Below are 60948 nucleotides of genomic sequence, written 5' to 3' on the forward strand. Positions count from 1 at the left end.
AGGTTGATCATGTGTGGGGAAATTTGACACTGATCTCAACTGTGAGTTTTGAAAGCTGTTTACTAAACACATCTGGGCTCCATTTGCTCTGTGAGATTAACTGCAAACTCCTTCTGTAGCTCCTTGGGCAAAACGTGGTGCAAGTTTTCAGTTGTTTCTTTTAGGTGTCCAAATTTCTCCACGTGGAAAAGCCGGAATTTCACTGAGTTTTCACTGGGTACTTACAGCACAGAATGCAAATGACTGGGAAACACAGAAGTGCTGGTTCCTGGAAACACTCTCCAAAGACAGAAAGACAAAGGATGTTTGAAGTTATGCTGGGAAATTTGTCTTGGAGACTGAAGACCAGGCTATTCTGATTCAGGAAAAAAAGTCCCGAAGACGGACTAAAGGATTTTGTAAACAACTAATATAATCCCTGTTTTAAACAGACAAACATTTTCTAAACTCTGTTACAGTGTTTTCTCTCTCTTGAACATTTTTGCATACAGTCTGAATGAAATGCCATAGGTAACAATTCTCTAGTTTGTCCACACTACCCTTGATTTTATTTTTATTTATTTTATTTATTTATTTTTATTTATTATTTATTTTTACAAGCCTCTAAAAATACACTTAGAGTTAATAGAGTGAGGAAGAACATTGTTAATAACATGATAATTCTGTCAGCCCAGCATCGCCAGAAGCAGAATTTGGTGAATTTACTTGCATGTATCAGCCCCTTTTAAACTAATTTCAAGACCAACTTCAATATCTTTGACAGAAAAGCTCCAGTTTGGATTCCAAAGGCATCCTGTGCACCAGCTGCATGTACTGGAGCTTCCACAACAGATTTTTCCAAGCTGCAAAAGTCACAATAATTTGATGTTGACATTCCAGTACAGGCCACAATCCACAACATTTGCTTACACTGTCATGATCCTCCTGCAGTGCCATCCACTTTATTTCCCTCTCAGATTTACCAAGTGTTAAAAACCAGGGGGTGGGTATCATTCCTGTTCTCTATTTCTGTTTATTTAACTTACTGTAAAACTGGAAAAAAATTGCAAATAGAACCACCAATCTAAAGTCAACAACCACAGGGAAATTTCTCAATATACTGAAAGATCACCTCCTTCCTACCATGAATTCTCCTGGAAAACACTGGGGAGTATCCAAGCCCTCATGAATGACCAGGCAGCTTTCATTCTGAGTAGGATACACAGGCAAAATGTTGTTTTTTAAAGATGAGGTTTCATCTGGGAATCAAAAAGAGGCGTCTGTCCTCCCTGTCTCTCATGCTGCCACCTTGTTTTCCACAAAAACTGGATTTGTTACCCTCCACAGAGACACTGATTCTTTATTTCAGACCACAGTTTGCACCTCAGGCCTCAGTTAATTTTGTGAGGATGTTCCTTAGGCACAGTTTTTGTAGCATCTTGAACAGATATTACAAAGCCTTCCAGAGAAGGTGGTGGCTGCTTTTATATTCAGCCACCCAGAAAAGGGGCTGGCAGGCAAATGCTTTCAAGCATGATGAGAAGAAACAAGCTTTTACAGGGAACTGGCGGTTAAAAACCGGCTTAAAGAACATGCAGCAGCCCGATAAAGCACCACAAAAAACAAGCAGTGGCCCATGTCATGATCTCTGTCAGGCAGGATGGGCGGGGGGGCACCTCCAAACTGCTGCTCAGCAGGTCTCTCCAGGAACTCATTTCATGGCTTATTTTAGAGGAAGTGAAGAGATTAAATCGATGTAGTGGCTTAGAAAAATTGGAGGTATGGTGTCTACAAGAGGTGAGAAAGCAGGGAGAGTTTTCTGGGAGCCTGTGGGAAAAGCAGGTTCCTGCTGTGCTGTGAAGAGACACTGAAAACACCCGTGTGGTTCATGCAGCTGAGATGGAGCCACAACTCCACAGCTTTCCTGCTGGGTGTAATTTCCTCCTAAGTCACATCTCTGACCTTGGCATCAAGGTAAAAATACTTAAAAGCAGTTCAAGGGGCTTGAGTTGGACCTGCTCCTATGTGTGTGACCTGTGGAGCAGCCAGATAGTGTTGAAAAGTGGAGTATTGTCCCTGAAATTCAACTCTGGATGAGCTGGACACAGCTCCTTCCACAAGCCAGCAGCAGCTGGATGGGGAGGAGACCCACTGGTGCTTTCCCTGCCTACTGAACAAACTGGGAAGAACCTGGTTCTCCTTTTCAAACTTATTCCACCGGCATTTGTGGGGGAAAAAAAAAAAGCCATAAAATTAGAAGAGAGAAATAAAACAGGAAAAAATAAGTCTCTATTAGAGCAAGGCCTGACCATGATAGTAATAAATAGGTTGGATTAAGTCGTTGTCTTTAACTTTGCAGATGTTGGGCCAAGCCCACAGATATCAGCATTCCAGCAGCCAATAAAACAGTGACAGAGCAGGACCCCTGCTCCATCCGGGCAGGGAGATAACAGGGAAGGGCAGCCACAGGAACATATGGACTCCTCAGCAATCACATCTGGCTGTTTCAGACTGGGCAGAACCATTAACTCCAGGCAGACCACCAGCTCTTAAACCTTGGCCACCAGGTCTTGCTGACCTGGGGTCATGGTCAGAATGCTGGGAAGATGCTCCCACTAAAATTATCAGTTTTATGTGGTAGCAAAGCTCTCAGACTGCCCTTGGACAGCAGCCACCTTCATTTCAGGTTTAAGGCAGCCAGAGGAATGCTCTACCTGGTCTAAGGAATCAGTTCTTCCACCCAGTTGCTCTATGAGTAGCTTGCTCAGTCATGCATGGCCACACTGCCCAAAACCTGTCTAAATAGGCAGTGATGACCAAGACTGAAACTACTCAAATCAGGAACTTTCCAGTCTGACAAGAAAAAACCCAAGATTTCCGCTCCACACTTGTTTAGCACAGGCCAGGCCCTTCCTTGCTTTGTGTTTGGTGCTCCTGGTTCCTTCTAAAAGCCACTGTGAAGGGACACAACCCTCAGGGGAGCAGCAGGTTCAGTGTAAAGCTGCACCTTGCAGCTGAAACATTCCCACGACTCGAGGCTGCCAAAAAGGGGAGACTGAATTCTCCACCCACATGCCTTGTCTGTCTCCTTTCCCTGTCTCCAGCCACCCTTAGAGTGTTCACCAGGGTCTCTGCAGGCAGAGACCGGCAGAAAACAGCATTTTTGGCCAGTTTCTAGGGCTGGCTTGGCCAATGGATGGATCTAAAAGCTCCAGGGTCATGAGACACATGGAGGAGCTCAGCCAGCCACTCCTCAGCCAGCGACTCAAGCGCAAAGGGGGAACTGCCAGGATTTGGTTGAGATGCCAGGAATCCTGGGAGCAGTGAGGATGTTCAGTCAGGCCCAAAAGGGTTCTCTTAGAAAGCATTTCTGCAGTCAGGAGGTGCAGGTTGAGCAACAGGCTGACATCAGCTAAAACAACAGCCTGAGGGAGGGAGCAGCTCCAAGGCGAAACCACGTAGGCATTTCTTAGGTCACCAAGTAAAACAAGAGTTCCTGATTGGGAAGAAAAAGAAGCCAGAATTGCAGCATTGTTACTTAATCTAGGAAATTTTGTTTAGCAGAGACCAGCAGGCTCAGCATGACCACACGAAAAAGCTTTTTCTTGGAATTCCTAGGCGCCTGCATCCCTGCCTCAGCCAGGTTCAACTAGCAGTGGGGAGTGCCTGAAAAAGGCAATTCCAGCCTTTTTCCCTGCCTATATTTACTCTCATGTACTCTGGAGTCACCAGGCTCCAACACCCCCCCCCCTTAAACTTCAAGAGGAACATGGAGGACCGTCTCTGTCAGCCTAGGAAAGGAAAGAAGATCCACTTCCAAAGTTTTCTACTGGAAGCCCTTGTCCTTTGCATCACCAGATTAGAACTCCTTGTAAGGCTGTGACATCACAAAATTCATCAGGTGGGAATGGGAGGGTTCACTACTTTCTTGCTGTATTCCAGAGGCCAGAAAAGCAGCTCAATCAAAAGAAAAGAGTACTTCCCAAACTACTTCAACCTAAACTGCCCCACAGTCACACCACAGCCACAGAGAGACCTGTAATAACAAGGATGACAAGCTGGGAAGCAGCTGGGAATTGCAGAGACTGGAAAAAAAAAAGAGGAAGGGGACTGAGAATCTGTGTTTCCACAGCCACATCCAGCATAAGAACCACCGGTGCACGGAGAGGCTGAGGAATGGGAAGAGAAAGTGACACCACCGTTACTTTAGATCAACTGGAAACTTTCTCTTCTTATTCCAGGGCCTTAAGAAGTGGCTTTTTCCAGAAGTAATTGGGAGGAGATAGTTCTACCCCTTTCCCCATATCACCCTCAGCCATAGCCAGCACCATCTCTCTGTTTCAGTGAGTTTCTGCTTTCCTGTCAGGTGGGAGGATCAGGATTGAGCAACAACACCTAAGAAAGCAACCAAACCCTGAGGGTTGGATTGGGAATTGGGAAGTGGGGGAAGAATCTCTTCCTGACCAGCACATGACTTTTACTCATCTTCCTTACTGAGAATGAGATAACAATTCATTCTCAGGCAATGTGCTTTGCCTGATATCTACAATAACCAAATTAACAAAGTCACGATTCATTTGCCAAGGACAAGTTTTAAACGCCATATTTTTCTCCCCTTTGAAAACTTGTGTTATACTAGAAATCAGGAGACAAAGGAATGTTAATTAGCTTTAATTTCAGCTCTAATTTCAGTCCAGTTGCCTTGTGAAGGATGCTGTCCTTTACAGCTCTCTCTAGGAGGATTCCTGAAACTTTGTTAACATTCCCATCTTCTTCCAGCACCAGGATTACAGTCAAGAATTAGAACACTGGGAAGCTGGTCACAACTCCCAGCACTCTTCCTCCCATTCCAACCTCGAACGCAGAAGCTTAATAGAATTTGGGGGACGGTGGAAGGACAACAAAGCTGCCAGTGGTGCCTCCCAGTGCCATTCCGTGGGCACAGCTCACACACCAGCCCGATCCTGTCATGGGAAAACTCCTTTTCCTAGAAGTCCTTCCCACTCTGTCGGTCTTCACACACATCCGCTCTGCTTCCTGAGGCTGTGTCACAACCCACTGGAATCTTCTCTCCCGTGGCAGAACCGCTCCGAGCAGCACGTCCACACCGTGGAGGTGCGGGTTTGTGCGGGTTTGTCCCGGTTTGTCCCGGTTTGTCCCGGCCGGGCCGAGCCGCCACGCGGGGGCGCCCCCGCTGCGCTGACACCCGCAGCCGACAGGGGGCGCTGCGGGAGGAGGCGCGCTCCGCCGCCGCGGGGCACGCTGGGAGGTGTAGTCCCTCCGGCGCGGCGGGAGCGCTCAGCGGTACCCCCGCCATCGCCGCTCCCGGGGCCCGGCGGGGCCCCTCCGCCGGGATGCAGCGCTGTGGGGATCGGGCATCGCCGTGGGGATCGGGCATCGCCGTCGCGCTGCGATGACATCACTGGTGCTGACACCGCCTCCGGCAGCGCGGTCAGACTATTCCCGATTATTTTCCCTGCGCAATGACAATCATTTTCCGGTGTAATAATTTCCCTGCTGTTACGTGTCCTTCTGGCTCTGTGAGCCACTCACAGCTCCAACTCTGCCACTGACAGTACTCGTAACTCCCTACTGGGACACGGCACTTAGGACGCATGGTTAGTGCTGGATTAACGTTTGGACTCGATTTCAGAAGTCTTTCCCATTCTTAATGGTTCCACGATCTCACAGCTTTTCCCACAGCCCGGTTTCTCAGCAGCCTGAGCCACAGTTACGCAGTTGGGCCATCCCAGAGTTGGACCTTGGACACTCGGCCCAGGGAGCTGAAAGCTGGGAAGAACATAACAGGGGAGGGTTACAGAGATGTTTTCAATCCATAGGAGGAAGGTTTTGCTTCCTCTGAGGTTGCTAGCCTGCGAAATTACCGTTTTCACTGTTCGTAAGACGAAGTCTTGATTATCATTGAATCCCAGAATCTCAGAATGGTTTGGGTTGGAAGGGACCTTAAAGATCATAGAATTCCACTCCCCTGCCATGGGCAGGGACACCTTCCACCAGACCAGGTTGCTCCAAGCCCTGTCCAACTTGGCCTTGAACACTTCCAGGGATGGGGCAGCCACAGTTTTTCTGGAAAACTTGTGCCAGGGCCTCACCACCCTCACGGGGAAGAATTCCTTCCAAATATCCCATCTAACACTGCCTCTGTCAGTGGGGAGCATTCCGTGGGCTTGGAAAGGATGGGATTAGGAAACTTGTTGTTTAACTGCAGGTTAGAGTGACAAGGAGCAGTCAAGGGCAACTAGAAGGGCTTCTACAGACATCAGCAGGTGGAAAATCTACCAAAAAAGGGTTCAGTGCTGAAATGTCAGGAATTCTGTGCAGACAAAGCAGAAGTACCACACCCATGTTGTACCAGGATACAATTAATACTTGTTTATACTGAATCCAGACACGGGTGCACTACAAAAGTTTGTCTTGATATCAGTGCGTGTGTTTTGTAACAGTGCCAGGCCCATAACCACCAACAAGCATTTCATAACACAATTAGGCAGAAATAAAAACCTAATTATGCTGTGGGAAGGGAAACAAGGGCTTGTGGTCTGCAGGCAGAAAGAGATGATGGAAAAATACATGTGAGTAGTAAAACTGTCAAGAACACAGGAGGAGAACAAGCATGAAAAATGTCTGGGGGGAGCAGAACAGGCAGGGAGGTGCCTAGTGAAATCTGAACAAGTCCAGCCACAAAAATATGGTAACACAAATAAATAAATGAATAGATAAATAAATAAATAAGAGACTCCTTTCTCTGTAGCGGGTATGGCAGAACTGGCTGTCAAATAAGGGAAGTATTTTCCCTGTAGAAAAGCTTTTAGCTTTCCAGATTTAATACAGAGAATCACACCCATATGTAATAATTGTTTTAATTGGACTTTCAAACATCTTGGTGAAGAGTTGTTTCGGTAATTGTAATCTGCAAAAATATAACTTTCTTCTGCATTTGGGATAGACCCGTTATGGACAGTGAGGAGAAAGAGATCATGGAATACTGGGATTGTTTGGGTTGGAAGGGACTTTAAAGACCATGTAGTTCCAGGGTTGTCACTCACTGGATCCTTCTGGGATGGGATCCGCCTGACCTGAGCTTCTGTTTGATAAGGTGAATCACCTTCTCAGTTGACTGCTTTTTCCCAGTGTTTACCAAATGGACCTGGGAAGCAAACCCTGATGCAGATATTCCTAACGACTCACCTACATTTAGCCAAATGGTTCCCATCACTGGTGCTTTTATTGTGTTTTGGACCAGAAACACACTCTAAGAAAATCCCTGAGAAAAGACCCTCCTCTCCACTGTTCTCCTCAGGGCATCCTTCATTTCTTTGTTCCTCAGGCTGTAAATCAGGGGGTTCATCATGGGAAAGACAAGAGTGTAAAATGCAGACACTACTTTGTCCGTGTCCCAGGAGGAGTGGTTGGAGCTGGTCTTTAAATAGGTGAAGAGGAGGGAGCCATAGAACAACGCGATGGCCGTCAGGTGGGAGCTGCAGATGTAGAAGGCTTTGTACCTACTCTCAGCCACCTGGATGCGGAATATGGTGCTGAGGATGCAGATGTGGGACACAGCGATGCTCAGGAAGGTGCTGGTCTGGATGAAGCCACACAGGGTGACGAGCAGGACCTCACTGAGGCATGTGTCAGAGCGGGAGATCTCCAGCAGCAGCGGGATGTCGCAGAAATGGTTGATCCATCTGGAGCCGCAGAACGGCAGCGAGAATGCGAGGCAGGTGTGGACCAGCGAGGTCAGACCCCTGCTGAGGAACGCCCCAGCCACCATGGAGGTGCAGATCCTGTGGGACATGGCCTCAGAGTAGAGGAGAGGCTGACAAACGGCCACGTAGCTGTCGTAGGCCATGGCGGCCAAAACGAGTCACTCAGTGGAGGCAGCAAAGAGGAACATCTGCATCCCACAGCCACGGAAAGAAATGGCTTTATGCTGGGCCAAGAGGTTCACCAGCATCTTGGGAGTGATGGCAGAGGAACAACTGAGTCTAGGAAGGATAAACTGCTCAGGAAATAATACATGTGGGTGTGAAGGCAGGCACTGAGCCAGACGAGTGTCATGAGGCTGATGTTCCCCACCGAAATGGTGCCGTAGATGAGCAGGAAGAGCCCAAACAAAGGAATCTCCATCTCAGGCCAGTCTGTGAAACCCAGGAGAATGAACTCAGTCAGGGCAGTGCAGTTTCCTTCAGGCATTTCATTCTCTTGTGTTTGGCTTTGTGCACAAAAGATTTGTCAGGGGCTGACTCAGTCCTGGTGGATGTCAAGGCACAAAGGTGTCACATCCTGCACAGGAAAAAATGGTGGAAATTCAGGCACCTTGCCCAAATCAGAGGGGAAACCAATGGTTTGGATGATGCCCATTGAAAGGAAAGCTTAGGAGGACAAAGAGAGCTTTAGAGACACATTTTAAATGTGGAATTCCTTCCTGTATATTCCTTTAGTATCTATGAAATAGGAGCTCGGGTGGGATTTTATAAGATCTAGGCCATAGTGTATAGAAACCATCCACATAAACCCACACCAGAGGTATAGAAAAGACTCTGTGTCCTTTCTTGGTGAAGGCTTTTTTAGAAAAAAAGAAATAATAAGTTTGGAACAAACAGGAAACATTGAGTTTAAAGTGAAATATCACATGTCATTCTAGGATTTCCTACAAATATATTGTGGGTTTATTTTCCCAAGACTGATTAATTCTTAAGCAGTTAATGAAAAGCAAGTAATGAAGATTGTTTTTAAATATTCAAACTTAAATATTTTTAGGATTTCCAAGCAGTTTTCCCCACCTTTTGTTTTTTTTTACCTGAAATTATTAATTGAATTTGAATTGGACTCAGTCTGCTAGAAAACGAATTCTGGATATCAATTTAATATTTCAAGAAAAAAACCATAATTTTAATTTTGAGAAAGTTAATACACATTTCTGCTGATGCCAGTATGAATTCTACACAGGGCAGATAAATCTTGCTCACCTTTACAGGAAAAATAAGGATTACAGAAGGACATCTAATAAAAGAACTGTTAATGCAGTTAAATAATTCTGTAAATATCAATGTTATGTGGACAAAGGCACAGACAAACCAGAAATGTCTATGTTGCCAAAATAAAATAATTATAATTTAAGATGCTTCCTCCAGGAGAGGATACTAAGTGGTTCCAGAAAGGAGGATTTTAGATTCCAAAGGTGTTCGCAGACACTAGTTACAACAAATCTCACCTGCATTTTGCTTTGTAAAGGTTGGTGTGAGGAAGTCTGGATGACCAATATAAATTCCAGAATTTTGGATGATTACCCCTAAGTCAGGTGAATCCCATTTTTGGCAGCTTTGATCTTGTTTTTCAAGCTTTGGAGAAGGCTTAGTGCATCCTAAAATCTCAATGATTTTCTAGAAATGACCATTTACTCCCTAAAATATCTGGAGTGACTCAGGTCAGGACACAGATCCCTCAGTTGATTCCTAGAATAAGGTGACAAGTTCCACAAACATTCAATTGAGGTTTATTTTTAGCCAAAAGATCCTGTTACATTACCATTGATTTTGACACCACCACAGGCAATTTGAAAGATTCCTGGTGAAAGACCAAAAATAGAAGATTTCAACCCCCCAAAATATCCCTTGGTTATGTACACGTGGCTGTTTCTCCTTATTGTCACCTCTTGATCATGCTCTGAAATGAACTCACAGAAGCTCGAGCAGCTGCTAAAAAGCCAGTGGTCTCTGATGAAGACCTGCAAGAAATTTCAGTCCCCAGATAAAAATTTAGACAAAAAAATAATAATTTAAAAAAAAACCCACAAAAATTTCCCCCTTTTTAAAGGTATATTAGTATTTATTCTTTATTTTGTTGCATGGTGATGCAGCAATCTTTTCCTTTGATGGATCCAAAATTCACACAGTCAACAAGACTAAGAAACAACTTCTTGAATGGAAGGAAATTTTACTCATCTGGAGACTCACCTACTAGAGAAATATTTGAGGTTTTTTTTTTTCCTGGATGCAGGAAATGCTTCTTTTGGGGGATGTCACAGGTTTTATATCTTCCTTTTGGATACAGGAGACCATGAGGTTCTCGAGGGAAGAGAAGAACAACCAATTAAAGTGTTCCTGGTGTTTTCTCAGCATGGAAGTATTTAAATGAAATTATGTGCTCTAAAGATCGTGACTAGAGACCCATAAAGTGTGGTTTTTAAAGCATCAACACATTGCTAAAAGTGAGGATGGACCTTGAAGCAGATTGGATTCTCAGCCCATGATCTGGAGTCATGGATACAAGGCCACTGCTATATTGAAGCAAAGACTTTTAAAATGTCCTTAGAAATTGAAAAAAAAAAAAAATTAAAATTGAAAAATTTTAAATGCACCTCCAAATGACTGTGAGAATTTAGAAAATGGAATTCCAGCAGTCATTAGAACTTTTGGCGATGTGATTATGGTCCTATCAAATTAAAGGTGCTGGTTCTAGTCCCAATATAATACAGAAATTATACACAGATTTATAGCAGTTTAACTTGTTACTTTGTTACTTATATTAAGCAGGCAGTTGATCTCTTCCCTTCATACAAATTTAGTTGATAAAATAGGAGATAATCCTGGTTCTTTCATAGGAGAGTTGATATTAATTGACTTGACCTTCTAGTGGGGGAGTTGGAACTAGATGGTCTTTAAAATCCCTTCCAACCCCAACCATTCCATAAATATTAAATATATATATATATTATTCTCCAACTAAGAAGCTTTATTTGCATTTTTTTGCCTTTTCCTTCCTTCCACCTAGTTTATGTCTGCAGTGGAGGGCACATAAATGTTTGTATCACATACTTGAGGACTTACATGTGGGAGAAAGCAAAATACCACGGGAGAACTGATGTTTATTTCTCCCATTTCAACAAAGTGTCTATGGAGAGATGGGAAAGCTCCACAGAGGTTTCTAGTGGCCAGTGATAGGTGTGTTTGGACCTTCCCAAGCTCTGGGCAGAGGCTAAACTATGACACATAAGAGAGATGTGATAGATGCTCTGGTTTGAGAGGAGAAGAGGGGAAAACTACCATGTTTGGATGATTATTTATATCTCTGCTCTTTCCTTTGATATTCTTAGTATGGGTTTCATCACGCAAAGAATTAAAAGTTACTTGTCTAAACTTAAATTCCTGACATGTAGAGAAATAATCCCTCAGATTCTAGAAGGATCCAGAGCACAAACATCTCTGTGTAGGCTCATGGGGACATTGCTTCTCTGAGTTCTGGAGAGGACTGTGTGTCTTTTCTGACCCAGTTATGATTTCAGGGAGCAGGCACATGCCTGTATTAATCACTTCTCTAGTATTAATCAAGAATCTCAGATGACTGTAGAGTGTTAATTAATTAAAATGCTTCTTAATGATCCAATAGAGAAGACTGTCAGGGATGTAAAAATATCTTCAGATGAAATAATGAGAATATGGACTGGAATTAACTTGCACTTTGGTATTCATAGAATGAGAGAATCCCAGAGTGGTTTGGAAGGGACCTGAGGGACCATAATTTTCCAACTCCCCTGCTGTGGGCAGGGACACCTCCCACTATCCCAGGTTGGTCCGAGCCTTGTCCAACCCCGTCTTGGACACTTCCAGGGATGGGGCAGCCACAGCTTCTCTGGGCAACCTGTGCCAGGGCCTCCCCACCCTCACAGGGAAGGATTTCTTCCCAATATCTGATCTAAACCCTCCCTCCTTCAGTTGAAAGTTGCTTAAAGCCGAGTACTTAAAGGGGAACTACAAAGAGGACCAAGTCTCTCTCTGCACAAGGTGCCTTGATTCTCTCATTCTGTCTTTTGTATAAAGAATTAAAAAATATCGGGGAAAGGGAAGACAAAATGGCACTGAAACACTGAGTGTAACTTTTTTTGATTCCCAGAATCTTGGAAATTTTAAAGCCAGAACTAGAGCCCAGCCTGAATTCCACAAGTGGATAGTATTTTTAGAGAAAAGTAAATAATTTACAACCTCTTTCATGTTGTGTATTTTCATATCTGGCAGCACCATACAAAAAAGAGAGAGGAAAACCAGTCCTGCTTGCAACCCACACATTAATATTTGGATTTTGTGTAAGGAAAAACACCCTTTCTTTTTTGAAAGCACGTCGAGAATTTCAGGAATCCTTTATATTTAGGAACAGATACATAAAATGGTTCCTTTCCATCCCTCACTAGTTGTATGAGATCAGCCAAATAATAGGTGAAACCTGATTTTCAGTGGCAAATGCAAAGTGTAAATGCAGAGAGGAGGATTCATAGGAGGATTTCGTAATAAAAATAGATTTTTCCTCCATTTATTTGGATGATGGTGCTGTCTGTATTTCCATCCCCCTGTTCCAACAGGGCAGTCCCACTGCTAAGAATATGAGAAGAGCTCTGTGGTGAGAGACAGGCCCAGGGATATCCATTTGTGAGAGCAGCCAAAAACAGACCTTCAGAGAAAGAGGATCAGAACCTGGATGAGTATTTTCTGTTCAATTTTTCCAGCTCTGGCAAAGAAAATCATGGCTGACTGACAGAGTTCCCTCTTTCTAGTGTTCCAGGCTGTTGGGCACAAGGAAAGAGCATGTCTTGGTTTTGAGGAAAACTTAGGGTTAAGCACCTTGCTCCAGAAAGGGGTAGCAGCTCTTTATCCTGCCTGAAGGTCAGAGAATCCTGTCATGGTTTGGGTTGAAAGTTCATCTTGGGAGCACAGGGCTTTGGTGGGTGGGAGGGGTTGAAGCACAGCAGAGTTAGACTTGATATTGCAACCTTTGCAGCTTTGCAAGACAGGAGAAGCATCAAAATCTCCCATCTGCTCACAGCTTGGCAATTGCACTCAAGGTTGGTCACATGGATTCAGATGCCTGTTTAAAAAGGCATCCAGGATTTGGAGTTGCACACAAGCTGATATCCATCCTTAGGCATCTCTCCATCCAGCTCCATTTGGCTTTCAGCATCTCTGGTAAAAGGAGTGTTCCTGAGTGGTTTCCAGCTGAGAAACAGCCACCAGTCCCATCTTATGGAAAACCAATTGTTCTTATCTCTGTGTGGCACTCCATTTCCCCCCACCATTTTAACATGGGAATTTTGTTTTCATGAGGGTAAAAGGTAAAAGTATGGGATCAAGTAGGTGGTATATTTTTCTCTTTTATTTTTTTCTGTGGATGTTAAGCCACCTAGTTTAGTCTACGTCTTGGTCTGTCTGAAATCAAAATAATAAATAGTGTTATGGAGAGTGGAAGCTAAAAGTGAAACTAAATAATAGATGGATCCTGAAAATTGAGCCGAGTTAGACTCAAAATGGCTCCAATATCTTCTTTAGCATTTTAACCTGAAGAACAACAGCCTGGTGATATTTCAGGTGAAAATGGGAGTTGGGATAACAATCAGAATGGGAGGGTCAGATAGTCCTGCTGTTTGGTGCTATCCCAGACCAGCAGCCTCCAGCCACCTCCCAGGAACATGAATTAATTAATTAGCCTTGAATGATGCCCAGAAGTAAGTTTGGACCTGGTGGGCTGTGTGCTGGGCAAGTCTGCATCTCCTGAAAAATCTCTTTGGGACAGTGTAAGGTGACCCCTTGGATAGATGAAGCCCTTAGTGGGCAAATACAAGGAGAAATGGAAAAATGATCAGCACAAAGTGAGAGAGGAAAAGGGAAGTTTGTCCAGAGCCAGACACCAACCTTGTCCTGGACCAACCCTGACTCCCACCACACCTACAGGAGTGTTTAGTTTTTAAAAAACATTCTTCCCATGAATCAAAGATAGGGAAGAGAAAGCAAAACTAAAATATCAAGAAGAGGCCTCCTCCAGCAGCAGGTGGAGGCAAAAGTCAAAGCATGAGCCACTGGAAGCCTCAGCAGACCCAAACTCCAACACCAGCTCAGTCATTACATCTATTTCCATCCCAAATTACCCTTCCCAAAACAAGGCCCTCCCCTGGGAGCAGCCACCCAAGGGTCTTCAGCTTAACAAGCCCTTCTGGGCATCCTGAAGAAGCCTCTAAAGATCTTGAAACCCTCTAAGGAAGCTCATGGCAGACCTACTTCTTCCTTCTAACAAGGCCCTGGGCACAAGTTCACAGACACTAAGGAGAAGGAAACTTTCCTCCTTGTTAAAGGAAAGAAGAACTTGTAGAGCACTTTAGTTTGTGACAACTTCTCCACAGCCTGAAGTTCCTGACTTCTGCCTTTGGGTGAGGGAAAGGGACATCAGCAGCTTATTTCTCTTGGAGAACTTCTTGGCACCCGCCTGTATCAGCAGTGGGGTGGGGGGTGGTGTGAGCTCCTCAGTGTGACCTGGAACCAGTCAAGGAACACCAAGGACAACAAGGGAATCCACATCCTGAGGTAGTGCTGGGGAATCACACCTGAGGAGAGGCTGAGCAATAGGGCATCTGATGGAATTCAGACTATCTCCATCGAAAGAAATGTCCAAAAGGAAATAAAAAGCCCCAAGTTCTGTCCTTGGCCACTGTTTCATGTTCTGTGCTGAGCTAAGCAAAGGGAAAAAGCACCTCTGCTTTTTAATAGAATCTAGAGAAGAAAATTTACATTAAGGACAGACTCAGAAGATGAATTTAAACAGCTCATTTAATGTGTATTTTATGTACACAGAAAAGTGTATTCAGGGAAGGATATGAAGTTACACGGTGACTATCTTGGGGTCTAGAGGTGGCCAACAAATGAGTTAGTGCAGCATTCAGCCAAAATATTGAGATATATAACATAAGTTTGTTGAGAATTAGTAAAACGTTATATTTTATCTTGACTTTGAAAGTATTTAGTATTGCATGATAAATTTCATGCTCACTAAACACTCTGGAAATACAGCTTTCAGTCAAATTGCCTACCAAAAATGGAAAAGAAAGTAAAGAGTTCTGGTTAACCAAAGAGAGTGATGGTTTTAAGATGATGCCAGAAGATCTAAAATATCCAAAAGCTGATGGTTTTAAGTAACTGCAAGTATTTTGATAGGAAATGCAACCACTGCACGCAGGTTGTGCTGCCACTGAGAGACCTGGAAAGGCTGGAGAAATGGGTCAGGAGTGACCTCCTGGGATTCAACAAAGTGCTGCAGCCTGGGAGGAATAACCCCAGGCAGCAGGAAAGGCTGGAGTGTGACCTGCTGGGACAGCGGGCTGCCCATGAGCCAGTCCGTGTGTGAAAGAAGGTCAAGATCCTCCTGGGCTGCCCTAGGAAAAGCATTGCCTGCAGGTCAGAGCCCACAGCTGGGGTGCTGTGTGCAGGTGTCAGCTCCTCAGAGCAGGAGAGGCAAGGACATGCTGGAACAGGATGAGTGAGGGGGATTAAGTGACTAGGACCTCTCATAGAAGGACCAAGGTGAGGGAGTTCAGCCTGGAGAAGAGAAGGCTGAGGGAGGGAACTTCTTGGTGACTCTAAATCTCTGTTTGCAGGGAGGATAAAAGAGAAGGGAACCAAAGTCTTCCCAGTAGTGCCCAGTGGCTGCCCCATCCCTGGAAGTGTCCCAGGCCAGATTAGATGGGCCTTGGAGCAACTTGGTCTAGTGGAACGTGAAAGGGGGGTTGAAAGGTCTTTAAGGTCTCTGCCAACCCAAACCACTCTGTGATTCTATGATGCTACAACTCAGTTGAAACATAAAAAAAAGCTTTATTTCCATAAAGGCAATCAAGACTGAAACCCCAGAAAGGATGTGGCGTGCCCCTGGTTAAAGCTATTCAGAGTGGACTCACTCCTTGGCAGCCTGTCTGGCTGATCTGGCTTTGAGCAGGACTAGGTCATCTCCAGAAATCCCATCAAATTTCCACCATCCTGTGGTTGTGTGTGAAGATCCAGAGTGTCCCCATCTCTGGCTCTTGGACACCTTTTCCCTTGCTTTGCCCAGTGGCATAATGACTATCCCATGGCAGGTAGAGGGTAAGAGTCGAGGTTGAGTAAGTGGCCAAGAAGTTTGTATGTGAGACACTTTATTAGTGGACAGATTTTGAGAGCAGACTAAATAATTTTTCAGCTGTAACAAGGTACCAAATGCTCTTGGAGGCAACAGTCTCAAAGACCTCCCTGAATCAGAATCAAAAAATATGCCGAGTTGGAAGGGAAGGATCATGGAGTCCAACTGCTGGCCCTGCACAGGACCATTCCCATATCACACCATGAGCAGGAGAGTATTGTCCAAACACTCCCTGAGCTCTGTCAGCCTTGGTGCTGTGACCACTGCCCTGGGGAGCCTGTTCAGTGCCCAGCCACTCTCTGGGGGAAGAACCTTTTTCTAACATCCAACCTAAAGCTCCTCTGACACAACTTCAGGCCATTGCCTTGGGTTCTGTCCCTGGTCACCACAAGAGATCAGTGTCTACCCCTCCACTTCCCCTCCCCAGGAAGTTGTAACTGCAATGAGGACTCCCCTCAGTCTCCTCTACATGAGACATTCTCCTTAAAGAGAAAAAACCCAGGGAAACAATATAAGATTGTCTTTCATCAGTACATTGTCCTCCTGATGGAGCTGCTGAGGGCGTTGTTCACCTCCTGGTTCCTCAGGCTGTAAACCACAGGGTTCAGCAAGGGCACTACGATGGTGTAGAAGACAGATGTGACTTTCTTGCTTCTCAGCGAGTGGGCTGAGCTGGGCTGCATGTAATGAAAGGCGAGAGACACGTAGAAGATGCCGAGGGCTGCCAGGTGGGCGGCGCAGGTGGAGCAGGCCTTGCGCCGGCCCGCACCGGGGCCCATCCTGCCCACGGCCACCGCGGCGCAGGCATAGGAGCCGAGGATGAGCAGGCTGGTGGCAACGATGTTGAACCCCGCCAGGACAAACACCAGAGCCTCGTTGAGGCGCGTGTCCGTGGAGGCGACGAGGAAGAGCGGTGGCCCGTCGCAGTAGAAGTCGTCGTAGCGGTCGTAGGCCATGGCAGTCAGCAGGTAAACCTCGGTCACGCAGAACGCCGCGTAGAAGTAGAGCTGTGCGAGGCAGCCGGCAAAGGAAATAGCTTTGGTGTCTGCTGGGAGGTCCAGCAGCATCCTGGGGCTGATGGTGGAGGAGTAGCAAATGTCCAGGAAGGACAAGGCACTGAGGAAAAAGTACATGGGGGTGTGGAGGCGGGGGCTGACCCTGATGAGGGCGATCAGGCCCAGGTTCCCCACTAATGTCAGCGTGTAGGTGCCCAGGAAGAGCCCAAAGAGGAGGAATTTCAGTTGTGGATGTTGAGTGAGTCCTGCGAGGGTGAACTGGGGCACCTCGGTGCAGTTCTCATCAGCCATCCTTCCATTCCTGCAGAGACACATGGAGGGTGAAACAATTCCTGATGCAATTCCCACTTCATAAACACTGATGTAAAAAAGCTGGTGCTGGCACTGAATTTAAATGGAAAAGAAAAAAACGGAAGAACTGCTGACTTTTTTCTTGCTATGACAGAAATACTTCTTCCATGTCTGGAAGAAGCATCAGCAGATCTTATAAGTTTTTTTTCCTTAAGTCCTTACAGAAAGTAGGTTGTCACAACCTCCCCTTTGACCCAATTCCCTTCCAGTTTCAAGCCCCATATCTGTGCAAGGACATTTTTGGACATTTCACAAATATGGATGTTTCACAAATATCCTGCTCATGGTTGCAACCCTGTACCCTTATTCACACTGATGAGTTTTCCTGTATTTCAAACTCTTACTTCATCTCAATAACCCTAAGCCTACAGTTAATACAAGGTCTCACCACCAAATGAAAGCATTTAAAAACCCACAGCCTCTTGTAATTAAGTAATAGAGAATTTATTCATTTCTTTAGATGTCTCTTCTCCTGCAGCTCCTGAGGTGAAATACACTCCAGGAAGGTGTCTGCAGCTTACCTTTGGTCAGGAAATATTCTCTTTTTGGGATCTGTGTTACTGGGAGAACAGTGATCAGGTATTGCCACTGGATTAGATATTTCCAACACTTGTAATTGAAACCTTCCCTCAGTTCCTCATCCTGTTGATATACATTCGATTCCTCTACAGTCTTCACCCAGACTTGAAACTGCAGACTCTTGTGCCATTGAATCTGCATGAATTCCTGTGTAAAAGTGTTCTCCAACATGTATTGTCCTTTTTCTCCTCTTCTCTTCCTCTTTGCCGCATTTTTTATCACTAAATTCTGAATCAAATCCTTAATTTTCCTGCCTTACCTCAGAGTTTCCTCAGTTTTTCAGAGTTCTCCTCCATCCCAGGGAAACTACAGGCAGGTAGCACCATCAGGCAGGGATTGGTGGAAGATTTTGTCCATGCACAAGTTGATTTAATTGTTAACAGAGACTGGGTAAAGGCAGTCAAGACTTTACCTCCAGCATTGTAGCAGCAATTCACCCACTCTCTGTCCTTCCAGAGAAATCCATGGTTTTTACAGAGCCAATTATTATGCCACAGGCAAAAAACAGGCTGCACAGGTCTTTATGAAGCAAGAATGGAGTCCATGCTCATGGAATAAATGATCACAGCCTCTCCAGGGCACCTGGAAAAGAGAGCGAGATTCCTCCAAGGGCATGCTGAAGGGATTTCTCTCAGAAGTTTTCTGTTTGGGGAATTTGTCAAAGCATTGGAAATAATATGTGTGTAGGATGATTGATTCTGCTTCCAGATATAAGTTTGGAAGAAATCAAAAAGCACAAGACCATGCATTTTGTGGAAGGATTTGATTTGGAAGAACTTTTTGTCCCTGTGTTTCTGGGGAATAAACTGCAGCAACTGTTTATTAATGGGCTGATATTTAATATATATATCTTCTGACCATAGAAGACGTGTAAAACTTCCTTTTGCAGCCAAAGAAACCCTCGGTGTTTCTCCTCTTCAGTCCAAAGGGAATGGAGGATTCCAGCAAACAACACATACCCAACAAGGAGAGAGAGCGAGAGGAGTGAGATTTCATGGCTAATCCATAAACCCTAATTTAATAGATTTGGGATTTCATTTTCAAAGGGATCAAGGACTTTTATCTCCAATTTCCACCTCAGACAGGGTGGAAAGCTCTCTGTTTCTACCATCTGCTCATGGAAGCACAAACCCTGTAGAATTGATCAGGGTAGAGGCATCTTGTCACCTAGGTGTTCCTTGGAGACCTTGAAGTCATGAAGCACTAAAAGAGCTCAACACTGGGTGTCTTTCAGGCAGCACTGAACTGAAAGCCTGAATTGCCTGAACTGGGTGGAGGGATGGTTGTGTTGGAAAGGAATTATTGTCCTTGAGCTAAGCAGGGTGAAAGTTCCAGGTGCCAACATAGAATGCAGTCTCCAGGTGTCCTGGGTTTACTTGTTCTAAAAAACCAAAGAGGAATTTTTCTTTCCCCTGCTGCATGTGGGGGAGGGATATTGAATGGGGAGGACAGTTTTCTGCCTTTCTACCTCCCGAAGGAGCTGGCTGGCAGAACTACATTCCAGGCTGATAGCCCTCTATGGGGCTGGGGGCAGTGGGGTGGGAAGTTTTTGTCCCCTCCTCTCCTGGGAAAGCGGCACTTCACTTTTTCCCTTGTCGGAGGCGGGGGTGGGTTGTTGGAAAGGCTCTGAGGCCATTTTGCTCTCGACCTGGTCATCTGGCTGCTCTCCAGCCTCGTCTTGCCTGCGCGCTGCTCTGTCTGCAACCTGAATCTGCTCAGAATTCATCGGAGAGTTTGTGCTCATCGACGAAAAAGGGGGAGTCCTGACCACAGCCAGCCGCAGACAGCGTGAGTTTAGTGGGAAAGAAAGGGCCCTTCTTTCCCCTTTTGCCCTTCCCCTCCCGGGTTGGGGGGAAATCTCCATTTTCCACCTTCTCCCGCGATCCGGGGCCTCCGGTGAGGAAACCGGAGCCCAGCAGCGCCCCCTGCTGGCCGTGCTGAGAACCGCGCCCGAGGACAGAGCACCAGCGCCAATCGCCAGCACTGAGGCTCTAAAATATGCATCCAACACCTGTGTGCTCTCACCTAACCTTCCTCTGGGCTCAGGGGAGAAAACCCTTCCCAGCTGAGGTCTTCTCCTGCTGTGACCATGACCTAAAGCTGTGCCATCCAGTTGGCCCTCTGGAGGTGCACAGTTCTCCCTGCTAACTGCAAAGGGAGCCCAGAGGAGGAGTTTTGAGCCCAGAGGAGGAGTTTTGAGCCCCAAAACTGAGTTTGGCTTGCAGCATCTAATTTTTAGAAGGTCAGTCACAAGCTGCAGTTCCTATCCAACTGCTGGAGCTGCAGAGGACGCCCGAGACTGGGCGAGATGTTGTGCTGTGACAGCAGTTCTCAGCTGTCTGATCCCTCTCCTTAGGGCACTTCTCAACTCTTTGTTCCTCAGGCTGTAGATGATGGGGTTGAGCAGGGGGGTGAGGATTCCATAGAGCATGGAAACGATCCTATCCCGCTGAGGTGAGTAGGTGGAGGAAGGGTGCACGTAGGTGCAGATGGTGGTCCCATAGAAAAGGCAAACCACGGTCCGGTGAGAAGCACAGGTGGAGAAGGCTTTGTGCCTGCTCTGGGAGGAGTTCGTGGCCAGGATGGCCAGGAGGATGTAGAGATAAGAGATGAGGGTGAGCACAAAGGCGCCGCTCCCCAGCACCCCAGCGACTGCCAGAATCACCAGTTCCCTGCTCCAAGTAGACGAGCAGGAGAGGCCCAGCACAGGGGGAATGTCACAGTAATATTGGTCCACTTGGTTGGAGTCACAAAAAAGCAGAGTAAAAATCAAAGAGGTGTGCAAGAGGGAGTTCAAAAACCCTACCAGCCAGGTGCCAATGGCCAGGTGAGCACACAGCTTCTATGATTTTGGTTCTTTCAGGTTTATCCAGTGGGATGTAAAAAGAGATCTAATCTGGTGTCCAATTCAAAACTTCCCACCTTTCTCTACATTTTGCCCTCTATACTTCCATAACAGTATTAGTACTTTCAGGATCTATCTGGACTTTTGCTCTTTTTGCAATTCAAAGAAGAGTAAATTTGGCATTCAAGGGTCTTCCAATTTATCCTGCATTGCTTCCTGGAATGTAACTCAGGATTTATGGTAAGGATTTCTATATCACCTCACTAGGGAGATAAAGCAAAGTTCAGAATAAGTGCCTCCTTTTTGGAGATTAGAGCTTGATTGTGGGGCTCTTGGTGTGACTATTGTCCCAGGTTCTCATTTGTAAGAGATTTCATAGGTACAGAGATTGAACAGGTGATTATGATATCCCATCCAAGGCAGGCTCCTCTGTGGTCTCATGTTCTCACAGAAGCTTGAGAGGGACCAAAGTCAGAGCTTAAAGTACAGAAAGGAATATTTTAGTCAACAGAAATAAAAGGCAAGTTCTTCAAATGGGGAACTCATCCAGGTGAAATACCACAGAAAGAACCCAGAAATACTCACTGCTCCACAGAATTAATGACAGGTAATAGATAGTCCTGAGTATCCCCAGGAAACACAACTCTCCTGTTTCTTCCTTCACCATCGGATTGGAATATCTACATAGGACAGAACAATTCTTTCACTGTGAAGGAAGAGATGAGTCCAGGTTGGGCAGTGTAGCAACATTTACCCAGACCCCTGTGAGCACTGGCAGAAGGGCTGGCTGGGCTGCCAGGGTGAGCACCTCTCCTCTTTAATGAGGTTTATAAACGAGAAGGTGTGTCTGGGGACAAGTGTCTCTGAACCTGTTTTAGGTGTTACCTTAATTGCATCTATGTGGGTTTTGTTTTTTTTTTCAGAGTGTTGCCCAAGGGGGCTGGAAATGGAAGGAACTCAGATGATCAGCACTGCTTTTGGAGAGCTATCAAAAAATTGCCCTTTGGTTCCAGAAAGCATCCCTGCCTTGATTTATGGGAGAATCACTTCCCATGTGATGTCTAGGACTAGGAACAGGCCTGTTCCTATTCCAGCAATACCTGCCTGTAGTTTCTACCCTGTTCCCATGAATGACACTGCCTGTCAATCATTTCTCAAGCTTGCTTGCTGTGTTTGCAGGGAATGACTCTTTCAAAATTAAGACCTCTGCATCTTCCATGGGACAAGGGGGAACACTTTTAGACTAAAGGATGAGAGATTTGAATGACATATTAGGAAGAAGTTCTTCCCTGTGAGGATGATGAGTTCCTGGCACAAGTTTCCCAGAGAAGCTGTGGCTGCCCCATCCCTGAAAGTTTTCCAGGCTAGGTTGGACAGGCCTTGGAGCAACCTGGGATAGTGGAAAGTGTTCCTGCCCATGGCAGGGCACTGGAACATGATGATCTTTAATGTCCCTTCAACCCCAACCATTCTGGGATTCTCTAAATTGGAGTTATCCAAGGGTCTGGAATAAATCCACATGGTCCAGATCTTTGCCTGTGTACTGCAGTTGGCCCAAGGACCATAAACCCTCACACTTCCCATGAAGTTTTGCAAGAAAGAATTAAGAGACTAATTTTGTGTTAAAGCCGGATGCCAGAAAGGGATGCAACAAGGGGATCAATCCCATGCATAGCTGTGAGGAGAAGGAGGGCTGTGCCTTTCCATCTTCCTAAACTGGCTTCCTCTCACTTCCACTGCCTGGGACCCAACTTTTCATTGAACAGCTGTGAGAGGACAATACTTCCCACAAAATCAAGGTACCGGTCAGCCAGGACTATTTTTCGGGCTGCTGGCTCTCAGCTCTACATCTAGTGCTCCAGTGTGTATTTCCAAGGGTATTTTTAGTTGGGTCAATAGAATTAGAAAGACAGGATAGCCTTTGGGCTAAGCTTTCTGCCTCAGGGTAAATCAATCCATAAAAATCCCACTCGTATTCCTCATCTTGCAATACCTCCAAGCAGTCTGGAGATCCTTGGGTGGTGTAAAAATGCCTTTAATGTTACCATTCCACAGGAGCTGCTGGTATGGGCAGCCCAGTGAAAACTCTTTCTGTGTCTTGTTCACCCAAATTACTCTGTCATTCCAAGCCACTTGGTACAAGGCAATTTGTGAGCTGTGAACTCAAGAAGGAATCCCTGGCTGAGGAGGCACAGCTGAAAGTTCCAGTTCTTACGTTATACTCTATTCTAAAACCAGTTATTAAAAAACAACACACAAAATACCCCCCAAACAGAAAAAAAATTCTCTATTTGCAGAATGCAGATGTGCCTCAGTTGATGATATGCTGGATTAGCCCTGTTGCCCTCCCGTCCTGCCACACCAGGACCATCCCCAGTGTAACACAATTAAAGGGATTTGATTTTGACCATTGCTGGGACTACCCAGCTTTGTCAAGCCTTGAGTTTTCCACCTAGAAATGCTTATGGTGAGCCCAGACTGACTGCAGTCCCTTTTCTCTGATGTCCATTTGTGTTTCAGTCCCATAGTCTTGAAACAAAATTGATTAGAGAAGGATTTCTTCAGTTGACTTGGCATTTAACAAAAGCATTGTAGAGATCCTGGCAGTTATCAAGGGAATTCTTTTGCCCTTTGAGGCCATTTTTCCCAGTCCTCTAGATGACAGTGAGCTCAGAGCTGCTAATTTCCAGGAGAGAAAGAACTTGTGGTTTTAATGATGCGCAGTGGAGCCAATTTCCAGACGCTTCCAAACTCAACTGCCAAAGTTGCACCTTTGCAGTTTGTCAGGCCCCAACTTTTTAACAGCACCAACTGAGGCCTTATTAAAGTCATGGCAAGATGCTTCCTGGAGAGAAAAATCAATTGCATTGAATTGTCTTCCTAGAATGGTTTGGGTTGGAAGGGACCTTAAAGCTCATTCATTCCAATCCCCTGCCATGGGAAGGGACACCTTCCACTGGACCAGGCTATTCCAAGTCCCACCCTTGTATTGAGACACCAGCTCCCAAAAAGATGGAATTTTCATTTGGTTTTTTGTTAAAGCCGAGCTGGGAGATGTCATTGGAACACAAAACATGTAGTCCAAAATGGGGTGACCAGTCTCTGGGTGTGATTTCCTGCCTAGATTTATGCCATCTAAAAGAGAATTTTATGAAATATGATTAGATTGTATGTGATTTCTCTAATATACATTCTGAAATGTCTAATAAAAACTTGATTGGAATTCTTAAAAATTATCACAGTGATACATTTTAATTTTTTTCTCCATTGAAATTTACCCAGTTGACCTGGAGACCATTTTAATATTTCAGCATTTCTCTCTAATACTAAAAAAAAGCTCCCTTCCAATCCAAACCATTCCATGATGATGCAATCATGATGCGAAGTAGGAATTCACCATTCAAATGAAATCTGACTTGCATCAAGATGGGAAATATTTGGAAATCTCTCTTAAGCAGGAGGATCAGGGACTCCCTGATGCTTCTGATCTTCCTCCTCTTTCTGCTGGTGTGAGAGTGAGGGCTGATTTAAGAGAGGAATTTGAGCCTCCCACTTCCTTTGCAATAATTTAGATTGGATATTGGGAAAACTTTCTTCCTAGAAGGGTTGTCCAGCCCTGGCACAGCTGCCCAGGGCAGTGGTGGAGTCACCATCCCTGTGGGATTTAAAAGGCACGTGGATGTGGCACTTGGGGCTGTGGGTTAGTGGTGGCCTTGGCAGTGCTGGGGGAAGGGATGGACTTGCTGGTCTTAGAGGGCTTTTCCAACATAAATAATTCTATGATTCTAATTTCGATGAGATGAATCCAATCCTAAATCATTCTGGTTGGTGTTCTCCTGATGGCAGCCACTGCACTTCCAACCCTGATGGATTTGGTGATGTCATTGCTGCCCTCAGAAAGGCTAAAGTTGGCTGAAGAAGTAGAGAAACTTAATTACTGTGAGGTGGAAATGTTGCTTATTAAAAACACATCACAGAACAGAATCCTACTGCCTTTTCCTTAATCTTCTTCCCCAAACACTGTTGTTATCTCCCCAGGCAGAATGCTGGATTGGGTCATTCCTTCATAGGATCACAGAATCCCTGGCTGGTTTGGATTGGAAGGGCCTGTAAAAATCATCCAATTCCACCCCCTGCCATGGGCAGGGACACCTTCCACTAGCCCAGGTTGCTCCAAGCCCTGTCCAGCGTGGTCTTGAACACTTGCAGGGATGGGGCAGCCACAGCTTCTCTGGGCATCCTGTGCCAGGGCCTCACCCGCCATACAGGGCAGAATTTCCTCCTAACGTCCAATTGAAACCCACCCTCTGTCAGTGTGAAGCCATTCCCCCTTGGCCTGTCACTGCATGTTCTTGTCCAAAATCCCTCTCCTTCCTCTATATTTTGTCCCTTATATGTTTTTAATAATGCACTTCAGTGAGAGAATTAGGACTATGTTCTGAAAAGTTAAAAGAATTCCTATCCTTATATGTCTGAAGAAAATCCTACAAACAATGTCTGCACCATCTCTGCCTTCAGCTGAGAACATCGGTGTGAGTGGGGGAATTTGGGGACACTAAGTGCATGTGCCTCTGCCATCTGCTGTCACAGCCCAGTAACAGCACGGCAGAGAGGGAGAAAATGCTTGTGCTGGATTTATTTATTTGAAACTTATGATCCCACACAAATGAAACAGTTTAAAAGGTTTTGGCTTTTTCAACATGGATTTTTAATATTTTAGAAAGCATCAGTTTTTCAACACGGATTTTTAATATTAATAGTTATATATATGTGTGTATATATCCACACACCTAATTTGAAGTGTGTAGGCATTAGTCACCAAGCCATCAGTCTGTAGGTATGTCCCTCCAGGTGCAAGTCTCAGAAGACTGTGCAGCACTTCCACAGCCTCCTCATGGATTCCTTCACCTCGTTATTCCTCAGGGTGTAGATGAGTGGGTTCATCAGCGGGGACAAGATGGTGTAGATGACACAGACATACTTGTCGAAGGGGAAGGTGCAGGGGGGCCGCAGGTAGATGAAGACACAGGGCAGGAAGAAGAGGGTGACGACCAGCAGGTGCGAGGCGCAGGTGGAGAACGCCTTGCAGTGGCCCTGGGTGAGGCGTCCCCGGAGGGAGAGCAGGAGGAGCGTATAGGAGGTGAGCAGCAGCAGGAAGCAGCCCAGGGAGATGAGGCCGCTGTTGGAGGCCATGAGCCACTGGGTGAGGTAGATGTCGGCGCAGGCCAGGCGGACGACGGGCTGCACGTCGCAGAAGTAGCTGTCAATGGTGTTGGGGCCGCAGAAGGGGAGCTGGACTGTGAGCCAAGTCTGGGTGATGGAGTGGAGGAACCCCCCTGCCCAGCAGGAGCAGACCAGCAGCCAGCAGGCCCAGCGGCTCATGATGGCCGTGTAGTGCAGGGGCTTGCAGATGGCCGTGTAGCGGTCGTAGGCCATCACGGCGAGGAGGAACATCTCCGAGGAGCCAACAAAGTGCAGGAAGAAGAGCTGGGCAATGCAGCCTTCAAACACAATGGCCTTCCTGCGGGAGAGCAGGTCCACCAGCATCCTGGGAACGGTGACAGAGGTGCAGCAGATATCGAGGAAGGACAGGTTGCAGAGGAGAAAGTACATGGGTGAGGAGAGCTTGGGGTCAGTCCTGACTGTCACAATGATGAGAAGGTTCCCCAGCAGAACCATGGTGTAGGCCAGGAAGAAGACAGTGAAGAAGAGGACTTGCAGCTCCCTGGTGTCAGAGAGCCCCAGGAGGATGAATTCAGTCACCTGGGAGAAGTTGCTCCGTGCCATGGCTGCAGCTCAGGCTCCCATGACACAGGTGTTGGGGGGCAGTCATGGGCTGTCCAGGAAGAGAAGGGAATGTGCTACAGCTCCAAGGGTCATGGATGGTGACAGCAGCATGCATTTGCTGCTGTTTTTCCTGCTACAGAAAGCACAGTGTCATGTCCTAAATCACAGTGAGCAACATTTGCAAAGAGCACTGTCCCCTGCTATTCTGCCTTCCCGCTCCCATTTCAGGTCTCTGATCCCTTCACACTGACCCTCACCCCTGAATCCACTGTTTTCCTGCACTGTAGTTGTTGTGACAAATGTGCGCTCCCATTCTGTCAGGGAGGAATCCCAGAATCGTGGAATCATTGAGGTTGAAAAGATCTCTGAGACCATGGAGTCCAACCCTTCCCTCAGCACTGCCAAGCCCACCACTAAACCATGTCCCCAAGTGCCACATGCACAGGTCACTTCAAACCCTGAAGGGATGGCGATTCCACCACATCCTACTCTCACAGAATAGAGAGCTGGAAAAATGCTACCGTGTCCTTTTATCTGCTGGGAATTGGAAGGGCTAGGATGGAAGTAAATCCTGCCATGTTCAAGCATCTTCTCTACAATATATGGCTCAATCACGACCTGTTGCATGTTCTTTTCCTAATGGCTCTCCTCTAAATTGAGGAAAGGACTCTCTAGTTAGCTCATCCACTCTGAAACTGGAAATACGTGCACAGAAGCCACGTTCCTCACTGGAAATGCTCTCCCCTGAGCCAGCAGCTCTTTGGAAGCTTGAGTGCTCCCTTAGGCCTGCTGTTATCAGAACACACTCTCCCCCCCAAAATTGGGGTCTCTAACAAAGCAGAAGCTGCAAATCCCTGCCCAGTTTCTCTACCTCTTTATTTTTTAAAGGAATTGTTAAAGTTCTCCAGTAGGTAAATGCACTCACTGTCTTGGGGAGGTTCACATGGGACCAGCAGAGGAATGCCCATTTCCATTTACAATCCCACCAGGAAATTCCTTTGCTGCTCATTTCTGCCCAAGAGTTCCTAACTCAGCAAGCAGGAGGTTACTAGCAAGAAACCGCAGTCTGTTTTTTTTACCTACCTCTTGCCTTTTGCACTTTCCTCAGGTCTTGCTCTATTTTCTCCCCCTTTCTGGTAGATCTCAAGCACAGAATTCAGAATATCTGTCTGCAAATCATGGCATCAGTTTAGGAATGATCCCACTTTTCCCTCTCTCTTTCCCACAGGCTCAGGAGTTTTCCAGAGGTGCAGAAAGGGCGAAGAGTCTGCAGCCACCCCGAGGTTGTACTAGACGGGGAGCTCAGAACAGGCATCACAGTTGGTGTGCAGCAGCTCTGCCTCCCTGTGTAGTCAAGAAAGAGGAAGAAACACCTTAAAGACACGGCTCAGTTGACCTTTTTTAGGTCATTACACCCCAGTGAGATGATTTAGCCCATCAAAGATTGTCCCTCTGTCCTTGAGTGTAAATGGAGAGCAGATACCTGCCCCAGGCCAGATGTCTAGGATGTTATCAGCATTAAATAAAGCTGCCTTAAAGGATCCCAATGGCCAACATTTAGCATTTACATGTTTCTGCATATTTTTCAACAGGTTACCAAGGATTTCTCTCTGCCTTTCCCATAAACAAACACCACCACACACATGTGCTTTAATACTCCATGGCTGACATGAAGAACATAAGGAAAGGAGAGAAAAAATGGTTCCTACAGTACCCAGTTCCTAAATGTTGATACAACATCAGCTTTCTGAGCTCTGCATTTGTTGCCTGAAAACATTTGAAATCATTCACTCCATGTTCTGAGTTCTTCATCAGACCTGTCCAGGGAATTGTTCCACTCTTCTTCCTCCTGCTTGTAATTCCCATATCCTTACTCTTATTTTTCTTGTTGCATGAAAACTTGCTTCAGGTATTTTTCAAGGCAGTTTTTTTTTCTTGCCAGACAGGTTTTACTGTGATGGCATCAATGTCCTGTTCTCTGTCTGTCACTTACACTGAGAGATCCAAGGCTTTTGGAACAGAGCTCTGCATTTCCCGCATCTTCCTTCTCCCTGAGGTCACCCCACCGCAGCACAGCCTATAAATACTCCTGGAACATACTGGGGACTAAACACAGGCAAAAGAGAGTTAGACCTGAGAGAAATGTGTCATTAGCAAACTCCAAGCAGGTCCCTGAGGGCCTTATTAAATAGTTTTGCTGGTTGGGTCCCTTGGTTGGGTCCCAAGTCACTTGAGGACCTTTTGTGAGTGGAGTCCTGGAGACTGATGAAGAGAGGAGAAAACACCACACATTTCTAAGCACTGAGAAGACCTTTGTGTGAAACAAAGCCTGAAGCTTCTAGTAATAAAATGGTAAATGTAGGGTTCTACCACTGATCTGTACATTGAGCCAGTGTGAGGCAGCAGAAAATGTTACTTGAGATCAGAGAGCTTCAGGGCCAGGACAGAGAGTCTTCAAACCCATGGTATGAATTTTAAAGCCTAGAATCTAGTCTCTGAAAGCATGTAATCTCTAAAAAGAACGAATGTGATTATTGAATTTGAAGGCCATTTCTGCTCCATCTTCAGGAGCTGCTCCTCCAGTCCAGAAAGAAAGTCTTATTGGCTGCACCCCTGGGTTTAGTTTTACACAGTGAAGATAAACCCTTTCTCTTCTGCCAGTCCTGGTTACCTCTTTGTCTTCCTATTCTGATGGACATATAGAGAAATTCTAACACTTTTTTGTCCATTTAATGATGTTTTACTTCTAAGTTTACTGCCATCATAAAGTGCCAAGGACTCACTGCTGTATTTCATCTCCATGTGTCACCAGTTACCTTCAGGCAAATGAGTGAATTGTCAACTATTTTAAGGACATCCCATTCCTCTGCTTCCCTTTCCAAAATTTTAGGGCCAATAGAAGTTTTTAGAAAATTCATGCCTTGACCACAGTCAGTCAATTTGCAGTAGAACGGCATTGCCCAGGGTTGTGAGATTCTGGGGTCATTTCTACATTTCTGTACTGGAAATGGCTTGTCCTCCTTGTCCTGTCACTCCAGGCCCTTGTCCAAAGTCCCTGTCCAGCTCTCTTGGAGCCTCTTCAGGCACTGCAAGGGACTCTAAGGTCTCCCCAGAGCCTTCTCTTCTACAGGCTGAACACCCAGAGCTGTCCCAGCCTGTCTTCAGAGCAGAGGGGCTCCAATAGACATATCAGCCATGTCTGTGCTCTGTAACCATGCTCAGACTGCTGCCCTGATAAGGATCACCTGTGACATCAAATCAGTGTCTCAGGATTCCTTGAAATAAAGTTGTTCCAACTAATAATAGCCATAATTTCCTCTTTATTGTACAGGAGTGTTTTTTGGAGGTGGGCATTAATTTGCACATCTTCCAGTTGTTGGCAGTGGACCTCTTAGGGGAGCATTTGAGGACCCTGAGGCAGGAGGGAGAACAAATCTGAAGGAGACAGAACATTCACCAGAACATAGGAAATCTATCAAAATGGGGGCATTCAGACTGACTCACTATTGTAGGAAAGCTTTCCGCTCTTACCCTGATGAACATTTTATCATCATACTGACATTGAATCAGAATAGTAACGATTTCTCTGGAAATTTCACTGGCAGAGGAAGAAGGAAAGATTCCTCTCCTGTCATTGGCACCAGCAAATCACCAAACTTCCACCAAATACCAGTTTTTCTTTCCCTCCCCATGATGTCTTAAGCTCCTGTCATCTTACAAACATTGCCGTGTCCTTTCATTTCTCACTCCTCTTCACTGTCCTGCTCCACAACTTTTTCATGCTGTTTCTCATCTCTTGGTTTCTCAGGGTGTAGCTGAAGGGGTTGAGCCTGGGCGTGATGATGGTGTAGAAGACAGAGACCACCTTATCCGCCGGGCAGGTGGCAGAAGGGCACAGGTAGATGAAAATACAGGGCCCAAAGAACAGGGTGATGGCCATGATGAGGGAAGAGCTTGTGTCTAGAGCTTTGAGCCACCCTTTGGGAGAGTGTGTCCTCAAGGAAAGCAGGATAGCAGTATAGGATACTGCAAGGACAACAAAAGAGCCCAGGGAAATCACGCCACCGCTGACGGCTACGCCAACACTGCTGGTGTAGGTGTCAGCACAGGCCAGCACCAGCCAAGAGTGGACATGGCAGAAATAGTGGTCCAGCCCATTCTTGGGCCCACAAACAGGCAGCTGGAGGAGCAGCAGGGTCTGCAGCAGGGAGTGCACAAAGCCCCCAGCCCTGAGGCTGCCAGCAGGCAGCTGCAGACGTGCGGGCTCACGACGCTCGTGGAGTGGAGTGGTTTGCAGAGGGCGACGCAGCGGTCATAGGCCATCACCATGAGAGGAAGATCTCAGTGCACCCAAAGAAGTGGGCCCCCAACAGCTGAGCCATGCAGCCTGCAAAGGAGATGGTCCTCTCCTCCATGAGAAGGTCATGGATGAGTTTGGGAGCTGAGACAGTGCAGTAACTGATGTCTACAAAAGACAAATAGCTGAGGAAGAAGTACATGGGAGAGTTCAGCAGGGCACTTGTCTTTATTGTCATGATGATGAGCAGGTTTCCAAAAATGATAGTGGTGTAGAAGAGAAAAAAGAACAAGAAGCAGACTTCTGCTCCTGTCCTGTCTTATGTCAGTCCGTGGAGGATGAACTGGGTCCAGTTGTTTGTGTTTTCCATAGACACCACTCAGGCAGGACCTGGAGCCCAGAAAAGAGACAACAGGAGTGACATCAGACCTGGGGCAGGATCAGAACATACACAAACTGACCTCTGGCATGTTAAATATTCAGCTTTTTTTTTTTTCCTGCATTTTTGGGACAATTTCAATTTCAAGTCAATACTTTCGTAATGGAATAACAGTGCTATCTGAGTCAGAATGTATTCTTGACATAAGTAAGAGCAAGTTCAGATTATTTTGTTGAGAAGGGTGGTAAAAATAAGAGGCAGGTGCTGGACTTAGTCCTGAACAGCTCCTAAACACACCTGTAGTGACACTGGGGGAGTTTATGAGCTGTTGGTGACCCTCCTTTCCTGACAAACACACACAAATTCACCTTTGCAGCATTGCCACGCACTACACAAGGATCACTACACAAGGATCACTACTGTGTGATATCCCTGAAGTGCTCAAGACCACATTGGGTGGGGCTTGGAGCAACCCAATCTAGTCAAAGGTGTCCCTGCCTCTGGCAGGGGGAGTCAGAACAATATGAGCTTGGAGGTACCTTTCATCTCAAACCATCCTGTGATTCTAAAGCTGTAATTGAGGGGGTTTTTTTCTCAATTGTAAAATGGACCCCACAAAAGCCACTCACCAGAAATGCTGCTTTTCAAGGGCAGGATTTCAGCCAGGCCTGAACAAAACCAAGGGACAATCTCCGAACATTTCCACTGAGAGCTCTCTTGCTGTCACTCCTCTGAGCACCTCCCCAAAGCACTTCAGGGGGTTTCATCAGAATATCTCAGCTGCAATTTGCTGCTTAGAAGTTGTGAAAGCAAGTGGAAATCTCTGCCAACTCTGAGCCCTGCAGTGGCTGAAAAGAGCAGCCCAACTCTCTGTCTGCATTTCCCATTCTGAAAAAAAACCAACTGCAAGAGCATCTACAAGAACAATTATTTCTGTAGCAGAAGCCCAAGACTGTCAGGAGTAATGAGATCCCAGAGGCAAATGAAGTTTTGTCAGAAATCATCAGTAGACAAGGAGCTTATTTCTTATTAACTCACTCTTACCACTGCACAAAAAACCCCCAACAAAAATCACACCTGTGCTACAGATGTTATCCCTTAGATGCCTGATGAATATAAATTTGAAACAAGAAGTAACACAGGTAATGACTTCAAAAATTTGGAAAGGTTTGTGGTGAATTCCTCTCTTCCTATCAGTAATTTTTACTGCCACAGTGCAAAGCACAGAAGCAACTTTTTACCTCAAGTCTGAAATTCTTGTAAGAATTTTTAATAAAATGTGGAGAAGCCTAATGCTGCTTTGAGTGACACCTTCCATAAGCTATGGGGGAATACTTGCTCGGCATTGTGCAAAAATGAGATCTCCAAAAACCCCATTGGTTTAAATGCTCAAAAGCATTTCAAAATTGATCTATTTTTAATATATAAATTTTATTTACACAAATAAATACTATACAAGCTAAAAGCGATTATATATTTAAAATTTTTTGTGTGTGTTTGTTATAAATGACATTTGTGTGTGTTATCCTGACCCTATCTTGGGCTGGGAACACCTTGTAACCTTCAACTCTACTTAAGGCAAGGAGTTGTGGTGGCTACTGGAATAGTTGCTAAACAATTCTTTTTTATTATTATTCTCTCATGAATTTGTGCCTCCAATATCCTACTTTGGTGACTCCTTAATTTTTAACAGTCAGGAAAGTGTGTTTAATTAGATGTGTGATTCTTTATTAGTCTAAGGATGAAAATAAAAGGCATGAGGTCAAGCTGAAAGATAGAGGGTATGGTTGGAAGGATGGCAGCAGGGATGGGAGAAGTAAATAGACTTGTGGGATTCTAGAATATCTGTTTAGGTTGGAAGGGACCTTAAAGACCATCTCATTCCACCCCTGCTATGGGCAGAGAGACCTTCCCTTAACCCAGCTTGCTCCAAGCCCCATCCAACCTGCTCTGGAACACTTCAGAAAGGATTTGTTGAGGTGAGAGGGGAAGGGAAGAAGTTTTCTCTCTCATTACTTGCATCAGCAAAGGACTCAACTCCCACATAATATCAGGTTTTTGTGTTTGTTTTTTTAATGGGATGCTCTACCTGGACAACATTTTCAGTCCTTTTGACAGTATTTATTTCAACACTGGTGTTGAGTTTGTGCTCAGAAGGCCCTGGTCTGGACCTGTGCTTGTTGTCAAAGAATAGACAGGGAATGCCAGCTCATGACAGAGTTCACAGTGTCTTTCCCCTCAATAAATAAACCTTTAGTGCCTTCCTAATTACAGCAGGAGCTCCCAGCAAGCTGTCCTTTAAAGGGCAGGTCGTGAGGAATTGTCACAAAAGAAGTCATAATGAAAGATGCTCGATTTTCTCTGATCTTTTCGAAACATGACTATGGTCCTACACCTTTGCATTTTGGCTTCCCACTTTTCTGCTCCACAGCTTTCTCATTGCACTCTTCACCTCCTGGTTCCTGAGGGTGTAGATGAGGGGGTTCAGCATGGGTGAGATGATGGAGTAGAACACGGCCATGTCCTTGTCCTCCACCAGGTTGCTGGAGGGGCGGATATAGATGAACGTGCACGGCCCAAAGAACAGGATCACTGCAGTGATGTGGGAGCCGCAGGTGGAGAGGGCCTTGTGCCACCCTGCAGCTGTCTGACCTTTCAGGGAAACCAGGATGACAACATAGGACGAGACCAGGATGGCAAAAGCGCTCAGAGTTATCAAGCCACCATTGATGACCTCGGCGACGCCCACGGCACGGGTGTCGGCACAGGCCAGGTGGAGCAGGGGGTGGACATCACAGAAATAGTGATTGATTTTGTTTGGGCCGCAGAATGGGAGACAAATGGTGAGAAGGAGCTGCAGGGTGGAGTGGAAGAAGGCCCCGACCCATGAGCCCAACACCATGAGGCCGCAGGTGCGGCCGCTCATGAGGGCGGCATAGTGGAGGGGCCTGCAGATGGCAACGTAGCGGTCGTAGGCCATAACCGTGAGGAGGAAGATCTCAGTGCAGCCAAAGAAGTGAAACCCAAACAGCTGGGCCATGCAGCCCACGAAGGAGATGCTTTTACTCCCCCCCAGCAGGCCGGCAATCATTTTGGGAGCCGTGGTGGAGGAGTAGCAGATGTCTACAAAGGACAGGTAGCAGAGGAAGAAGTACATGGGGCAGTTGAGGCCCTGGCTGCTGATGACAGTGACCACTATGAGCAGATTTCCTGCCACAGTGATCAGATAGAAAGCCAGAAAGAGCACCGAATATATTTTCTGCAGCCCTTGGTTCTCCGAGAGGCCCAGGAGGATGAATTCCTTCACGCTGCTGGCATTCTCCATGTTAATGTGTTGGGGGATACTTGATGCAGCACCTGGGAATGTGGAAAAATAAAGGCAAAAAGATTTCTCAGGTTTTTTAATGATAAAAAATGAATTCTTGATCAGAAGTACAGTCACACTAAGAAATATGTAGGATTAGAAGTAATTAGAAGTGTGGGTTTTTTTGTGTTTTTTCTGGTTGGTTGGTTTGAGGGTTTTTTGTTTGGTTGATTTTTGTTGTTGATTTTTCTTTCTCTCCCCCTCTACATGGTTAATTTTCCTTGCATGAGACTCCAGCCATAGAACCATAGAATCCTGGAGTGGGTTGGAAGGGACCTTCAAGACCATCTAGTTCCAACCTACCTGCCATGGGCAGGGATGCCACCCACTCAATCCTTCTGGCATTGGGTCCATCGGATCCAGGCTTTTGCTTTAGGATTTCAAAATCAGAAACTCTTGTGCAGGCAAAAAGCTGCTCAAGTACCCACAGGAAATGGAGAAAACCCAAAATTGCTCTCAAAATTGCCCACAAAGGGAAGCCTAGAGAGGAAGTTGGGAAAGTTTGGGACTTTCCCTGTGCTTCCAGTTGTAGTGGCAGGAGGTAAAAGGTATTCAAGAAAGGGGGCAAAATTTATAGGTCTTCCCTCTAAAAGTATCTTTTAAGGGATGGATTAGAGTTATGTGATACAATGCAGTCAATTGCAATATGAAAGAAATACAATGTGGACTGTTTTAATTTCAAGAAAGGATGAGAACTTGCACCACCTCCTTCTTGCAAGTGTTTTTCCCTAAAATCTCAGGTGATTAATGGGAAAGAGAATTAAAGAACTTAATTTGGGACTGCAGGACTGGCTCTGGATGTGGTTCTGGGCAAAGAGAGCCAGAGATGGTTCAGTGAAAATTTCTTCTTTGTTTTTTCACATTTGAAAAATGAGGGGGAAAAGAGGAAAGGAAAGCAGAAATAGGAAAGAAAAGAGGAAGGAAAAAAGGGAAAGGATGCAGAGAATGTGGAAAACTTACCTTCTCTGTGTTTGAAGATTTAATTGTTTGTGTAAGGGCTGCAAGATTTTATCTCCTCAACATCTGCCTTTCCTGGGATGAACGAGATAGAGCCCATTCTTTAGAAAAGAGAGAACAGCTTCTGGGAAGCTTGCAATGCTTGCTTAGGAGGTGCAATAATCCCAGCTAATTGAATTTCTTGCTTTCCTGTATCAGCAGGTGTATCTGGATGTTTCCTGCCCACGAGAGCTGCTTTGGAGGCTGCTTGGAGATGGGTGGGCACTGAAGGCTGCACACCCAGCCCAGCAAGCAGAGAGAAGGTTGAGAAGAAAATTGTTTACATAACTCTTCTTAAGCATCTCCAAGGAAATCTCCCACCTCAAGGGCTTAATTCCCTGTTTCTGTAGAACTCCTGCAGCCTCTCCAAGGAAATCTCTCCTCTGCAGGGCTCTTGGGGCTGTAGGAGGGAGGTGTGAAGGCTGAATGAAAGGAAGTTGAGAAGGAGGAGAAATTAATGCTGTCCTGGGAGGGGAAGTTTAGATCAGATAGTAGGAAAACTTTCTTCACTGAGAGGGTGCTGAAGGGATTTCAGACTTGCGTGGATGTGGCACTTGGGGCCATGGTTTAGTGGTGGCCTTGGCAGTGCTGGGGGAACTGTTGGACTCGCTGATCTTAGAGGGCTTTTCCAACCTGACTGATTCCAGGATTCCTTGAAGTAGCAGGCAATGGATGAGCTGAATATTAAACTGGACAAGCATGTGATGTGACCTAGTCCAGTTACTCATTCCCAGAATCCATCATGAAGCCAGGATCTGTGGTTTTCCCAAGTCCCAAGTGGCCCATTGGATCCACTGCTTTGGCTTTATAGTTTTGTGAGAAATAAAACAGGACTTCTAAATCAGGTTTTATTAAAAACAAACAAACAAACAAACAAACAAAAAAACCAAAAAACCAAACCAACAAACAAACAAAAAAAAAAGCAACACATCAATCAGGAATCTTCATTAAAAAAATAAAAATAAATAAAAAATCAGAGATCTCTAGTAGTAAATAGAGAAGAGACAGAAGGTGGTCACCTCTTGATGACCCTCCAAGTCCCTATTTGACATGAAATTTCGTCACTGACAGCCCAGTGAATAAAGTCTCTTGCAAGAACTTGCAGGTTTCAGCAAAAGTCAGGGAATTACAGAGTAAGGGAAAACCCCCTTATTTTACAAATTGGGAAACTGAGAGAGGAGAGGAAGTCAGCTCTTGTGCATCTGTGGAAGTCAGCTGAGTTGAGTCTTTGCAAGTCCAGGCTTTCCTATGTTCACCTGATCAATTAGGGGGAGTGGCTTTCAAGTGCCAGAGGGGAGGGTTAGCTGGGCTATTGGGAAGGAATTCTTGGCTGTGAGGGTGGTGAGACCCTGGTAGAGGTTGCCCAGAGAAGCTGTGGCTGCCCCATCCCTGGAATTGTTCAAAGCCAGGTGGGAGCAACCTGGTCTAGTGGTCGGTGGCCTTGCTGATGGAGTGGGTTGGGATTCAATGATCTTTGAGGTGCCTTCCAACCCAAACCATTCCAGGATGCAATGAATTTAAGCATCACTTAAAGTCATCACTGCTCTGAAGTTTCCTGTGTATTTTTGAATTCTGATATATGGGCTTAAATCAGTAGTTTCATCCACTGCCCATGACTTTGTTTTGTTGACATTTCTTGTAGTTTAGAATGGCCCATTAACAGCCAAGGTGATGTGACCATCTCCTGACACATAATACCAGTGATCCATGCAGGGAAAAGAGAAACCCTCCAATTTATGAGGAGGTTAAATAGTGCTCTGGGTGCAAATAGTCTTTTAATTTAAATAGCATTTTACACTGGAGTCCTGGCCAGGTTAATAAGGGCTACCACAACAACTCAAGGAAGAACTATTGGGTGAGGAAGTTAAAGCAGTCTTATAGTCTTTGGGAATGGAAGAGGAACATGTCCAAATCTGTATCTGATGTACTAAGCAAATTTGGGCTGGATCTGCCCATTTCTATACCCAGTGACACAAATGGCAATAATTTGGCTGGTGTCACACTTTTGTGCGCCTTTGTTCCCCTGGCCGGATGGACCAGCAGAAGTGATTCATGCACTAGTTAAAATCAAGAGTTGCTGGTACCTCCTGTTGTGAAATAGTTCCCTGTAAAGACACAAGCTGCCAGGAAAGGAGAAAGGTGCGTTCTCTGTTTTCACTGCACTTCCTTCGGATCTGGACGCTGTGGTGGGGCGTCTCATGGGTGTGTGGTGTGCATGGTGAGAAGATGAGTGGGATATTGTGAGTATGTGGTAAATTCTGTGTGGGGAAAAGCCATGGGTTTGATGGTGGGCAGGCTGAGGCTGAGGTGCTGTTTGGGGGGAAGTTGTGAAACTGGAAGTGAAAGACTGGAGGCTTTCTTGAGGTATTTTGTGAAATCGTAAGTGCCCGAGGTGTGGTGAAGGACTGTGCTGAAAGACTGAAGTGGCAGGTGGGGTGTGGAGTTGCATTGAAAGATCTCCTGCCACCAGAATTATGCACTGGGGGCAGAACAAGCAGAGGCTGGGAAGTTATGGATGCTGAGGTGTGAATTTTGGGTGGACCCTCCTCCAGGGAAGGTTGGATGAAAGAACAGGGACTAAATATGGTGCTGAATTTTCTTGGGAGAGGCTGTGGGTCAGGAGAGGACAGTGTGGTGATGGGTGTGTTATAGTTGGGCAGGGACAATAGGGGTGAGTAGCTGTGCTGAGGGAGGTTGCAAAACCATCAGCACAGGTGTTTTGGGAGAGGACTGAAAATTTCTCTTTGTAACCCCAAGCAGCAGTAAAGCGTCCTCTTCAGGGGCTGTGAAATCAGAGCATCTCAGGGACATGGGTATGAAACATCAATGCAAGAGGCAAGGGATGGGTTTGTATGGACAAAACTGGCTGGAAAGAGGAGAATTAGTAAAACAAAAATTGTTTCCGTGACACTATGAAGAGTGGAAGGGGAAGTGGTTCAGTTATCACACACACAATGTCCTCCCCTGAGGAGTGATTGGCTGGTGTGTATCACGCTGGCTTTCTAAAGTGTCTGATTAGCCCAGCACTGCAGTATTGACACAAGGACCTTGTCTGGACCCTATGCCACAGAATTAAGGGGACAATATTGCCCAGCAGATCCACACCAGGCAGCTGCTGCAAAGCAGTCACTGAAATTCCAAGGAACCCACAAGAAGGTGAGAAATTCCTGGATGGATCTTTGCCATTGCATTCTAATGCTTTCTCTCAGTCTTTTGGGGAAATGGTGAGAGGAAGGGGGGAAAACCAAAAACAGTGGAGGAAAGGAGAAGATCAAATATTCTCCTGATGGTTAGAAATTTACTGTAGGTCATATCATTGTTGTGATCGTTTTCAAGGTAAGAAGAACTTCGTTCCAGGGTTGCTTTTCCATGAACAAGTGCTATTGGATTGTTCTAAATACACCTTTGTAATATAAATGTCATTATTTAGAGACCTGCATTACAGCAGCATAACTTTTTGTCCATAGTCTAAGTGGTTTTGCAGGTAAACCACAGGGAGGATGGTTAAGTCCAAGAGAGAAAGAGACCACCTGGACTCAGGCTGCTGCTGTTTGAGGAGAACTTTCACTAATTAGTTTTATTAAGGAGGTAGATTCATGTCTTTAATGTGTCCTGGAGACAAGAATTCAGTTTTTCCAAGGGAATACAATGGCACTCAAATGTTCATGACCTCTCCAGATGGACTGGAAACTTGCTTCAGATTTGCACAGATATCTTGTGGCAGAGAGAGCAGTGCCTTGGGTCTTCTAAAGGCCAGGAAACCACCTTAACCACCGGGTCTTCCTCTGTCCTTGCAGCAGGGTTGCTGCCAAGAGTTTGATGCTGCTTCAGCTAATTTCTGCTGTGAACTAAAATCTGATGATTTGTGGCCACCCCAGATGAGGCTAGAACAGCCACAAGACTGGGCCCTAAGGTTAGACCTGAGGTCCCGTAAGAGCTGAGGATGGGATCATCCTCCACTATCTAACAGTGTGGTGCAGTGGCAGAAGTTCCCTGCTTTCAGTCAACCCTGAAGGAAATCATAGAATCCTGGAATGGTTTGGGTTAGAAGGGACCTTAAAGATCATTGCATTCCAGCCCTCTGCCATGGGCAGGGACACCTTCTACTGGAACAGGTTGCTCCAGGCCCTGTCCAACCTGGCCTTGAAATTCCCTGCATCATGCATTTCTCTTGCCTCTGTCCATGCAGAACTATGGCCATTGTGTCTGGAGTGCTGGGATGAAACAACAGTGATTCAACCTGTCACATTTTTTGTTTTTGGAAGTCTGTATCCATGTGTTTCACGAAGAGAGAACAGAGGATTCGTGCTGGTTAGATGGTTCAGTGACATGGTTTCCAGTAAACCCTGTTTTGGCTTGTTCCTCTCTTCTTTTTAACCCATCTCTCATGACACTTCTCTGCCTACCATGTCCAAATTAGCAGCTGGCTGAGAGAGAGGGAGCAAAAAAAACCACAGTACATGTTCTTATCAGAGAAAAAAAAAAAAAAGGTGTTGAACCTATTTTTCTACCTTTTCTTATTACCAAGGTTCTCATTCAGATCTCAGTACCATGGGGGAGGAAACAGTGAACTGCATCAGGGAATGGGGTGAATTATCAGACCCATAAGTCCAGTGTCCTGTGAGGATATTTTGTGGTTTCTTGTACATGGTTCTTACAGTTTCTGAGGAGAGGGCTGACTGTGCCAGACCAAAATGTTTATTGTCTGTACATAGGACCCAAGAGAACAAACCAACCACATTAAATGGCAAATTAATATCTTAATTAAAAGAGAAATCAGTCATCAATATAAAAAAAACTACCAACTTTTTATAGAATGAAATGTTTCCATAGAATCACAGAGTGATTCAGGTTGGAAGGGGCCTTAAAGCTCATTCAGTTCCAACCCCCTGCCATGGGCAGGGACACCTTCCACTAGACCAGGTACTTCCTACCATGTTTTCTGGGCATGCACATAGGACCGAACTCAATCAGTTTTTACACTAATTAAACATGTATTTTGGCTGCCTGGAGCCTTCACACTTCTGACAAGATTTTTGTCCCACCTAATCCTATCTCCATGGGACAATTAGCCCCAAGTTGTTAACACTGACTTCTATTTGGCTTTAAACTGACATCAGGTGGGTTTAGGTGGGATACTGGGAAGAAATTCTTCCTGTGAGGGTGGTGAGGCCCTGGCTCAGATTGCTTGGAGGGGGTCTGGAAGACCTGTCCTGGATGTGTTTAAGGCCAGGTTGGACAGGGCTTGGAACAGCCTGGGCTAGTGGAAGGTGTCCCTGCCCATGGCAGAGGGTAGAACTGGATGGTCCTTAAGGTCCAAATTCTACCTACAAAGGCCTGGAATAAAACCAGGAAGACCACCAGGTCACCGTGATGGAAAGTCACCCTGGAGTTACCACCTCTGCCCTTTCTTTTTCCAGGTGTGTCTGGAATCACCCATTATGAGTTCCACAGCCACACCAATCTTCCTTTCAGCCACAACCACCCAGGCCCTTGGGACTAACCAGAGCGGGGCTGTGGGACAACAGGAGCCATCCTATGCTGTCTTGAAGTTCATGGAGAGCTTCTGCCTCATCAGCTCTGCCTGTGGGATGGTGGGGAATGCCCTGGTCCTGTGGTACCTGGGCTTCCGCATCCGCAGGAACCACTTCACAGTCTACATCCTGAACTTGGCGGCCGCCGACTTCGGGTACCTGCTCTGCATTGCCATCGAGACCGTCCAGTACCTGATGCAGTTCAACGTGGGGGTGCAGTTTGGGATATTCCTCTTCCTGGATCTCTCCATGTATGGGACCGGCCTGTACCTACTGACAGCCATCAGCATCGAGCGGTGCCTGTCTGTGGTCTCTCCAATCTGGTGCCGGGCCCACCGCCCCAAACACTTGTCTGCCATCATCTCCGGCCTGCTCTGGGCTCTGTCCCTGCTGCTGAACACACTGGGGTACATTCTGTGCACCATCCGCCCCTCTCCCAGGCTCTGCCAAAGCCTGCTCATCACCATCGGGACCTTCGACTTCCTCATCTGCGCACCCCTCATGCTGCTCTTCAGCCTCACTCTCTTCCTCAGGGTCAAGTGCAGCTCCCAGCACTTCCAGACGGGCCGGCTCTTCACCGTCATCATGCTCACTGTCCTCCTCTTCCTCATCTTTGCTGTGCCCCTCAGCGTCCTCATCCTCTTTGACTTCCTGGGCTACAAATTTCTCTACTCCCCAGAGATTGGCTTCGTGCTGTCCTGTGTCAACAGCACCCTCAACCCCGTCATTTACTTCCTGGTGGGAAGCTACAGGGATCGGAGATTCAAGCTCACCCTCAGGCTGGCATTCCAGAGGGCCTTTGAAGAGTCAGGGGACGACAAAGATGAGCAGGAAACCAGGGACTCAGTAACTATGTCCTCCTAAAAGCCTGGTCTAGAGACAAGAGTGGGCAGAGTTGAAGAACTCCGAGGTTTTGGGGAAGGTTCATTGCACCTGACCTTCAGTATCCTAACTGTAGATAGTTCAGCTGATTAAATGACTTCTGTCTGTCATCAGTGAAATCACACAAGGACCTGGACCACAGAATTTTCCTGAACTGTATTTGGACCACAAGTGACTATTAAATAACATTAATTTGATAAGGTGAAATGTCTTGGTGTCTGAATTTCCTCAAAGGAATCTTACTTAGAATTTGCACTTCACTCAATAAATCCCTGTCATTCCTAAGTCCGTGAATTCTCAGTCACTTTTCACTCGGATCACTGAAGATGAGATGGGAAACAACCTTCCTGCTGTTGAAATCAGACATAAAATTCCTGCAAGGAGGAGGAATTTATCCCACTTAATTTTAAATACCCATATCCAAGCACACTTTTGTAGCTCAGAGAGCGATTCTGGGCTTCCTAATGTGAGCATGTCAAAGAGTGAAGTTATTTTAATTTCTTCCAGCCCTGGACAGACTTTCTGCCTTCAACTAAAGCGTGAATTGCTTGTTGTTTCTTCCTTGAAAAGGACAGATAAGAATCCATGGCTTTTAAATCTCCTTTACCAATAAAAATAATTTCAAGATTAGGGAAAAAAATACAGGAAACAGAAAAAGGTAAATAAATAACATGAATTGCAACAAATTATTCTATAGACCAAATCCCTTGAGGTACAAGATGGGATTATTTGTCCTATAAAACAACCTAACATTTATTCTTTGAACCAAAATTGTTAGGAAAAGGAAACATAGGTAATTTTCTTTGAAAAACCTTCACTCCTTTATCTGGAATTGTTTTCCTAAAGGGAAGCTTCTTTTTTCTATTATTTTTTACATTTTTTCTGTTCCTTTGCCTTTTTATTTATTTGAAAAGCATCACTTAAAAGAATTAGTGATTCACCCTAATGCCTGTAGTTGCTTTTTGTTTCCTGTTTTGAGCTCCTGAAAGCTGAAATTTGAATCCCATTTCTACTATTCTCTAATTTTTAATGCTATTTTTCCATAATGTACATACAGGTGATTCAGAATTTTTTCCCTTGGGATCTCTTGGGACCTCTCACAAAGAAGCTGTTTTTAAATCACCTTAAAATGAAGAAGGAATGAGCCCATAAAGTCCAATTTCTTCTGAACACAGACCAAATTTCAGGGCACTGACTTCCAATCTTCTCTGAGTAGAGGAAATGACTAATGGAAAGAAACTTTGGAAGATAAATAGGATAAAAAATATCCTCCTTCACTGACAGATATTCCTGGGTTATATAGGTTGTTTCTGTGCTGGTAATTATATTAATATTAGCACACACTTAATTGCTTTGTTTTATTGTTCTGTGTTCTTAATTGATGAATCTCATGAATATTTGGCAATATGATTTTCTCCATCTTGTTATCCATTATGCCTATTCTGGAGCTTCCTTAGGATGTCTTTCCGTCATAACTGTGCTTTGCATTAGGGAGGAATCTGAAAAGAACCAGAAGTCCTCATTGCAGAATATGTACGGGAGGAAATAAGACTTGAATTACTGTCAATGACAGAACTAAATATAAGGCAAATTGTAATTAAAATAAACAGAGGGTAAAATGAAGAGAGAAAATGGGGATTGGACCAGATAAATAGCTTTTTATTTAATGCACAGGAAGAACTCAACTGAGCCCAAGGAGACAGAGTTTATTCCCTGGGAATGGGGCAGTAAGGGTCATTCCAGGGGAATACGGCCAGGGAACAGGTCAGAGCCCAGATACCCTGGCTCTGAGCCACATGCCCTCAAGCCCCCACACTTCTGGCTGTCTGTGAGGTGCCACATCTCCAGGTCACCTCACCAGCAGTGCCTTACAGAGAGGTCACCTCCACCACAGTGTCCCAACACACATGGTTCCTCTCCTCATTCCCTGCTTTCTCTTCAAAGGCACGTCGGAGTGCAACTTTGACGGAGCGATGGAAGCGGCGCCGCCGGCAGCTCCCCACCAGGACGTAAATGACAGGGTTCAGGCAGCAGTCCAGCAATGCCAGCAGCAAAGAGGTGTTGTCAGGAATATTTCATCAGAATTGAGAATATTGAGGAAAATCTCTAGGCAGAAAGGAATGCCGAAAGCGAAGAAGACAATGATTTCGATCAGGACAGCAATGGAGAGCCTCCCTGGGTGTTGTCTCTGGGAGCCGCAGAGGAGCTTGGTGATCAGGAACAGGTTGGAAACCAACATCAAGACTGACAAAATCATGGAAAATGCCAGGGCTACATCTGATAGAACTTCCTCAGAGTCTTTGGTAAATGTGAAGTGCAGCAAGGAGACAAAAACCCCAGCGAGGGCCCAGAGTGTCCCACTCACGATGCCCGACAGGTGCCTGGGGCGGTGGCAGCGGTACCAGATGGGGAAGAGGACGGACACACAGCGCTCCACACTGAGGGCTGTCAGCAGCCCCAGGCTGCTCAGGTCAAACATGTGGCACAGAAATCCAACCACAAATACAAAATCTGCATAGAGAGGAGCAAAATGAAGCAAAGAAGTACAAAATGCTTTTAAGGTCAAAAAGGCTAATAGAATCAGGAAATACATGAGGATGAGGGAGAAGTCAGCAACAGCCAGGTTTAGGATGTAGACAGTGAAAGGGCTCTGCTTCATGTGGAAGCCCAGGAACCACATGACCATCCCATTCCCCACCAGCCCACAGAGGGAAATCCCCAGGCAGACACCCCCAAAGACAATCAGTTTGTACGGAATGATCAAGCAAGTATCGTTGATAAATTCCTCAATGTCCAGAGATCCATAAGTCACGTTCAGCGTGAGGTTTCTTGTGTCAGTCTCCTCCATGGCAAATGACCCTGCTCCAGGTGGCCGCCTTCTCCCTTTCCCACCACCTCCTAGGAGAGACAGGGAACCAGAAGGGAACGAGGGCCATCAGCATTCCCAGCACCCACCTCCTGTCCCCATGCTCCCATGTCAGACCCAGGAAGAATCTCATTGCCCTGCTGTGCCCAGGACAGGCTCGCACCCCTCCGGCCCTGTCCCTGGACAGGAGACGTCTCCCACCTGTCTGTCCCTGCACTCCTACCTCCTGGTGCTCCTGGGAACAGGGCTGTCACAGGAGCCCTCGCACACGGGACCTCCAGGCCTGCCAGGAGAACGGATCTGGTGGTGGCTGCTGGAACCACCCGCTGTGCTTCAACCTCGTCCCTTTTGCCAGGGGTGCAGATCTTCAGCCAGAGATCACATCCTCTGGTCAGGAGCCTTCCCTCACAATCTCTCCACATCGGTGACAGCTTCCCCTCACATGTCCTGTGTGCAGAGATCTTGTCAGTAGGAGTTGCTCACATCACTTCTTCCTCTCCCCCGGCCATTCTCCATCATGTAAGGGGCTTCTGGCTTTCTCTGTGTGTGCCTGCTGGTCCATCTGTCAATGCAGGAGGGGATATAAATCATTCCCAGGGATGGAGGGCGAGAGAGATTAGCCAGACACCTTCAAGAGTGAGCAATCACTGATGTGTAGACATGCAACGGCACAAGGGCTTTGCTCAGTGCCTCTAATGACATGTAACTGGTGCTCAAAACCTCTCCCAGCTTTCTTCTGGGATATGCTTCCAGGACCTGCACCTGTCTGTAGATCTGTCTCCATCCCCCACTCATTCAGGGACCTTCAGCCTATGCCTTGTTTCAAGTCTGCCTCTGGCCCCAACTCCTGCAGCTCCAGGCTGGACACCCTGAAGAGACTGTAGACCTTGGTCATTAACAAGGATGTCCTTGGAGGACATGGGTCCTGGGGATGACATGCCTAGTATATAACTCCAAAGGAGACAGAAAACACATGGAAGAGGGAGAGAAAATATGCAAAACAATGCACAATCCCTGTCTTGTGAAAGGTTGAGGTTGTGAGGCAGGAACCCCCTGGAGATAAGAGCACGTTGGCAGCACCATGTACCCCACAAAAAGTAATCTCAGAGGAGACACATGTCTGACAGGGGTGTGATTAGAGGCAGTGGGCAAAGCCCTCGTGCTGTTCGGTGTCTGGGCACTGGTGATTTCTCACAGCAAGTGGAGGCAAGGCCAGTGCTTGGCCCCAGAGGCTCATCAGAGGAGAGTTTTGACCCAGGATTCTCAGCACCTGAAAGGACATAATATTATCTATGCTCTCCCCTCCTTCTCCATAGCTTTAAATTCATTTATATGGCATTTAAAATTATGGAGCCCTAGTGCCTGTATCAATGGGATCATAATAGATCAGCACCTCCTGCTGTAGAATGGAGGGACGGAGAGGAAGGGGGTGCCATGGCCAACTCCTACTGACAAGATCTCTGCACACAGGACATGTGAGGGGAAGCTGTCACCGATGTGGAGAGATTGTGAGGGAAGGCTCCTGACCAGAGGATGTGATCTCTGGCTGAAGATCTGTACCCCTGGCAAAAGGGACGAGGTTGAAGCACAGCGGGTGGTTCCAGCAGCCACCACCAGATCCGTTCTCCTGGCAGGCCTGGAGGTCCTGTGTGCGAGGGCTCCTGTGACAGCCCTGTTCCCAGGAGCACCAGGAGGTAGGAGTGCAGGGACAGACAGGTGGGAGACGTCTCCTGTCCAGGGACAGGGCCGGAGGGGTGCGAGCCTGTCCTGGGCACAGCAGGGCAATGAGATTCTTCCTGGGTCTGACATGGGAGCATGGGGACAGGAGGTGGGTGCTGGGAATGCTGATGGCCCTCGTTCCCTTCTGGTTCCCTGTCTCTCCTAGGAGGTGGTGGGAAAGGGAGAAGGCGGCCACCTGGAGCAGGGTCATTTGCCATGGAGGAGACTGACACAAGAAACCTCACGCTGAACGTGACTTATGGATCTCTGGACATTGAGGAATTTATCAACGATACTTGCTTGATCATTCCGTACAAACTGATTGTCTTTGGGGGTGTCTGCCTGGGGATTTCCCTCTGTGGGCTGGTGGGGAATGGGATGGTCATGTGGTTCCTGGGCTTCCACATGAAGCAGAGCCCTTTCACTGTCTACATCCTAAACCTGGCTGTTGCTGACTTCTCCCTCATCCTCATGTTTTTCCTGATTCTAGTGTTTTTTTTTATCTTAGTAACATTTTGTACTTCTTTGATCGAACTTGCTCCTCTCTATGCAGATTTTGTATTTGTGGTTGGATTTCTGTGCCACGTGTTTGACCTGAGCAGCCTGGGGCTGCTGACAGCCCTCAGTGTGGAGCGCTGTGTGTCCGTCCTCTTCCCCATCTGGTACCGCTGCCACCGCCCCAGGCACCTGTCGGGCATTGTGAGTGGGACACTCTGGGCCCTCGCTGGGGTTTTTGTCTCCTTGCTCTATATCACCTACACCTTCAGTGAACACTCTGGGGAAGTGCTTCCAGGTGTAGTCCTGGCGTTTTCCGTGATTTTGTCAGTCTTGATGTTGGTTTCCAACCTGTTCCTGATCACCAAGCTCCTCTGCGGCTCCCAGAGACAACACCCAGGGAGGCTCTATGTTGCCATCCTGCTCAACATCATTGTCTTCTTCGCTTTCGGCATTCCTTTCTGCATGGATGTTTTCCTCAATCTTCCCAGTTCAGGGGATTTGTTCCCTGAAGATGACATCCCTCTGCTGCTGGCATTGCTGGACTGCTGCCTGAACCCTGTCATTTACGTCCTGGTGGGGAGCTGCCGGCGGCGCCGCTTCCATCGCTCCGTCAAAGTTGCACTCCGACGTGCCTTTGAAGAGAAAGCAGGGAATGAGGAGAGGAACCATGTGTGTTGGGACACTGTGGTGGAGGTGACCTCTCTGTAAGGCACTGCTGGTGAGGTGACCTGGAGATGTGGCACCTCACAGACAGCCAGAAGTGTGGGGGCTTGAGGGCATGTGGCTCAGAGCCAGGGTATCTGGGCTCTGACCTGTTCCCTGGCTGTATTCCCCTGGAATGACCCTTACTGCCCCATTCCCAGGGAATAAACTCTGTCTCCTTGGGCTCAGCAGATGAGTTTCATGGTGTTTTGCGGACCTCTTGGCTGGAGAGGGTGTGACATAGTAAGCCCTGGGGATATATCCAGCGCGGGACAGCAGTGATTTCACAGGTCTCTTTGGGGCTGACACCTCTAGATGGCAGGAGAGGGGTTGGGATCGCATGGAACACCCTTCCCTTTCTGTCCCAAGAGCAGATCGGCAGAGCCGGCTCTGCATTCCCGACTTCTGGGAAAGGAAACAACCCTACGCCAGGCGGGGCTGCAGATCTAGGGAAAGAACTACAACATTCCCTTGCGCTTTAAGTGGGAATTTGTCAGATTCTTTAATTCTAGAACTAAATCATTCTGAGTAAAGTGTAGATTCACTAGTGCTGGGAAATTACAAGAGGTATGTTCCTGGTACTCATTTCACATCAGTAAGTTGTTGCCCATGGGAATCTGTGGATGATCCATGCCTGGAAGAGTTCCAGGCCAGGTTGGGCAGGGCTTGGAGCAACCTGGTCTAGTGGAAGATGTCCCTGCCCATGGCAGGGGGTTGGAACTGGGTGAGTTTTAAGGTGCCTTCCAACCTAAACCCCTCTGTCATTCTGTGAGATAACACAGAGCAGCTGAGCATGTCTGATGCCAAATATCACCTCTCTGATGCCAGAGAGCGGCACAGCTGGCAAATACCAGCTCTGGCACAGATCACAAAGCCGTCTCCAGACTCGGCTCCCAACCATGCCACGAAGCAAGGCAGGGGATCACCAGATCAGATGGGCTTGGCAAGCTACACACACTAACTCCTGTGCTCTCTGTGCTCATACCAATTCCACTTTGCACCCATGACCAAAAAGAGCTTGAAATATGGAAATTCACATAAGCAGATGCTTGGACCACTTAAATTTTTAGAAATTAGGGGCGTTACACTGCTATTCTGCAGAATGGGGTCATCCTTTAATTCCCCGGCATCAATATGAAGAGGAAGCCATTCGCCACTTTCATCCTGAACCTGGCCACCCTCAGGAGGACCTGAACAGCAACTCTGTACAGTGACTTTAATGACTAATCAAAATCCTGGTTGTACCAATCTTTCTTGCTTTCCTACTACTGCTGAATAAAGTTTGTTTTTCTTTCTTGTTTGTTTCCAACATGGTAACTCTGACCCCAAAATTTGTTAAATAAACAGCATCTGGGCTTTGCTGCAGAGCTTGTCACTGGTGAACAGAGCAAGGCTGACTCAGCGTCAGAAAATGGCTCATTTCCTCTATTTCTTCTCATTCTAAAGCCTCTAAAGCCAATCCTTTATTTCAGCAAGGGCTGACAGACATGGAGGGGAGAGAGAAGCACTGCCACTGCCCCTCTACCCAGAAAATTCCTGAGCCAGGCTACAGGGATTGAGTCCTCATGGCCTCAACAGGCTCTTCTCCATGAAAGGTCCAGTTTTCCTTTTCCTTCCCTCTCCCTGTATCCTCTTTCACATAGAAAATCTCACTTTTGCTGAGTCTCCAAGCAGAGCTCATTTAATTTTAACCCTCCTCCTGTTTTTTTTCCCGGGTGAGGAACAGAGTCTCCAGAAGTGGAGCCAGCCCTCAGGTCATGGTTGTGACACTCTGCTCAAGCTAAAACCATCCAGACAGGCCAGAGAAAAGTGGGAGGATCCACAGGAGGCAGTTCCAACCCCAAACCCTTGCGTGCAGATAGGCCACATGATGTGCAGACCAAACGCAGTGTGCAGCAGGAGCGATGCACTTTTGGGGAGAACCTTCCAGAGGGGATCCCAAACACACATTCCTACTGCCCCTGATAACAAAGCTGAATGTGAACTCTCCACATAGTATCCCCATGTGTCAGAACCTGCTGGCCAGGAATTGTCCAGAAATTGTTCTGCACTGCTGTGCCAAGATATCTACCTGCACTTTGTTTTTAAGCAGACACACCAAAAAGCCCCACTGGCAGGAACTCTGAGCCTTGGTGACTTGGTTTTAATAGTCCACAGGGTAGAGAAGCTCAGTTTTGAGACAGAGAAAGCTCAGATCTGTTGAATAGGAAAGATTCAAAGCAGATTTCAAAGCAACAAGTTTCATGAGTGTCCCTGCCTATGGTGGGAGGTTTGGAACTCAATGATCTGTGAAATTCCTTCCAATCCTAACCATTCTGTGATGATTCTATGATTATTCATCAGATCATCCAGCATCCACCCCAGGCAGGAGTTCCCCTGCCACCCACCACATTTCCTTGTGCTGCAGTTAATTCCAGTCAGCTGCAGCTAGACCCACACCAGTATTGCCCCAGGACACCTCCATGCCCAGAGCATCTCAGAATCATAGAATTGGGGTGGCAGGGGTTTAAACAGCTGGTTTAGGGTGGATATTAGGAAAAGTTTCTTTACCAGAAGGTGATCAGGCACTGGAACAGGGTCCCCAGGGAGCCTGACAGAACTCAAGGAGCATTTGGACACACTCTCAGGCACATGGTGGGATTGTTGGGGTTGTCCTGTACAGGGCCAGGAGTTGGACTCAATGATCCTCATGGGTCCTTTCCAACCCAGGATATTTTATGATTCTATTTTATTATGATTTCATTTTATGATGATTCCATTTTATGATGATTCCACTGTGTTGTCTCTATTTTGAGGCTCTGACACATCTTCAAAAGTCCTCTGGAAGGCAGCACTAACAGAGAGTGTGAACTTCTTTTCACAGCTCCCAGCCAAGAAGTAAATAAGAGGGTGGACGCTGCTGTTGGCACAGACGAGCGGGAGGGAGGCGCTGAGGACAAAGACAGAAAAATCAAACACCCTGAGCAAGAGCCAGTACCCAAAATCAGCAGTGAAGAAGGGGAAGAAGATGACAGCCAGAAGGACCACAGCACAGAGCTTCCTTGGAGGATGTTTCCATGAGCAGCATAGGAAAACAAGCAGGGTTAGACCAGAGCAGATCAGGGTGAGCACCGATAAGAGGTAGCTCAGGACAAAGGTGATGAGCGCTGAAGGGTGGGAGTAGAGGGTCATGGTGAGCAGGAAGGAGAGGACCCAGAGCAGGGCACACAGGAGCACTGGGAAGCGCCGGGAGTGGTGGCAGGGACAGTGGGACATGGGGAGGACAGACAGAGCTGTCACAGCACTGAAGGCTGTCAGCAGGTAGACACTGGCAGTGAAGGCAAACAGGATGATGATGTTCAGCACAGTTGTCACTCCCTGTGAGCCCAGCTCATGACAGAGGCTCTCTGGGACATAAAATATCCCCAGGGTGATGGTGATGGAGAGGAGGAAGGTGAAGCCAGCGATGGCCAGGTTGAGGATGAAGATGGTGACAGGGTTCCTGTGGATGTGGAAGCTGAGGAGCCAGAGGACAGCCCCATTCCCAACCATCCCACAGAGGCAGATGAGGAGTGTGACAGGGATTTTGCTCAAGTGGCTGCTTTCACAGTCGGTCCAGTTGTAGGAGTTGTCCTCACTCCAGCTCCTGTTAGATGCCATCCCACTGGATTGGCTCCAGCAAGCGGGGCTGGCTCTTTCCGTGGCAGAGGATGTATCCATTGTGACACCTCTGCTGCTTCTCCTTCCCCTCACACAGCTGGAGGGGTGAGAAACAGAGACACATTGGCAACACTCTGTCCACCACATGTGGCTTTCCCCATCTTGTCCCATGCCCCAACTTCCACATGGGGGAATACAGAGAGAGGTGAGGAACAGGACAAATGGAAAATAGGATGTGGGATGTGGATATGGACATGCCTGGCACAAAAGCCAGGGATATGCCTCCTTCCTGGATTTGAACAGGACAGATCTGGAGGAGGAAAATAATTGAAGAAGGACATCTTTGGAGATACCAAAGAATGAGAGGCTTTGGGGTGTGTCTGATCTGGATTCTCAGGCATCTAATATTGTAGTTGATATCACTGACCTGCTGGGTTCCTTCAGCAGGACACTCATTTCAGTATCCCCCCTTCCCCCCACCTTTTTCCATAATATTTATAGGTCTTAATACCCTACAGACTGCTATTCCCTCATCAGATTTGGTGAAAATTGATGATCAGGTTCCACACCAGTGGTGGGGGGACAACACTGATTAAGCTGAAAAAACCCACCCAGAAGAGTCTGACCTTCTTTCCTCTCGCAGCCTGAAGAATTCCACTGGAGCAGACGCGCTGCAGTCTCACATCACCTCACACTCGCCAGCTGCTGTCCCTGCAATGGGATCTCCAGGAGTTTTGCTGGAATTATCACTTGGAAAATGGGAGCGAAGCCTTCCGGGTGAGCCTGAGCAGTGTCTGGCATGGGGTCTGTCCCTGGTCCTTTCACATCCCCCTTTTCTCAGTGTTGACTCATGTTCTCAAGGGCTCTTGCAAAGGGGGAACTATTCCCCCGCCTGTGACGGTAGTAGGGTTCTGGTTCTAATCTACTCTTGGCTTTGTACAGGAAATGACTAACAAAAGAGAGCCTCAGAAAAGAGACCTATGGGAAAAGAATTTGTCTCCGTGTCAGGTTCCTCTTTCCTTTTAAAGCAACCCCAATCTCAAAATATGATCTTTGAACTGGCTGAATTTTTCTCCTCCCATTCCAGGGGTGGATCTTTAGGACCCTGCACTACAAACTTGCTGGGAAACTTCGATTTCTGCTTCAAATCTGGTTTTGCCACTTGTATACCACAAACTCAGTAATACTTGACCTTCGCCACACAGTTTCCAAGAGGATTCTACTTTGTGTGTCAAGGAGCTCGTGGAATAATAAAATCTGGGCATGAGATGCAGCATGGGCAGATGGCAGAGGGATGATTCAGGATTTCAGGAATAGAAGAAGGGGTGAATCAATGCTGCTTGACTGGCTTTAGCCATTGGGAAGTTACAGAGCTCATCTAAGTTGTCTTCCACACTCCCTTTGGAGTCATTCAGCACCAAAATTAATTCCATGGAATTTCTAGAAAGCTGGAGTGAGGTGAGATGATTCCTACCCAGACTCACATGCATCTGGGAGCAGGGATATTCCTGCTGAGAACTGGCGTGTGTAAGGACCCAAGGACCAGAACTGTCTCCTCTCTTCCTTGCTGATGCTGTGTTTGTGTCCCAAACTGTGGAATGCAAATCTCACATCCTCTCACCAAGCTGACCCTTTACAGTGCAAACAGGTCATGATCCAGTATCTAAAGGGCCTCCAAGAGACAAGGGCATGGAGTGACAGGACAAGGGGCAATGGCCTTACACTGACAGAGAGGGGGTTTAGATTGGATATTGGGAAAAAATTATTCCCTGTGAGACTGGCACTGAAACATGTTGCCTAGAGAAGCTGTGGCTGCCCCATCAAGTCCTGTGCTTGATTAAAGAACAGAATTCCCCAGGATCTCTCATCTTCTGCTTCCCTGAGCAACGTCCTGAGCATGTTCTCTAGAAATCTGGATTTCCCACACAAGATTTACAAACATTAGTTGTTTGTTTACATGAAGGTCAGGTTTGTATATGTACAAAGGAAACCATGATGTGCAAATATTATGGCTCTGGTAGCAGTGTGGCAAAGCTGATATCTCATCTGGCAGGAAGAGCTCAGCCTCCTGGAGGATTCCTCCTGTACTTCTCAGCCTCTATTTCTGCCTCTTCTGGGTCTTCCAGTTTGTTCCATGGGCTTCTCCACCTCCAGTACAGAATTTCTCTTTCCCACAGCCCCTCTTTGCCTGTCTGTCTGACCCCAGAGTGCTGGTCACCACAGCACTTTCCTGTTTTCCCATCCCTTCCTGCCTCCCCAATCAAACCCCCTTGGAGGTTTAAGGTTGGTCCCTTGGAGGATGAAGATTTGGCTGCTGGAGGATGGTGCCAGCAGCACTTGGATTTTCTCTCCATCCCTGTGGCACAGGAGAACACTGAGCCAGAGGGAGCTGAAAACATAATTTCTGTCTTTCACCATCATCTCCTCTGGTCTGGGGGCTTTTGAGGATCAAGGTGGTGAGAACAGGAGCACAGATGAGACAGGACTTTCTGGGCCACATCATTTCAGTGTGATGAACTAATTGGCAGCATGAGGAGACTGTCACAGCTGTGACTTCAGAAATAAGCACAGGCAGCTCATGAGCCAGAAAGGGAAGGAACTGCAGTCTCCAGTAAATTACATGAAAAAAAATTTATTATAATAATTTAAATATAAATTTGAGGTGGGAACCAGCCCTGCCCCTGGAACTCTCAAGTATGCCCTTGTCCTGGGGATGCACAACTCATCCAGACAAGCAAAGGCTCTGCTCCCACTGTGCAGAGGTAGGGCTGCCTCTCTTCTAGTGCCAGTTGGCACCCAGAGGGATTTAGGTAGCAGTTCCCACCACAGGGGTCTCACCCACCTCTTGGGAATCAGCCCTGTCTTCAAAGACCCTCTGTAGAGCCACTTTGACAGATCCCCTGAGTCTGGGCTTCCCGTAGCTCCCAACCAGGACATAAATAATGGGGTTGATGCTGCTGTTGACAGAGGCCAGCAACAGACAGATCTCAAAGACAAGGTTAATGTAGACAAAGAAGTTGAGGAAGATCTGGATGCTGAGTGGGACACCAAAAAGGAGGAAGGAGAAGACAGTGAGGAAGATGACGGCATAGAGCCTCAGTGAGTGGTGCTGCCAAGAGCTCCGCCTGAGCTTGACGAAGACGATCACGTTGGAAACAACCATAAGAGGAGTCAAAATGCAGAAACTGAGGAAGCACAAGGTTCCCAGAACCACCCAGCAGTGCTCGGAGTGCCCCAGGTCACACACGAAGTACACCAGCCCGGCCAGCACGCAGGCAAGCGCCCACAACAGGCTGCACACCACGGGGCACAGGAGCCTCGGGCGGTGGCACCGGCACCAGAAGGGCCAGAGGACACCCACGCACCTCTCCACACTGATGGCCGTGAGCAGGTACAGGCTGGTGCTGTACGTGAGCAGGACCATGGAGTGGAAGAGCGGCAGCGCCTGTGGCACCTCCGCACGGGAGCGGCTGAGCATGGGCATGTGGTACATGAGGAGGAAGGCCGAGGTGCAGAGCAGGAAGCAGGTGTCAGCCAGGGCCAGGTTCAGCAGGTAGACACTGAAGGGGTTCCTGTGGACACGGAAGCCCAGGAGCCAGAGGATGGCCCCGTTGCTCAGCAGCCCGCACAGGCAGGTGAGCAGGGTGAGGCTGCCTGTGAGCAGCTCCGGGATGTGCTCCGCAAAGCACCCAGTCTCATTGTGTCCATCCTCATATTCCAGGCTCTCTGTGGGAGTTTGGAACACTGAAAGCCAGCCATGGGTCGTGTGGTTGGGGTGCCGGTCCATCTTCCTTGTGCTCGCCTGGGGACCTGCAAGAGATGAAGGCAAAATTAGGGACTTTAGGGTGTCCAGTACCTGCACTTTGGTAATTCAGTGTTCCCCATCCTCCAAGGGCTTCAACATCTGCAACTCAGAGAACATCAACACTGGGAAGAGAGGAGAAGGGAAGGGAAGCAAGAGAAATAGGGACTAGAGGGAAAATTCTGGGCCCAAGGTGGCAGGAAATAGACAGGGAAGGGAAAGGAAGGGAAGGGAAAGGAAGGGAAGGGAAACAGGAAGGGAAACAGGAAGGGAAACAGGAAGGGAAGGAAACAGGACAAATGGAAGGGATCAAGGAAATCAAGAGAAATAGAGGGACATCATGGCAGAGAAGACAGACAGAGAGCTGAAAGGGGAGTAGAGAGAGAAAGGAAAGGCATCCAGAGCCATTTGCCCTTTATGAGTAGAAAAGGGCTGAGGAGAAGAATGGGAAGAATGGAAAGATGGAAGAAGAGGAGATGTGAGCCCAGACCCATCTCACCAGTCACAGGGGTTCCAGAGAGAGCACAGTCCTTGCACAGCCTTGGTGTCCCAACGCTGCAGACTCCAGTCCCCTCTGCCAGCGCTGCACGTGAAACTTCACAAGGCTGCCATGCCCAAACTGTCCCAGGCAAGATCTGGCCACCAGCACCACGGTGAATCCATGCTGAGGGCCTTCAGCAGTCCATGCTCTGGCTCCCCACCTCTCCCTCAGGAGTGGCCCCTGGGTGTGAGCCGGGGCTGGGTCCTGGGTGTGAGCTGCGGCGTGGACATGCTGGGGCTGGGTCATTCCTCTGAGAGCAGCAGAAGTGTCCTGCCCAGTGCCACCCCATGGGACGGGCATCGCAGCCCCATTTGCTGGTTCCTTCAAACACTTCCTCTTTGCAAACCTGGCATCACGTTGAGCACGGAATTTTCATCTTCCTCCTCATTTGCTTCTCCTCTGTGCCTGGTGGCAACATCCCTGAGGTGTGTTCATGGAATCCTGGAATGGTTTGGGCTGGGAGGGACCTTAAAGACCATCCAGTTCCAACCCCCTGCCATGGCCAGGGACACCTTCCACTAGACCAGGTTGCTCCAAGCCCTGTCCAACCTGGCCTTGAACACTTGCAGGGATGGGGCAGCCACAGCTTCTCTGGGCAACCTGTGCCAGGGTCTCACCACCCTCAAGGGAAGAATTTCTTCCCATTATTCCACATAGACCCACCCTCTGGGGTGAAGCCATTCCCCCTTGTCCTGTCACTCCATATCCCTCTCCATCTCCTTCTCAGTTGGTGGGGAAAGTAAAGCCTGCAGCCATTAAGCAATATTACCCAAATGTTTGTGAATAATGTTAAATATTTGTTTAAAATGACGTTAATGTGAAGAGTAAATAATGAATAGTAATTAATAAACACTACTAATAGTATTTAATAATACTAATAGTAAATCCTAAAGTGCAGGTGGTAAATAATAAACTGTGGGTGGTAGGTAATGAACAGTACATAGTAAAGTAGGGAATAAATAGTAAACAACAGATGGCAAGCAATAAATAGCAGTAAGTAATAAACAGTAAATATGAAGAGCAAATAACAAATCTGGGAGGAGTGGCCTTAAATGGAAAGATAGATTTAGATTGGATATTAGGAAGAAATTCTTCCCTGTGAGAGTCTGGCACACATTTCCCAGAGAAGCTGTGGCTGCCCCATCCCTGCAAGTGTTCAAGGTCAGGCTCAGTGGGGCTTAGAGTAACCTGATCTAGTGGAAGGTGTCCCTGCTCATGGGACGGGGTGGAACTGGATCAACTTTAAGGTTCCTTCCAATGCAAACTATTCCAAGATTCTATGATACTATGAAAAATGACTCTACAATCTCAACACATTAAAGATCCAGCGTAACTGGATTCTCATTTCCTATGAACTTTATCAGGTAAAAGTCACAGAAGACATTCCTGCCATCCCCGGACTAACGTCTCCATCTGCTCCACTAAACCTCCCTGGAATAAAAATGACCATCTCTTTATGAACCCCGTGTACTGATTTGAAATGACAGTGATGTTTCCGGCTGGCCTCCACATTTGCAGCAGGGAATTCCCAGTCTCCAGCCAGTTGTGACGTGTGTATCTCATTTCCCAGCTGAGTGGCTGGAGGGAGGTGGGTGGAAGCACATGCTGAGCTGAAAGAGGGGTTGAGGTCAGCTTGAAAAAGAGGCCATGCCAGTGCAACTCAGAATGACTCAGCCTTAAACTATTTATTTAGCCTTAAAATAAAAAACAGACAAAAATCCCTAAAAAGTACCTTTATGTCAACACACAGTGATCTCTTTGGGAACAAACATGTAACGGAAGATATCAGCTGTCTGCACATACAGCAAGTGGCAAGACAGCTGGAGGAGTTAACTTCTGGAAGCTTAAAATACCTGAAGGATCAGTGGGTGGATTCATTCAGAAATCCTCTGGATGCTGCTGATGCACAGTGAGATAGATAGATAGATAAAGATATAGACAGATATAGATAGAAATAGATATAGGTGATAGATGATAGATATAGACGATAGATGATAGATATAGATATAGATAGATATACACCTCTGCTATGGAAAGGCTGAGAGAATTGGGGTTGTGCAGCCTGGAGAAGGCTCCAGGAAGACCTTAGAGCACTTTCCACTGCCTAAAGAGGCTCCAAGAGAGCTGGAGAGGGACTTTGGGCAAGGGCCTGGAGTTACAAGACTAGGGGGAATGGTTTCACACTGACAGAAGGTGGGTTTACATGGGATATTGGGAAGAAATTCTTTGCTGAGAGGGTGGTAGGCCCCGGCACAGGTTGCCCAGAGAAGCTGTGGCTGCCCCATCCCTGCAAGTGTTCAAGGCCAGGTTGGACAGGGCTTGGAGCAACCTGGGCCAGTGGAAGGTGTCCCTGCTACCAAAGGGGTGGGATCAGGTAAGAACAACCACAAGTGCTCCCAAACCTGAGGGGTAGGAGGATGTGCTACTGGTGAAGGGCTGGGATGGGGATCACAGCACCCCAAAATCTGGTCTCTAATAGCTTTCATTGCATCACTAAAGGTATTAGCAGTAATAAATCTGGGCTGTAAGTGCTCATAACCTGGTTGCAAACAACTACTTGCTGTCCTTCACTTGGGCTGTCAGGACCTGTGTTTGAATGGCAAAAACTGGAATCCTTGGCTCCAGTTTGCAGGTATGTTCCCTTGGGCCAAGAGGAGGTTTTGGCAATGATCCCAGTGCTCTTTCCGGAATGAGAGTTGCTTCTGAGAAGTACCCAGCTGCCTCTCCAGTGCTGCCAGTACTGCCAGTACTGCCAGCACTGCCAGCATTCCAGCACCACCAGAATCCCTCTGCTGCCAGAGAGGTGGTGACCCCCCAGGCATGCTGAGGTTTGGAGAAAAATGAGGAATGGCCAAAACCTGGCTGGAGAGGGAATGCAGTTGGAGAACAGGAAGTTCTCTGCGGGGGGTGGGGTGGGGGGAGAGTGTTTTTAATCAGGAGTAAACGAGGAGCCATTCACAAAATTCTTCATGGGGAGCTTTTGGCAGAAGCCACTTCCTTTGTGGCAAAAAAAAAACGAACCAAAAAACAAACCCAAACAAGACAAATAACCCCAAGGAAGTGCAGCTCTGACGTAGCCAAAGTTACGAAACTGTTTCTGACTCCCCCGTGTCCCCACTGCTCCTGAGGGAACAACACCAGGACAGGACACGGAGAGGAGTCAGAGGGGACCTCCTGGTTATCCAGGGACTTTCTTCTTCATGTAACTGTCCTGGGAGGATCTGCTCTAGGATATGGATCCAAAAGGAGCATGAGATGCCAAGAAGTGCTGCTGATCTGGACAGACAACTCTCGCCTGCTGCTTCCCCACAGCGAACAGTTAAGTGGAATGTTTCCCTTCCTCCCTATCCCACCCTCGTCTCCTCCACATCCACAACCTGCGGCTGTGTTCCTCCCACCCTCTCCTGGTGACCACAGTGCCCTCCTCGGGTCCTCCCTCTACTTACCTCCTGCATGTCCTGTGAACATCCCAGCCCTCCCACCCCCCTCTCCCATCCTGTAATGTCCTCCAGCTCCCTCCCCAGCACATCTCACTTCTCTGCTCTGAATCCTTCCCAGGGCTGAGAGCTGATGAGGATCCACATGGTTCATCCCTGAAATCTCCAGCTTCTAACTCTCATCCACTCTGACCACAGCCAGGGACCAGGTCCCACCACCCACCCAGTGTCCATCCATGGAGATGAGCCAGACATCCCCACCTCCCACCTCACCCACTGAAGGCGATGATCCATGTGAGATAGATGTCACCGACATGGCCATAGATGGTGTCACCCTGCTCATTGGCCTCTGTGGGCTGGTGGGCAATGGGGCTGTCCTCTGGCTCCTTGGCTTCCACATCCGCAGGAACCCCATCACCGTCTACATCCTCAACCTGGCCGTAGCTGATTTCACCTTCCTCCTCTTCGTCATCACCTCATCCCTCCTCTACATGGTGGACAATGCTTCTTGCTCCGCTGTTGTGTCCCTGAGGTACCTGAGGTCGTTCCTCCTGCTGTCACTGTTCTCCTACAACATGGGGCTGTACCTGCTGATGGCCATCAGCATCGAGAGGTGTGGGTCCATCCTCTGCCCGCTCTGGTACCGCTGCCACCGCCCCCAGCACCTGTCAGGGGTGGTGTGTGCCCTGCTCTGGGTCCTCTCTGTCGCTGTCATTGCCACGGTGACTTCCCTGTGCCTTTTGGATGAGCACGAACCCTGCCAGATGTCTCTCATCTCCATGTACATCCTCAACCTCCTCCTCTTTGCTCCGCCCATGGTCATTTCCAGCACAGTCCTCTTCATTAAGGTCAAATGTGGCTCCCAGCAGCAGCAACCCAGGAGGCTCCACATCGTTATCTTCCTCACTGTCATCTTCTTCCTCATCTTCGCTCTTCCCCTCAGCCTCTTGAATTTCCTGCAGCAGCTCAGCTACACTGTCGTGTCCTCCCAGGTTGTTTTCCTGCTCGCCTGCATCCACAGCAGCATCAAACCCCTCACTTACTTCTTGATGGGGAGCTGCTGGAAGCGCTGCTCCCTGGTGTCCCTCTGGGTCTCCTTCCAGAGGGTCTTTGAGGAGACAGAAGAGAACACTGCCTGCAGCAATGGTGCCATCATGGACACGGTGGTCCCAGCCTGTTGAAGGACCCTGGGACGGTGGCTGAGGGTTTCTCTGAGTCATCAGATTAATAAATATCCACAGTATTTCCTCCAGTGTCACCCTCCCGCAGTGTAATCCCTCCGGAAAGGGGAGCAGGCGCATTGCCAAGGGCAGTGTGGGAGGGATGCTCTGCAGGGAGCATGTTGGAGCACGGCTTTCTCCTCCCTCCCAGGTCCTAGAATGCTATTCCTCCTGATGCCTTAAGCTCCTAATGGTTTTTTATTTTTCTAATATTGGTAAGCCTTCTAAGTTTTATAAGTAGATTCTAAAAGCAGCAACCCTCCCTCCTTTGTCCCTTGTCCCTTATCCTTTTCCCTCTAGCACCCTTGTTTACACATTCCTTAACCCTCTTACCCCATCATTCTATGCTCCCTATATCAATCCTACTCCTGAAACCAGTAGAAATGTTTAGTCTTTTGTCAAGGCAAGGCCTAGATTGTTGGCAGAACAGCATATCAGGGCCTAAACCACAGAACATGGTCAAAAACTGGGTAACTATGTACCCTTTGTGCTCTGATGATGGTGAAGGTGATGAAGTAGGTGGTCCCGAAATGCACCCCAGACCCATTTTCAGGGGGTGGACCCGGG

General features: G+C 47.1%; 10 protein-coding genes across 14 annotated transcripts; 3 read left to right on the forward strand and 7 right to left on the reverse strand.

Annotated features, from left to right (window-relative positions):
* Nucleotides 1-7252: 7252 nt before the first annotated feature.
* Nucleotides 7253-17234, reverse strand: LOC116788026 (olfactory receptor 5AS1-like). The gene is given in 3 exon segments (XM_032690289.1): nt 7253-7983; nt 7986-8212; nt 16459-17234. Coding segments are annotated over 3 exon segments (1734 nt in total).
* Nucleotides 17235-25473: 8239 nt separating this feature from the next.
* LOC116789071 (olfactory receptor 1509-like) lies at nt 25474-27335 on the reverse strand. The gene has a single exon (XM_032692408.1). The coding sequence runs from the start codon at nt 26503-26505 to the stop codon at nt 25579-25581; it is 927 nt and encodes a 308-aa protein (XP_032548299.1). The 5' UTR covers nt 26506-27335; the 3' UTR covers nt 25474-25578.
* A 2762-nt stretch (nt 27336-30097) lies between these two features.
* Nucleotides 30098-31172, reverse strand: LOC116789070 (olfactory receptor 4S2-like). Its single transcript, XM_032692407.1, is given in 3 exon segments — nt 30098-30735; nt 30738-30839; nt 30842-31172. Coding segments are annotated over 3 exon segments (927 nt in total). The 3' UTR covers nt 30098-30241.
* Nucleotides 31173-33231: 2059 nt separating this feature from the next.
* On the reverse strand, nt 33232-34521 carry LOC116789078 (olfactory receptor 4S2-like). The gene has a single exon (XM_032692415.1). It carries the CDS (start codon nt 34504-34506, stop codon nt 33571-33573), a length of 936 nt encoding a protein of 311 aa, XP_032548306.1. The 5' UTR covers nt 34507-34521; the 3' UTR covers nt 33232-33570.
* Nucleotides 33315-42514, forward strand: LOC116789062 (proto-oncogene Mas-like). 4 transcript variants are annotated; one of them, XM_032692398.1, is made up of 4 exons: nt 33315-34317; nt 35701-36029; nt 38612-38697; nt 40962-42514. In XM_032692398.1, the coding sequence occupies exons 2-4, from the start codon at nt 35999-36001 to the stop codon at nt 41937-41939; spliced, it is 1095 nt and encodes a 364-aa protein (XP_032548289.1). In that variant the 5' UTR covers nt 33315-34317; nt 35701-35998; the 3' UTR covers nt 41940-42514. The 4 variants fall into 4 exon arrangements, with proteins under 4 accessions (XP_032548289.1, XP_032548290.1, XP_032548291.1 ...); XM_032692399.1 differs by having other exon boundaries at nt 35704-36029; XM_032692400.1 differs by having other exon boundaries at nt 33315-34024; nt 35931-36029.
* A 1226-nt stretch (nt 42515-43740) lies between these two features.
* On the reverse strand, nt 43741-44820 carry LOC116789064 (mas-related G-protein coupled receptor member A2-like). The gene is given in 2 exon segments (XM_032692401.1): nt 43741-44017; nt 44020-44820. Coding segments are annotated over 2 exon segments (978 nt in total). The 5' UTR covers nt 44806-44820; the 3' UTR covers nt 43741-43825.
* Nucleotides 44821-46743: 1923 nt separating this feature from the next.
* Nucleotides 46744-47748, forward strand: LOC116788027 (proto-oncogene Mas-like). Its single transcript, XM_032690290.1, has 2 exons — nt 46744-47059; nt 47096-47748. The coding sequence occupies exons 1-2, from the start codon at nt 46759-46761 to the stop codon at nt 47746-47748; spliced, it is 954 nt and encodes a 317-aa protein (XP_032546181.1). The 5' UTR covers nt 46744-46758.
* Nucleotides 47749-50446: 2698 nt separating this feature from the next.
* On the reverse strand, nt 50447-52279 carry LOC116789068 (mas-related G-protein coupled receptor member D-like). 2 transcript variants are annotated; one of them, XM_032692406.1, is made up of 2 exons: nt 52008-52279; nt 50447-51478 (listed from the first exon to the last, which is right to left on the reverse strand). In XM_032692406.1, the coding sequence occupies exon 2, from the start codon at nt 51439-51441 to the stop codon at nt 50503-50505; it is 939 nt and encodes a 312-aa protein (XP_032548297.1). In that variant the 5' UTR covers nt 51442-51478; nt 52008-52279; the 3' UTR covers nt 50447-50502. The 2 variants fall into 2 exon arrangements, with proteins under 2 accessions (XP_032548297.1, XP_032548296.1); XM_032692405.1 differs by having other exon boundaries at nt 51993-52279.
* A 1908-nt stretch (nt 52280-54187) lies between these two features.
* Nucleotides 54188-55018, reverse strand: LOC116788028 (proto-oncogene Mas-like; the record flags this gene model as incomplete). Its single annotated transcript, XM_032690291.1, has 1 exon — nt 54188-55018. A coding segment is annotated over one exon (831 nt), but the record flags the coding sequence as incomplete, so codon positions are not given.
* Nucleotides 55019-58670: 3652 nt separating this feature from the next.
* Nucleotides 58671-60547, forward strand: LOC116789065 (mas-related G-protein coupled receptor member H-like). Its single transcript, XM_032692402.1, has 2 exons — nt 58671-59042; nt 59360-60547. Exon 2 carries the CDS (start codon nt 59398-59400, stop codon nt 60340-60342), a length of 945 nt encoding a protein of 314 aa, XP_032548293.1. The 5' UTR covers nt 58671-59042; nt 59360-59397; the 3' UTR covers nt 60343-60547.
* Nucleotides 60548-60948: the final 401 nt, after the last annotated feature.

Source organism: Chiroxiphia lanceolata, chromosome 6 (genome assembly GCF_009829145.1).
Source record: "Chiroxiphia lanceolata isolate bChiLan1 chromosome 6, bChiLan1.pri, whole genome shotgun sequence".
NCBI lineage: Eukaryota > Metazoa > Chordata > Aves > Passeriformes > Pipridae > Chiroxiphia > Chiroxiphia lanceolata.

Excerpts from the sequence above, each read along its gene's own strand:
- LOC116789071 (XM_032692408.1), bottom strand. The coding sequence starts at position 26,505 with ATGGCACGGAGCAACTTCTCCCAGGTGACTGAATTCATCCTCCTGGGG.
- LOC116789078 (XM_032692415.1), bottom strand. The coding sequence starts at position 34,506 with ATGGAGAATGCCAGCAGCGTGAAGGAATTCATCCTCCTGGGCCTCTCG.
- LOC116789062 (XM_032692397.1), top strand. The coding sequence starts at position 35,999 with ATGCTGTCCTGGGAGGGGAAGTTTAGATCAG. Across the intron at positions 36,030-38,611 it reads GGAGGGGAAGTTTAGATCAG|AATTAAGGGGACAATATTGC; the intron begins ATAGTAGGAAAA and ends CCTATGCCACAG. Across the intron at positions 38,698-40,961 it reads TCCAAGGAACCCACAAGAAG|GTGTGTCTGGAATCACCCAT; the intron begins GTGAGAAATTCC and ends TTCTTTTTCCAG.
- LOC116788027 (XM_032690290.1), top strand. The coding sequence starts at position 46,759 with ATGGAGGAGACTGACACAAGAAACCTCACGCTGAACGTGACTTATGGA. Across the intron at positions 47,060-47,095 it reads TTTTATCTTAGTAACATTTT|ATTTTGTATTTGTGGTTGGA; the intron begins GTACTTCTTTGA and ends CTCTCTATGCAG.
- LOC116789068 (XM_032692406.1), bottom strand. The coding sequence starts at position 51,441 with ATGGATACATCCTCTGCCACGGAAAGAGCCAGCCCCGCTTGCTGGAGC.
- LOC116789065 (XM_032692402.1), top strand. The coding sequence starts at position 59,398 with ATGGAGATGAGCCAGACATCCCCACCTCCCACCTCACCCACTGAAGGC.